This window comes from Atractosteus spatula, chromosome 12, assembly GCF_055471065.1.
Source record: "Atractosteus spatula isolate fAtrSpa1 chromosome 12, fAtrSpa1.hap1, whole genome shotgun sequence".
NCBI lineage: Eukaryota > Metazoa > Chordata > Actinopteri > Semionotiformes > Lepisosteidae > Atractosteus > Atractosteus spatula.
In genome coordinates this window covers 35,666,226-35,732,252 of record NC_142717.1, presented here as the reverse complement: position 1 = coordinate 35,732,252, position 66,027 = coordinate 35,666,226, and the positions used below count along the sequence as shown (strand labels likewise).

Here is a 66,027-nt window from a genome sequence, read left to right as displayed (position 1 = left end):
TCAAATCGGACCACTGCAGTATGAGAGCTCGCTAGATTTGCAGTATGACCCCATGACCTTTGGCTGCCCTGTAGTTAAATCAGACCCTCATCTTGGTGCAGAGTAGCCGCATTTAAAGCGGTTACCACTGGGGTGTCTGTCGGTCGGTCAAAGTCATTCCTCACCCGCCATCGCCAAGCCCCCCAGCGAGGTGTGTGCCCTGGAGTCGCACACCCACGTCTCGCAGCACTCCCCTGGCAGCCGCGCTCTCCGGGGGAAGGGGCAGGCGGGGCCCGGCAGCAGGACGTCCAGGTTACAGCGGGGGACGCAGCCGATCTGCCCGTCCCTGCAGGCGCACTGATACTGGCAGCTGGGGAAGAAGGTTTCCCCGTTTTGATAGACGGAGCCATCCAAAACGCAGATGTCTCCTTCCCGGGCTGTAAACAAGGAGGGGGGGGACAGCCGAGGAATGTATTTAAATACCGCGCGTTTTGTGACAGCTCTGCGTTCAAGATTTCAGAGTTTCCGGTTTAGAGAAAATGACAGAGCAGTGCAAAATGCTCAGTAGGGTGGGAATCTGCGACCTCTGCTCCAGCAACCTTTTCAGCATAGATTTTTTTTTAATCTCGCAGAGACGCTAGGAGATGAAAAACTGAAGACAATTTTTCTCTTTACATTTACAGGTATAGACTCATAATCTGATGTTTGTAAAAAAAATTAAACATACTTGAGAATAAACAAATATGCGTTTTAAATCACGATCCGATAAGAATACTATTCCTGGAATACAGAATTAAAATACAGATTTAAAACTTTGGGTTGACAATCTAATCTATCACATTAAGTACCAAACTTTTTAATGTAAAGACCTTTAAGATCAGGGATAGAAACACTAATCGAAAACAATCACAAAAAAATCAAAATTAAAAAAAATCACAGAAAGCAAATCTTGAAATACAGATTAGGTTTACTGCTGGTCCTTTAATAGGCCAATAAATCCTCAACAGGATTTTAACAACCATAACTCATCTAAAAAGTCTGTGAATGTCCATTTTTCGCTGTGGCATAATTTAATTGTGTAAAATACAAACCTAACTACCATTGACTAATGGTAAATTTGCATTTCTGCATCAGAGGACGCCAGTGAACAGGTGTTTTTAATAACTAAATTTAGGTATCTGAGCGTCCAGGACATAGTTTACTTTTCAATCTTGATGAATCAAGAGATTCAAAGAGTTACGCAGGACAGATTATTTTTTTCCCCAATTTTCCAGCTAATGCCTATAGCTGTATTGTCCTATTTTTAACGGATTTAGTTCTTGCTTTAAGGTGCAAACTGCATTCAAACATACACCTGAAAGACACCAACAATCACGAAAATTAAAAGATCACGAACTCTTTGCTCACCCACGCAAACACCGGTCTTCTCATTGACTCCTGCGGTATAATCGCAATGCAGGCCCTTACGGGTATCGCAGGGGTATCTCTCTGAGCAACTTTCCCCTTTCTGGCGAGCGCAAACCAGGCAGCAAGCGCAGTCGTCCAGCACCAGCGGAATCCCAGGAGGGCACAGAGGCGCCTCTTCAGGACACCTGCACTGAGGTGAGCACGCATGGCCTGTCGCCAGGGAGCACAACTGTAATAATAATAATAATAATAATAATAATAATAATAATAATAATAATCACCCCACTAGCAAGAATAAGAAGAAACACTGCTGGTGGGGTATTAATATTTTCCTAACCGAATCAGAAAAACAACAACATTAATGCTTTACAAGAAATGATAAAAAACTCACCGTTGCAAAAGCGCTGAACAAGAACAGACGCATAGCTCCGTTTATATTTTGACTCTTTGTTTGCATTATCTTCTTTAGGGTTTCGCCCTCCCTGCTATTTGAGTCTTGCAATTCCTTTATCCATGAAGTTAAAAGTTCTGCTGAACCATTTATAAAGCCCTCTGGACATGCGTCGCGGTGATTGGGCAGGCTGTAGGACGGAAAAAAAAAATAAATTAATGCAGAAAAACCGCTGTAGCTATCGTTTGCCTTTCTCCGATTGGATGACTGATAACTCATATTGGCAACACACTTTCAAAAATGTTCGGCTTCCGACAGAGTAGCCAACCCGATGCTGTAGAGACAGTGTGCAAACATTTTCTTCAAAATGAGTACCGTTCGACGTTCCTGTGAAAAATGTCAATATGAATACAACTGCAGGCAGGACATTAGTAGATAAATCACTGTTTGTCTTAACATTAATCAAGATGTACTGGGATACGTTCAAAACTCAACAAAATGAGTATTGGAAAATATTTTAATTCCTCTCTGTATATTAATGTATATTAATCGCATTCATTCGAAATCCCAAGTTTGATTACCGTACATCAGAAACATTATTGTTAGTGCTGTCCTGCGTTGATATTTCACGATATTTCGGTGACCTTTTGCAAACCAAAAGATCTGACGTTTGCTAATACATAAAGACAAACTGTAAAGCCTAGTCGAAAGCTAGTCAGACTACTGTATGTGGTAGTCTGTTTACGTGTTTTCGTATTTTAGACGTTTGATGGTTACAAACACGTTTCTAAATAAAGTGGTTTCACATAAGGTGGCACGATATTATTGTCGGACAACTTTCCTGGCAACAATTTAAGTTAAATTAAGTATTTAAGTTTATTATTATTGAAAAAGAAGCAGCCGCGTTACTTTATAACTTCACAAGTGATGGTGGTCCTTTTCAGTTCACATCGAAGTAATAAAAATGAGTGCTTCCTCCCTTTCCGTGACTGTAAATTATGAGACATCAGGAAAATCTAACGACCACTTGATTTTAAAAAATATTTTAATTAAACCGGAATTGCTGTTTCCAAGCATTTAATTTCACTTGGGACTAGTGAAAGAAAGGGACTAGTTGATTTTAAAAGAAAACAGACCATCATTTAATAACATTTACTTCTTTAATGCTTTTCTTTTTTTGTGTCAAACGCGTTGAGCTGTTTTCTGCTGTAATTTTAAATGGATATCCCAGTTCGTGGTGAAGTGAATCAGATTTATAAATTACTTTTATTTCAAGGTGGAAATGCAAGTAACATTATTCACATCTAGTTAAATAGTTTTACACTGGAAGCTGAAAAATGTCAGACTTAGCAGTTCTGTGTTTGCCACGTTTGTCTGAGTTACCCAGACTAGGATCCTGTACATTGAGTGTCAAGGTGCACATCACTAGAAGATAAATTCTGGCAGTGCCCATTCTTGGTTTGTTAAAAGCTGCTATAATGTTGTCAATATTAAAGCAGTGGAGGAGCAGAAATGGTTTGGTGTTGCCATGGATACTGCTACTCATTTTGAAGGTAATTTAAAATGGTGTAAAAAATGTTTACTTTCTGTCTGTCCACAGGGGCAGAAATCCTATCAGTTATCAATTTAAGATAAAGTATTAGAACTTATACAGGACAGGAAAATAAGTTTGAAGGGAACTTCAGAATTTGAAATGTATTCCTGTTTATAACCCACTAATTTCTGAAAGATCTACTTCTAAAAGAGTTCACCTTATTAAACTGCATTCAGGCTTTTTTTCCAAAAGGTTGTCTAATTGTTTTCACATTATTTTTAATATACCGTGCTTGTTTTTAATAGCTTACAGGTTTATCTGTGGTTTAAAAATGCACAATGATGTAAATGTATGTTGTACTGTATATGCAAACTCACAATAGGAACTTTTTTTTGAAGAACAAGTTTGTTTAGAAATGAGGTCCATAAAAGTTCCATGGGATTGTATGGTGAAAGATCTGAGAACAATTATGCAATATACAGTATGTCTTATTTGATTCTTAGGATGGGTTTTTACTTGGCTGTTTGTACTTGGCTGTTATTTGTAGTCATTATGATGAGCAACCATTACTTGTAGGAAAATTGCCTAATGCATCATATAGTGACCAAGAAACTATTGATATATCTTTTGTTTCTAACATAACATTAATTGAAATTCTCCAGCCCTGTTTTAAGTTGAATTACTGAAGACCAAATGGAAAAATCTACACACCTCCTACTTTTCCCACTTAAAAATATCAAATTGCCATGAAATTGCTTATGATATTGCCAACAATAAATTGTGTAGAGAAAATTGCAGAAAAGTGAAATGTATTGAAGTCCATTATTTCCAGCAATGCTTGCCAAATGTAGGCTCACCATTATAAGATCATTTAGGGCTACAGAGACTAATTCAAGCTGAACATTATGATGAGAAAAAAAACTTCTATCACACTCTGCCTTAAGGCAGTAGCGAATAATGTAAAATTATTATGTTTTGCAAAGTGTATCTTTACAAAACTTCTAAAAAGGTATCTTTGCAAAATGCACAAAAAGAATTCTCATTGTTACACCATTAAATATTCCTTTAATAGACTTAATATTGTAATGCAACTAAGTTAATGTTCCTGTCTGTAACTTTGTGTTTAGTTTTTAGACTTTTAACCTGAGAGAAAAGTTAGTGTGACAAATTGTTTTTCTCTGCAGAGGCAACATTAGAGATTTTGTGTAAATAAAAAATATGTGAAAATCAAAAAAAAAAATGGTTTGCTAGTTAGGTGCTTCTTTCTTTTAAAAAATCTCTTCGCCATATGTATGTATCATTATTGTATAGCCATGGTCTATGTACAGTATCACTTTTTTTCTGTAAGAATAACAATTTAGTTCTGTATCATGTGAATCATAAATCAGTACAATAGTCATTATCAGGCATACCATATACAGTAAGACCAGATTTCAAATTAAATTAAATTAAAATACTCTAAATAATTTTATCTAGCAGTCAGTAATAGGATTAAAGGAATCAGAATCCTAGTGTGATTTGTTGGACTAACTATTGTTTCAACATTTCAACTATCGATCTGCAGTGCTACAATTTGCTATCACTGTTTGAACTTACAATCATGACACTGTCAAATATGATTTTATATTTAGAATCTGTAAAGTCTACTCCAAACTACTAAATTAAAACAAATCCTGATTGTAAATTAGTTATTGTAAGATTGTAAGATTCAGAATTTCTTAAGTATTCAACTCTTTTTCTGCAGAAACCAGGTGAAACAGATTAGTTTGAGAGCTGACAAAAGTAGTGTAATGGACTTTCTGTGTAATCAATGAGATTTACAAGGATCTGTCTCTGTAAATTCCCTCAGGCACTTAATTTCAAGCCACAGCTCAAATATCACTGATGAAACAAACCAACTACAAAGAGCAAGGATAACCCGAACCCAACCTTTACTTGTTCTTTATTAATTTACTCAGTGTTTTAACATTTTTTCCTAATTAATTAAAAATTTTAGCTATTGATCTCAGTTTAGCAAACATATTTATATTGTGAACGGTACTGTACATATTTATACTTTACATATTTGTACTTCTATATAACATTTTGATAACAAAGTCTGTAAGAGAAACACATTTCTAAACCATAACAAACGTCAATAGAGCAGAGCAGAGTTGTGAAGCCTACCTACGCACATTAATGTAGCTTGTGAAATGTTTCTGTTGAATGCTACATGTCTCCACAGATAGCACAAACACTACAGGCACAATGAATAATGCATTATCAGACTGAAGTATTAGTATTGGGTTATGTTCAGGCTGTCTACATTGCTAACATTTTCTTCATAATTTGATGGGATAATGAAAATCTAACTCTGTATTGTATTTTTTGACATACTGGTTTGCTAGTGGCACAAAGTAACAGAATTTAAACACAAATAACCAAAGAATGCAAGAAAAATAGCAGACAGGGTTTTGAATGCCAAATGAGATTAGCAGATCATCAGCGGCACTAAAAACCCGTTAATGGAACATACAAACAGAAACAAGGACATGCTGTAAGAATGTTTACCCATTTTCAAAATAAAAAATAAAATATATGCAAACATAAAAACAAATATTGATTCCACTTTATTTGTATTATTTTAAGAGCAGAACTAAGAGTTATTTGTTACACAGGTAAGAAAATGTAGAACTTGGCATGACAGAAAATTACTGATCCAAGCAATAACTCTATGAAGCATTTGTATTTTATTTAATATTATTTAATCAGATTATTACAAAATGAAGAACAATTAACAGAAACATACAAGGCATCGTGTCATATGTGCATCTTGTTCATTTTGTGAAGACATTCAGTCATTTACACCATTTGTTAAGCTTTGGCATGATCTTAGATACCATGGCATGCAACGGAAAGCTCCAGTTAAAATGTGCATTTCGTGTGTTGGGCAGTAAACTGGATAGAAAGTTTAGGCAGGGTGGTTGTAGATTGGCCTGCTGTTCAGGGACTAACCACTTCATCACATCTAGAATATGTGGTCACATCAATAGCTGCATTTTTCCTTGCTGCTGGAAAAAAAGTTAGACTTTGTTTAAAATCATTGCCATAATAATTACTGTAAATGATATTTAATTATTATTCAGTTGGAAGCATTTGCTATAGTTCCATTTTTACAAATAAAATTATTCTCTAAATTGCTATATCAAATGCAACAAAATCTCGTTAACATCTGTTCACTGTATTCATTAATGCCACATGAATAATATTGCTAATGTTGCTAGTGTTGTTGCCAGAATATGTCATAAAGTAAGTAAGGAATGGAACATTTTGAGCCTGTACTCAAAAGTCCATTCATTTGTGTAATGCTGTCATGTTTAGAAAACTTCACAAATTAGAAGAAAAGTATTATTATTTTAATAACAGGCTTCTTGATTTTATCATTTTGGTCTCATGTGCCATATACAGTACATTATATCATGCAAGATAGTAAAAAATAGTTCTAATTAAATCTAGTGGGTTGAACAGTAGATAAATTATTTCCATGTCAACTGATCGCTTATTCTTCCTTTTCTAGAAAAATTGTACTAAAACTTTCTAAACTCTTGAGTCTGTGACGAGAACCCTTCTGATCATAGAGACCTCACAATGAATTGACCATCTAGGTCATGAGATTGTTGAAGAGGCCAGTCCTGGAAAAACACTCTTTTGCAGTTTGCTTATGTGTTTCCAAGTAACAATGTGGTCCTGGGTTGCTGATCTGACAGGCTGTTTCTGTTGTTCCTGCTTTTCCATCCCGTGTTATGGTCTTATCTCTGGAACTGATGAGATCCTTGCAGCAGACTCTTCCTTCTTCTGAGGTGGATCTGGACTGTAGCCTCCAATGAGCTAGTGTAGATATTGCTCTTGTCAATGAGGAACATCTTTAAAGCGCTTTTTCCATTTTCTGTCCTCCTCTCATGGTTTGACCAATGGAATGGACTTGTATCTTACAGGAACGTGCTTCAGGTTATGAAGGTTTTCAACTATCTCTTACTGTTGGATTAATGAATATCCTCTGTACCATGCTTTCTGATCACTTTTTGACTAAGGTGAGATCAATTTAGACATCGTCATTCTCTAACTGCTTTATCCAGTTTAGGGTTGTTGGGGAGGCAGAGCCTATCCCAGCAACCAGGGGGCATATGGCGTGTTTGCCTGCTGGGATAGGCTCTGGCTCCCCCAAATCGTGTGTTTTTGGACTGTGGGAGGAAACTGGAGTACCAAGAGAAAACCCATGAGAACAAACTTCAGGCAGATAGCACCCCAATCCAAGTCCAGAATTGAACCCCAGACCCCAGTGCTGTGAGGCAGCAATGCTAACCACTGTGCAACTGTCTCCCCTCTGTGATTTCTCAGACCTCAATTACAGTCTTCAGTATGTCCGTGACAGTCGAGCTGTGATTTACTTACTGCACAGAGTGTTTTCTGTCAATTAATGGCAAAAGCTCCTTAAATACATTATGATTCCATCTTGAAATACAATAAAATGTAAAAAATGTTCAAGGGGGATTGGTGAATACCTTTGATAGCCACTGTAAATTAATCTAATGAAATTACTGCTTTTTCTGTCTCAAGTGGCCTTGTCATATTTGATGAAACTCAGTAGTTAAAAGTTTAATTCAAATCAGACCCTCAGCTTTAAGGTCTCTCCAAAGTCAACCACACCAGCACTTTTACTATTTGTTGCAAAAAAATCAATAATTTTGCATAAAGGTAAAAAAAAATCAAAGAACACAAATAATCAAAAAACAATTAACCAACTATAATAAAGTTGTATATATTGTAGATTTTATGTTTTTTTACAGTTCACCTTGCCACAGGATTGATTAATTATACATGTTTTTCCCCTGGGAACAACTGTATAAGTAGGATATTGGATATCACCCATGAACTCCAAAATATACCAAAATGTTTTGAAAATTGCTTTGAGAAAAAACTATGGAATGGTAGACTCATTTTCACTTTACTGACAATTTTTTTTAAAGCAGCTTGACAGGTGGACATAAAATTAGAAAGGAAAACACATTAAATGTTTTTCCAGTCTTCATTTTAAGACAGTGCAAGTGGAGCCAGCAAGGTTTTTAAAGAAAAAAAGTAAAAGGGATAACATTTTTGTATTTGGAATTCTTTCTTATTTCTTGAGCCTTTGAATCCAATTAAACAGATGCACATTAAACGCGGTTGATGCTGGAATCCATGCAGGAGCCGTTTCTAAGTTGAAACAGATCATGATTAATTATGACTTATTAACGATTAAGTATGACTGAGACTTGCTGATTAATTTGTGGAAAGAAGGACAGCTCTAGGCAATTTTCAAGTAATTTATTCAAAACCAGTTCATGAAAAATATACCCCATTCTCTACTGTTTCACGTATAATTCTCATAAAACAAATTTTAAAAAGTTAAAAAGAGATGTTCTGCGCACAACTGAATGAGCGTGGTTAGGGTAGCCTGGGTGTTAGCCAACCCAGGTGTTTCTATGTTTCAGCAAACCAGAAACTCCTATTGCTTGTTGGGAACTTGCAGTGACATCATTGAGAGACGTGCCACTCCTCCAGTCAGCAATAACTCTCCCGCAGGGTACTGAGAAGCTTTTGGCCTCTTAAGACATAACTGACTCTGGCAGATGGCATTGGAATAAGCTGTCTGTAGTTTCTTATCTTTGATAGAGGAGTTGTAGTCTAGTGTTATACAACTGTCAATTTAAAATTGTGTGGGTAAATAATAAAAAATAACTGCCAATTCCATTTTTAAAAAATAACAAAAATCTTAAGATTGGAAAATTGTAGATCTTTTCAGAAGAGCAACCTCATCAAATTAACTATTGTACTTGTGGAACCATAAGGTTGGTCATACTTCCTGAAAATGAGCTGTCTTGCATTAACAGATGAAAGCCTTCTTGGTTTTCTTGTGGTCAGAGCTATTGGACACCTCATTTAGAATAGTATTAGTTGATTTTCTGCCTTGACATATTTGTATTATTCAGATGTAACACATTATTTATGGAAGACAAACATGAGAGTATGCTATATTGATGCCATTTGATATGACTTTGGGGGGTTAAAAAACCTGAAATAATAGATAATACATTTCTTTTTAGATAAATTGCTTAGCCCTATTATGACTGCTCTTCAATCTCTGTGTGTGCTATTATTTCTATTTCTTTTTATTATTGTATTATGTTGCATCCGAAGAGTTGTGTCCATAAATTATAGGTCACATGTTCCATATTCCAGCAAGTCTAGGTATCCAATGTAACCTAATAAAATAAATCTAATACGTTTTTCACAGAATATGAATTTTTAGAGATTGTGTGTGAGGGTGGGATGGAGGTTTGGTGGTTAGTGCTGCAACCTCACAGCTTTTGAGTGATGCTGTAGGTCCCTGTGTCTATGCCCTGCAATGAACTAGTGCCCCATCCGTGGTATAATCCTGCCTCATGCCCTGTACTTCCAGGATAAGGACTGGATTGCTGTGACCCTTGAAATAACTGATTTTCTGATAATACATGGAAGTGGAAGTGGTTGTTTAAATTATGATACCAAGGCATGTTGTAAATAGTGATGCACTGGAAACCTTAATGAAATTTCTTTAGTTACCTTTAAAAAAGCTTTAAAAACATTTTAAATCCATAGGTACTAACAAAAGACAGAAAGGACCTGTGTCCTGTGTAACCTTTGCTTACTTATTAATATGAAACTTTAAATAAGTTCACTTTGCACTACTGGTTATATTGCCAAATGGCCTACTTAAAGATGGATTGTAGCTTTCAATGTGTTATGTATTATTTATGACTTTTCAGATAGGATATAATGCAAAACCAAACTCAAGTCAGCACCGCATGCCAATTTATTAAATGACCCATGAGAAGAAACACATTAAACCGGAGAAATATTTGATGCAGAATTGGACCCATATGAATCCCACTGATTCTTTGGAATACATAATTTTGGCCCATGTGAACAGTGATTAAAGACAGGTGCTATTAAAAAGTATTTTTTCATTTTAATTGATCTCATTTTTGTTGTTATTTTGTATTGTTATTCATTAATATGGCAACCAAAGTTCTGCACAAAATACTGACCTTTTCAAGTGCTGAATCCTCAATCGTCTGAGAATCTAATAATTTATTTCTAAAATAAGAACATTTAACAAACATTTAGAATCCATCAGTTTTTAATTCATTCAACCAAGTTGTAATGAATTATATTGATGAAACCATAGATAATCTATTTATGAATATAAGAATAAGAATGTAAGAAAAGCTAAAAAGAAGAGAAGGCCATTCAGCCCATCTTGCCTGTTTGGTAGTTAGTATTTTAGCTAATTAATCTGAAGATTTTACCTGGCCTTTTGTTGAAAGAAACAAAGGTTACATCTTCAGCAACATTACTGTTGTAAGAAAGAAACCAGGGTTCCATCTCCAACAACATGCTTAACTGGCTGGCCTGTTCCCAGAAACCTTTGCGTAAAGACGTGCTTCCTGTTCTGAGGTTTAAATGCAGTACAACGTAGTTTGCGCTTGTAGATGGATAGATCACTTTATTGGCCAAGTATGTTTTCACTTACAAGGAATTTGAGTTGGTGAGTTGCTCATACACTATACACATACGGACATACCATATATACGTAGACACATAGAACACGATAAAACATAATATACATTTCAGAAATTAAAGGAAAAATATCTGAGCTCTTCCTGTACTGTTCTGTTATTCTTAGCACCACTGACGTTATACAGTGAATTAATATTCATTTGTATATGTTAATATATGCAAAGGATAAGAGAAAGCGACTCCACTGTGTCAGAACTCTATGTGTGATAACCCCATACATACAGTATATACATATTTGTAAATGATAAATAAACTGTCCATAATAAATATCCATATACAGATAATAATATTATTAGTGCATGTAATGCCGTAGTTGTAAACTAAGTCATTAATATTCAATTTTAATAACACAAATTTAAGACTCCACGTTTTTTTGGGTATTAAGCTCCAGCTTGTGTTGAGTGCACCAGTCTACCAGCCGATCAATCTGCTGTCTGTATGCAGACTCATCACCATCACGAATAAGACCCATCAGTGTCGTATCATCTGCAAACTTGAGGAGCTTCACAGAGGAGGCATTTGAGGTGCAGTCATTGGTGTATAGAGAAAAAGCAAGAGGAGAGACCATGCAACCCTGTGGTGCTCCTATAATGAGGGTTGTGACCTATATATCATGTTTCACTGTTGATGCTGAAGAATTTCACTGGATTAACTTCAATGCCTTTGGATTTAAGGCTGACATAGTGGTTCACATGTCACAAGTTGATGTTCTTTCAGCACCAAGAAGTTAAACACAATAAAAACCTTTGTTAATTCAAGAATGGAACAGGCGTTTGTCACAAGGTGACATGCAGAGCATGCAGAGCATAGCATGGGTTCAACACAGGGTTATCAGCACCTGCCTAGCCCTGTTACAGTAGACTTGGAAATCTGGTCCCTATAAAATGATTTTCAACAGGCACTGTATGTTTTTCCTCACTAACCAATGGTGTTATATTTGTTTAGCTGCAGCCTTGAAGGAGTGAAAAATAAAAGTCTGGCAAGTGTGCAAGTGTGAAACCATCACTCAGGGATGCTTTCTCTAACAGCAAGATCAGTTGAAATAACGTTTTGCATATTCTGCCACTGTACATGACAAAAAATAACATGTTCTTGGTTTTTCTTGAACATTTTTGAAGTTTCACAGCTGTTGTGGGAGTAAATATAGTGATTTTGTCAGATTGGTGGGAAATCAGCTTAATTTAAAAATCTCAGCAAAAAGAGATAGCTTCTTATATCTGTGTATTTATGTAATAATAACCTTTAGGCACCTGAAGAGCTGCCTATGTTTTTTATATTTGTAGTTTATATTTGTTTTGAAATTAGGCAAATATCTCATCAACAAATCTTTAAATATGAAATAACTTTGCACTTCAAAGCCTCAAATGTTGCTTCATTTAGCTTTGAGAACAGTTGCCAGTCGGGGTCCAAGATAATGTGCTCAGTTTAAAGTGAACTTCTGAAATGCATTGTGTAATACTCAACACACATGGTTGAGGTTTAACAGAAACAAAACAGAACACTTAAAGTGTTTATAGGTATGATTTGCCTGACTAGAAAAACAGACAAACCCTGGAAGGGAATCTAAAAAAATAAGGCAGATAAGTGACTCCACATTTGTCCACAAGACAGCTTCCAAAAAATTTGATCAAAGAAACTAAAACAATCTTCCTCAATAAGCTAGTGTGTTTCAGTGTTTGAGAGATGGAATTCTCTGTAGAATGAGCTAAGAATAATGTTTACATGGTCTGAAAAAGAGTATTACCAATGGATTTCAGAATTAAATTCAAAATAACACTGCTCACATCTAGAGACTAGAATGGTTTGGCTCCTGAATATATGAAGGAACTGTTACCTCTATATATCTGCCCATCATTTGTGCTCTTTGAATTTGGCCTTATTGTGGTTCACTGTATCTGCAGGCTAGGTTTTCCAAGGCAGTGGACTAGTCTCTCAATCCATGTTAGATCTTGCATATCAGCACTTTCAAATCCTGTCTTAAAACTCACTTTGTTGAAGCTTTTAATTTTGTTTCATTTTATGGTATTTTGGTCCATTTTATTTCAATACTTATACTAATAATTATTAGATTATTAGTAATGCATTTACCTTACAAAATCCTCTCCGTATCCTTAAGTAAAAGCATGAATTAAGAAGGGAAGATCTCCTATAAATGACTCTCCCATCTAGTGCCACACATATTATACAGTATGTTGTGTCAAGTTACTACTATTTATATATATGTTTATATATACTACTATTTATATATACTGCAAGTTTTACTATTATGAAGCAAGAAACACAAAATCAAACCAGACTAAGTCACCATACAGTATTTTAATAGAACCTTGATTTGCAGGAGGTGCAAGTCTGAACTATAATTATTGTATTACAGTCACGTTACCTCTACCGTACTCTTTGTTGTAAATAATTCTATTATTCCAGTAACATAAAAGATCATTAATTGATTATATTTATGTAGTGTTTATTTATGAATACTATGGTTTTGCTGAAGACTGTACTAATACTGCAAACTGTTAACTGTGTATATTAACTGTTAACTGTGTATATATAAAAAAAAATAATTTGGAATTCTTATCGTAAAGCCATAATTTAAATTTTACCATTTTCAGAATTATAGTGACTTTCGCTGAGTCTCTTAATTTATATTGATTGCCTAAAACATAATTCTGGAATGACTTATAGTAAACACTACTGTGGAAAACAATTTTCACTGTGATGTTGAAATGAAGAGGTTTGATTTGATTCTTTTCAGCCACCCTGGGTTCTAATCTTGGATAAAACAACTACAGTTACAATACTTACAAACTCAAAAACACACGTTTGCAGTTCATAGTTGTCAAGATCGTTTTGGAAATGATTTCTCCAAGGAAACTCAGGCTGCTGCTATAAGAGGCGCTGCGGGACCAGTAGGTGGCACTTTTCTCTGTGAGGCACAACTTCCACACCAATGCTCCAGCATGGAGACTGGGAACAGTGTGCTACAGGAGGTGTCATCCTTTGGATGGGAACTTAAGCTGAAGTTCTACTTGGTCATTAATGATGCCATGGGACACTGTAGTAGGGGTACTAACCAAAATGTCCTGGCTAGAGTCTATTCTGTCCTCCCTACAATTCTCCCTTAATTCAAATGGTGAAGCAATTTTTGACTTCTCTACCTGGTTTACTGTGTAGGGGGCTCCTGGCAAATAATTTCTGCTGTGTTTTACCCAGATGTGGTCTTCTCCTATGCGTAAAGTGATTTGAAAGCCTTTGGAAAGAAACTATATAAAGGTAAAGAATTACTATTATCATTCTTACCAAACACTGCTTTTTTCTTACTCTTGTATTCTTTATTAAGTAAATCCTTTAGGTCATTTCATGTTTTAAGTACCCAAGACTTTCTTGAAGAGTTATTTAGAAGAGCTGTTTTGCCATTTTTTTTGCTGTTTCATGCACTCCAGAAAGATTATAATTGCCTAATTGAGAGTAGAATAGAGAATGTAGCCCTGTAGGGTGAAAATTTGATTTCATGGTTTGCTTATTGACGTTTTACTTAAGGAAGAGTAAATTGAAATGCGTAGTTCTCCCTGGAGAAAACATAATGCTTCCCCCATTGAGTAGTGCTGTTTTTCTGTAATTTACAGCAGTTTTGTATTTGCTGTTTGCTCTGTAGCCTCTAGTGGCAGTGAAAAGAAGAAAAGAAAGGTTACAGATTTATTGTGACACTGTCTGCTCGGGGAGGTGTCTGGGGCCATGTTGATAGTAAATCCAAAAAGTACTGGTCCAAGACAGTGATGTTTTTCAGGATACTGCCAACAGTCAGAGCAAATTACAATGCGGTCGCTTTAGTTTTATGGTTTCAGTACAAGCTCCATAGGAATTGAATAAACTTGCCAAGAAAAATGTTTGGGTTCCTTATAAAATGCTTCAAGTGTGTGAATGTATGGCTGTAATGACATGGTTACCATAATATTTGCCAATAACACGCACATATCAACATTTGTGGAGAATAAAGCGAACAAAAAACAAGACATTGCAAGGCAGAGTTTGGTGGGTTTGTGTTCTCCTCTTAAAAGTAAAGCATACAATTGTAGTAAGAAAAAGCATTCTTTTTTTAGAAGGCGTCCGTCTGATTGATTAACTCACATCAATTTGGACATGCTTGTCCAGAAGGCTACGAAAGAGAGGAGAACGAGCTTGTTTATAATGCCCATTATTTCATTTAGTAACTAATAGCGAATTGATTTTAGTTCAAAATGCAAGAGTAATGGCTTCAACAATATGACTAGGTAGCCTGTTTCACACTCACTCCCACAATATTTTGCTGAAAGAAGTGGCACCTGCTCTCAGTTTTAAATGCTCTTTAAGCTAGTTTCCATTTGCGTCCTCTGGCTTATATCTCCAGATTGATTTTAATTCTGCAGTACTCCACTGGGTTGAGTTTGTCAATACCCTTGAGGAATTTGAATACATGGGTTGGGTCACTTCGGAGTCTTCTCAGTTCAGCACTGAAAAGGTTCTGTTCTTATTGTCTCTCAATGAGGACCGTTCGATTAAGCATTCTAAGTGTGGTCTTGCTAGTATTGTACATGGTACTACGTTAACATACTTAAATTTAAATTGTAACCTTTCTTTAACTACACATGCTAACATTTATGTACCTTTTTGTTTGCTTCCTCACATAGTCTAGAAGTAAAATATATGTCAACATAAACACTTTTTTTCAGAAGCAGCCACTTTAACCTCAGTGATTCTCATTTTGTATCTATAGTTTGTCGATGCTACCTGTATGCAGCACCCTGCCTTGCCTACATTAAATGTCATCTGCCAGGTGTTTGTCCAGCCTTGAATTTTATCTAAATATTTTTTAATTTCCTGCTTTTACAGTGTTTGCTAATCCCGTATTTTTTGTATTGTCTGTAAACATCCAATCAATTCTTCAGGTCCACAGCTATTTATTTCAGAGTCTATTTTGTTTAAGCGTGGTTATTCATTAATAAAGGCATTGATTGGTGCTTAATGCAGTTATGATAATACCACACCTGAATGAAAGTCATTATTCACATACTTACCTCACTGAGGAAGCAGATATTTTGTAATAGCATGGTACAATGCATCAACTACTGCAGGCTGCAACTTTACTTGTGAGTTTACAGCATATGTTTCAGTTGGATAATGAAATAAAAGTTCAGATTTAGTGTAGATTCACATGTAGTCAGCCTCAGCATGCGTAGGCTGCAAAAGAACAGGTAAAGGTTTATTCCGTGCTGAAAGGAAAAGAAAAGAGACACGTTTTGGCCGTGGAGCCTTCACTGGGTGTCCACACCTGAAGAAGGCTCCACAGCTGAAATGTTGTGTCTCTTACCTGTTCCTTAACACCAGTTGTAGTTTTCTATCCCAACAGTGACCTTGGATTTAGGGGTGAAACCACATTTCTGAACAAGCTGCCTAAAATTCTTCTCACTTACAGTAGGTGTAAAGCATACTAACTTATTTGCAGTATTTGTCATTTTTAAATGGAGATAAGTCACTCTACTAGGCTTAATTGCACAGTGCTTCAGACACTTCTGTACTTCTTATTTCATGCTTGCATGCACAAAACATACAGTATACTCCAGTCCTTCTTGACATTTTGGCTATTTCCGGGGTTTTTAAATAAAGAAATGTATGTTTGAGATGTGGAATTTATGACTGAGAGGCAGACTGACCAGGAAATGATTAGGACTGGAAATGTCAGGAGTTCAAGATAGTGAAGCATGTTAAAATTAACAGCACAATGTGAAAGCTGTTTCCCTTTTCTAACATTTCGCAAGAATACGCACACACAAGGGGGTTTCCAAACTGCATATTTCAATTAAACATACATTTTGGATATTAGATTATATTTTAGATATGATTGAAAATGTATTTTGAAAACCTCTTGTTTGCTCATTAGCAGAATTCTGGAGCTGTAAAATAATTGTGAAATATACCCATTGTCTCCTATTATATTGTAAGCAAGATTGTACTGTTTTATAAGATGGTCATATGGATCACATTATTAGGTTGACTGTAACCTAAGCTTTGGAAGACTGAGGTAGAATTATTTCCTAAATCTGCAGAATGGGTTGATGTTTTCTTGTACTTTCAATGGGCTGGATGTTTCATTTTCATAAAAAAGCAGCATATCATGGAATTGTTTTTTAAAAAACATACCTCTAAAGCCTTGGACTAGTGGTGCACATCTACAGTCATAGAGTCTAGATAAACAAGCTTTGGTTCATAGGTTTCTTTAAGTCAGCAGCAGTTTAACTTGGGAACAGGATTCAGTCAAATTAGTGAAATACATAAATAAATCATTTATATAATTCCATGTAATTTTATTTGCCCTAAAAAGTAAATCAGTAAGTATAAAATACACATTATAAATGATATTCTCCCACACAAATAATAATGTAAGAATAAAATTGACATATTTACCTTTTAGTTCTAAAAACATTATGGCTTAGCCTCCTCATCTAAATAATACATTGTATTGTAAAACCAACTGCAAAACCAAATTTCACAAAAGGCTACTAATACAGTTTCAAAAATATACTTCTCTCCATTTTCTTAAATTCCTTTTGTAAATCATTGCAAAAGGCACATTAATATAACTAGATGATTAATCTAGTTATATTAATTTCAAGCATTAAAGTCATGTTTATACTTCTGCAGGAGCAATTGCAAATTGCAATTGCCGTAGTCTCTGTATTCCAACAGGTCTTCTGTTATTTCTACTGAACTCAATGAAAAGGTTTACTTTCTTGGTATTACACGTACATGACTTTTAAAGATTCAAAATCTGAAGTATATATTTAATACAAGAAGGCTCCACAGCCGAAATGTTGTTTTCTTTCTTTTCTTTACAGTGTGGAATAAACCCGTTACCTGTTCCTTTATAGCCTACACATGCTGACGCAGCTACCTACTTGAACTACTACTGAATATTTACTACCTACATTTTATTCCTTCCAAAATATACTGCAGCCTCTGTCATTAAGCACTTCTGTCATGTTCTACATTTTGTGGTCCTTTTTATCATAGTACTTTGTACCTAAAAATTGTTTGTTTAATACAACAGAATGTCAATAGCATACAGATTAACATTTTGCTGCAATGGACAATCCCCTGTGCAATCTGAATTGCAGCAATGACTCATGTTTAATTAGCCTATAATTGTTTCTGTGGAAGACTGCAATATCTAGTTATGATGATGTGTCAGATAATTAACTGGTTGGCAGACATACAGACATAAAAAAATAATAGGCTTGATAGCTTTATCAAACAAAATAACAGGTGTGGTTATGTTGCTATTGAGTTGTGGAAATGACCGGTGAATTCCACAAATCTTTGTGATACACAGAATGGCAACTGGGAACTAAGAGGCAAAGGGGCTGAGTTCTTTTACACATATATAACACAGTCTGATAGTAATAGCCCAAGTGAACTATGAGTTCAGAATTACATAGGAGTTAGAATGCCTTACAGAAATGTTCATTCCCTTTCACTGATGTCCCCTTTTTTGACATACAAATGTTTACACATTTTGACAATTTTATTAAAAATGTAAATGCTCAAACTGAACACTTTTATGAGTGAAAGAAATTAAATGCAGACATTTTGTGTTAGTATTCACCCCCTTGCGTCAATACGTGGGAGGAGCAATTACTGTTGTGAGTCTTTTTTTGATAAGTCTCTGTCAAGTTTGCACACTGGGATGGTAGGCTTTTTACCCCCTCTCCTTGTCCACTTGTTCAAGCTCTCTTAAGCTGCTTGACGCTTGCTTATTGACAGCCATCAGTTGAATATATATTAAATTACCTAAAGAAAACTCACTAGAATGTTTCAAAGTTATGCTGCTGGGTTTGCAGACAATAAGATACATTTGAGATTTAATTTTCCATATTGATCAGACTACTGTACAAACTACCAAACAGGCTAAATGAGACAAATGGCCTCCTCTCATTTGTCACCATTCTTAACTAGAATCCCCTGGGCTTAAAAACCAGTGAATGAAGCTAAACGTTAAGAAACTTTTCTTCTTTAAAAGTGTCCTACCCCCCCCCCCCCAACAGTGACTGTTCAGAGTGAAACAGAGTTGTACTTTCACTCTAAAATGAACTGGTAAATTTAGACAGCAATTTGTAACAGAAAAGGTTTATTTCACATACTATGAAATCTGTTTTATACTGCTAGCTTTTAATATAACTTTTAATCTTGCCTCAAGCACTGAAATACACTTAACACAAATCCCATTAATCTGAATTTTTCTAGCAAAATGAAAACTCTTCAGAATCAGGTTAATACAAAAATTCTATTTATTATGTTCCCAAAAACAGATGTTGCATATATTTACATATTTGTTAAAAAATGAAATACTGGGTATTAATCAATACAGAGAATGATTTTCTTTTTAGGTCCTATCAAACAAAACAGTTACCATGCAACCCCACAAACTCAGGAAACTCTTTAAAGAAATAAAAGCATCTCATAAATAAGTAACCAAGTGGCCAAAAGCCTTTTTAAGATTACAATGTTAAATAGTAAAATAACTAAATTTTCAGAACTGGATATATATGGAAAAAATACTAAAAAACAGAAGATGAAAATGCTTGGCAGAATCCCAAAATATTGAGACACTCAGTAAAGTACTTACTCTAAATGCTGCATGGAATATTTTTAAACTTTATCAGCACAGTTTATGTCCTGTGCTGTAAAGTTTCTACTCCACGGTTAATAACACAGTTTGTTCATAGAGTTTATTGTACTTCTTTCATGCCTGAACCTTAAAACCAGGATCCGAACAGCAACAACAGCACTACATTCTCCATCTTCTAAAGCCCATGAACATACTGCACGCGTAGCAAGTGGTTACCACAAATGCAAATACCTACAAAGAAAAGAAATCAAATGTTATGCAGCTATTAAGAGTTACATTTTTAGTGACAAAATAAATATCATGATCTCAGCATAAACATTTAATGCAGCATTTGCAATAACTGCGTGACTCTTTCCAAGCAACTTATCAGTGACTTTTTTCCAAAGGTAATACAGGGTACTTCATATTAAAAGTTCCACATAACCTATTTCCTGAAATAAATACAATTGGTTGTGGCCATTAACTTAACCCTCAGTGCTCTTCCTCAGGTGATCAAGTTAAGGTAAAAATAGGTTAAAAAAGGCCATTTCATGCTGGGTTGTATTCTTTTATTTAAGACACAGAATATTTCTCTTTGTGGCATGTTAAGCGGTTGTTTAGGATTTCAGGTTATAGGACTAGCATTCGGTGTTACTGGGTCCTTAGTACATTGGCCCTTAAGACACAAAGTTCTTATATTCTAACTGGTACAGTATGCGTGTTAACATTTTATGTTAGAATAGAATATTTGCCTGTCCGAATCTGACTGAAATTACCCTTTCCACAGAGCTGCATTAGAGAATAAAGAACTTCCACACCATTTTCCTTTTTATACGTTTTTTTTCCCTCTCCCCCATAGCTGAAACAATACTGCATACATCTTTATTGTATAATCGTACCCAGTGTATTCTGGCAGTGATTCAGAGTTCAAAGAAGTGGTGCAAGAATAGATATACAATATGCAACAGCATAAAAAAAAATTAACAGAACCCTAAATACATCCAGTACAACTCTAGAATGAGTAACAGCCAGAGAAAAAAAATCTATAAAAAGCTGTTTAATTTTGACATTTAAGTTATGTGTTATTTTAGTTCAGGTGGGGAGCTGCGTCAGCATGCGTATGCCGCAAAGGAACAAGTAATAGGTTTATTCCATGCTGAAAAGAGAAGAAAGAAAACAGAATGTTTCGGGTGTGGCAGGAGATACCCGAAGAAGGCTCCACAGCCGAAACGTTGCGTTTGTGCGCACCTTTTTTACACAATTTATCCAGCAACCTCATTTAACAAAATACTCAAAAATTAGAGGGAAATTTGCTACAGATTCCAAAATGTTAGAAATTATTTTTGATTAACATCTGAACACAATAAAGAAACAAAGGCAGGTATATGAGTTACTTACGGTAGCTGCTACGTTAATATTGTACTGTTGAGGGTTCAAAAAGGTGACGATGTTTTTGTTGGTTATAACCACCATACAGTTCAGAGTGGGGGGAGAGGTGGCCGTGGAATTTATACTGATTGCTCCAGAGGCAGCTGTCACTGCAGCTTCAAGTACTGAGGCTCCAAAGTAGAACAACAGTGCGGTAAAGTGGTACATTACATCCTAAAAATGAAACAAAACATTACAGTGTGTCTTTAACAGGTAGTGTTAAAACTCTACTTTTTCATTACATCCTAAACATTAGAGAAAACAAAACCTTTCAAAATTACTGGCCCATGTATTCTGTAGAGAACTATATGAGATCATGTCTCCTTTTATTTAGCAAGTCAAGGTAACACTGATCCTTTCCTTACTTACTGTGGGTTCTGGGTACAAGTAACAGCATTTTGCTTTAGAAATCTGGAGTAATGAAGAAACTGTACAGCTACTTCCTACAGTCCTACAATTGACCAAATGTTCAAGTTCAAACCAACAATGTAGGGATGAGGCTGTAGGAGTCCCTCACTCCTGCCGATGGCTTTTACTGAGCGAGCATATGCATCCTTCAACCTCTTCTGATGTTTTTATTCCCCTTCACTTTTCTTAAAATGTTAATTAAAGATGGAAATGTTAGCCTTTTCTGATATGGCCTTTGAAGAGTAATTCGTTTTCTTCAAGGAAATGTTCTTTAGGGAAATACCTTGAGGCCTTCTGTCCCATTGCCAAAAAATCATGACGAGCATACCCACATTTAGACCAATTCTCTTTCTGATAAATTTCTTTTATCAAGTCTGCGAGACATGTGACAACTGCATCCATGATAAAAAAAACCTCCTTGGTCCTCATGTTATTTTGAAGCACAAGACTTGCATAAATGCATTACTCTCATAACGGGTCTTCACACAACGCACATCTACTGTAACACTTTTCTGACCGAACATGAAATAACTAAAGCATAACCCATGATGCACTTCTACATACTGTAAACATTAACTTTCTTAAACAAGCCATGCCTTTTCTACCAAGACCAATGCAGGTCATGTCTGTAAGGTAGAAATATGCAAACAGGAGCTTTCTTCTTCTCTACTGCATATGAAAAAGAAAAATGAGCCCTACCATCATTTTAGGCATTTTATGAACTATGTGCAATTTTTTTTAAATGAGTACAGTTTCTGTAAGTATTGACTCCACTTCATTCATTCAAGAACACTCAATCTTCAAGGGGCTTAGATCATTGATAACACTGTGTTCAATTTGGGTTAATGAGCTTCACATTTAAAAAATAATCAGACATGAATTAATGCTAACCTAAAGAATATAACACTGTTCTGCTGACTATTTGATCACTGTAACTCTGCCAATGGAGCTTAGGTTCTTGACAGACCAGTAAAGCCTGCTTTTCAAGGCCACGCTCTTTGTACAGTTTTAACACCTGGAATAACAAAAGACACCTTCAGTTAACTAGGAGAACAGGTTTTTATTCAAATGGGGTTTTTTACTGAGCTTAATCAGCTAGTTACTATCTTGACATGGGAGAACCTGATGAATTGGTCCAGTTATTTGCTGCTGCTGCTGCTGCTGCTGCTTTAGAGACTTAGCTTCAAATTGCACACATCAGCCTCATCCAGCCTGGTTGGTCATTGGTTTTAAATCTACAATTTTCTTTTTCATTTATCCTAACCTTGTAAAACCGTATCTGTTAAGTAATAAAGACATCCATTTGACTATGTCCCTATTACATCTTTCAGATCTTGTAAGATGAAGACCGTGGAGAATTAAAAGAAAACAAAAATAAAGTAAAGTTAACTTCAAACGGTTTTGTTCTTTGGAAGTGCAGGTCATACACAACTCTCTCTTAACTTCTGGTATTGTTTGTTTTTGACTGGAGTATACCTGTTCTAACTCGTATCCAATTAACATAAAGATAGTTGTTGCATTCCCACATTGCTCTTAAGGTGTTCATGGCAATTTGGTGATAAAAGTGTAGAATTGTGGGTCCTTTTAAGGACTCAACAATTTACCAACCCCAATTACTGGGGGGAGAAGATATCAAGGTGTCAGATTCTTTCATTTTTGGTGGAATACTTCACTGTAAATCATATTTTATAGGTGGAACAGGACAGAATTCCTACTTTTGGACAATGTTCTTTTTGGACACTACACGTTTTCTCAGATTTTTCTAAAAATTTACAAAACAGTGTACGAACCCAGGGGTATTTAATCTGATATTGGGAACAAAACTTTGACAATATACGAGTCATTTATTTTCAGTGAGATTGTGGCTGTTAATTTTGAACACAAAAAGGAAAATTTAAATGTAAATTTAATAGCACTAATTTTGCATGATATATTTATATTAGGATTTTTTGGTGGAGCCTGGGAGAAAGATTTTCTAGTAGAGATTTCTAAGAAAAAGGAGTGCTTGTGTCAAAATGCATGTTTCTGTAATGCCTTTTTCCCTTTGGGCATCTGACTGATATATTTTAACACACCTTAGTGGATACTTACAGTCATTTCTAAACTAAACTGCTAAAATGCCTTAGAGTGCTTAAGCAATTTCTGTCATGCCTTGGACCCATTAAACAAGATTTAGCTTGTTCAGAACATTTATACACAGTAGCTCACAAAATTATAATCTATCAATGATACCTATTTTAAGCTTATTGAACACTCAGCAAATGATGCTAAAAATTATAATACTGAATTAATACTCTTAAGAGTATACTAATGGCAACTAAGAAAGTTTCATTTTCTTATTTCCTTAGTGCACAACAAGCTGAATGCCACCAGGACAAAGAAGGTCTCCTTTTTCATTGGCATGTCTGGTACTATACTGTACATCACTTTGAATTTCCAAAACATTTGTAAGAAGTTTTGTTTTCATGGGGTTTTTACATGGAGAAAAAACCCATGGGTGATAAACCCATTTACATAGGATTACTGCCCAAGGAAGACCGTTGAACAGTTTATGTAACAGGTTGCTTTGGGGGAGAGGAGACTGTTATAATGACACACCCCAGCACTCAGTGTTTTACACCTCCCTGGGCAGGTGCCCAGAGGCGTCACAGACAGAGATTAAATTCAGTGTCCGCTACAACTTACAATTAAAACAAATGCAATAAAACTTGATTTTTGTCACATTAAGGATGGGCTAAAATTGCACATCAACATGTTTAAGCGAATACTGAAGACAGCCAGTGGAAATCAAAGCAAGTTTTTAGCTCCATTTTCAGCTAAGTCTCAAGTCTCAGGGGTCATAGCTGGTATACTGTACCTGTATGTTTTATCTAAAGTGTTGGAAGAATTCAATATTATTGTATAAAAGTAACTGCAGTGTTCTGAAACTTCTTATAGAAAAGAAGTAAAACATGGGAGTGTTGCCTTCAAAGAGGTTCAAGGTTCTTAACCTTTGGAAATGACACAGAATGTTCTATAATATACTAACAAATGGTACCTAAAAACTGATTATGATATCATAATAACTGATAATTACCATCGCCTGATCTCATTGTTCAAGGAAAAGCATTTTACATATGGAATTTAATCAAATGTATTTGCCATACTATCAGTAATTGCTTCTGGAAAGCCTTCTAAATCAGAACTGTACCATGAATCCTGTATACTTCACCATTGTCCTCTCTTAATATTTACCCAAGTAAACAATTTTTTTAAAACCTTTTTGCTGAAATAATTGTTACATCTCAACACTAAATGGCAGCACTTCATTTTAAATAAGCATAACATGAATGGAGGGGACTACAAATGTCCAACAAAAAGCAGATACCGTCATCTGCTCTCCTAAGGGTCACTGATTACTTCCTTTTTGTCATATGGGCGACTGGATCGCAAAACACTGAATATTGTTGTGCTTTTTTTCTCTTGCAAAGAATGCAACTAAGATTCTTGGCTGTTTGGTGCCTGCAAGCCATTTTCAGTTCACCAAAGAAAGAAATGTAAAACTTCTTACCAAGAAATTCCAGTCAGTGTTGATCCTGTCAACAAAGCCCAGGAGAAAGACAAGGAGGTATGCAGTGGAGAAGGTAAACATGGTTACGGACACAAACATAACCCAGCCTTGTAACAGAGGCACGGGGACATTGGAAGAGGCCACAAGAATCCATACCAGACCTCCAAGGACCTGCATGAGAAAAGAAAACTCTGCTTTTAACATGTACTACTATAAAAAGCTTTCTTTGTCATTAGGAAAAAAATAAAAACCATCCTTCTGGATATTTCACCAGCTGCTTTTTCCCTATTTTCATTTTCAAATATTAACAGGCAAAAAAAAAACAAATTAAAAGAGCTAATACAATTTTCACTTTTTAAAAGTCTCTTTCAGACATTGTGCACTCATAACATCACCTGTGTACAAAGAAATACATAAGATACTTTTCTCCATTTTGATTTGGAGTCCTAGACTGTAGGCTTTGTGAGCAATGTTTACAATGTATCCAATAAGTATTAGAAGAATGTTAAGTTTAGTAGACTTCATTTTAAAATTCTGAAGGTTTACCCTGGTATTTTTTTTAACGTTTTCAAGTTACTTTGTCATTCTTACACCAAGCATTGGTAAAAAGTTCTCATTGCTTTTGTCATTATTCATTGTGGTGGTTTTGCAGTGTTACACCACGGCAAGCTTGTAATTAGGTCATTTCTGACCGTTGCAATGTGAATTACTGTACCACGCAGAACCAGGTAAATCTTGTATTTAGTACTGCCCAGCCTATCCTGCAACAATACCTTCTTAAACAACAGCTTCAGATGAGTTGTTTAGGTATTTAATAACAAAGCTGAATAAGTTAGAATACATTATGTTGTACACACTTCGGTATATATTAAAAGTATACCATCCACCGGAAAAACACTAAATGTCACCGGAGAGGATCTTCCACAGCCGTGCACATTCAATTGTACGGCAAGTTTTCCAGACCTCCGTGTTATTTTAAATGTGGGAGTGGCAGGGCTAATCCTCTTAGCTAGGTTCTCGAAATCTTCATTTTACATGTAATGTCGGAGCGCTGTCATCACCTCATGAACTTAACAGAAAGCACCACGTTTCTTGCGAGCTCTTGCGCCGCTGCCATCAAGAGCAAAAAAGCCAAATGCCTCATCGGTACTTCCAATATTAACAAGAAGCAGAGACGAGATCGTTTCACTCGGTGCTTCTTGTCTGGAATATGAAAACATTCACACATTTTCACACACACTCGAATGTACTAGCGAACCACGGCGAGTAGCTAACTTTTGTAAGGAAAGGTGTTCAGAGTTTGTACACACTTACTATTTCTAAGCAGACGAGAGCCCCCGAGTACGTTCTCAGCACCTCAGGTCCCGTAGGCAAAGAAATTGTAGCGGCTGGGAAGGACGTAGCGGGCGAATTTGCAGATTCAGACATCCTTTTCTTAATTCAGAGGTTTCTGTTCGACAGGTTCAAGATCCAAATCAAATTCCAGCCGAGTCACGTGTCCTCGCAGCCCAACAGGTGTGCGGCCACGCCCATTCTGTCCGTTCGGAGCAGCGACACCGCGTCTCTCTGAAGGAGACCTGGAGTACGTGAAGAGCGGTTGTAGACTGTCATAAATAATCCTGGAGTAGCCGAAGTACGTTTGTTTAGCCATCAAAACCAGGGTAAACAAATGAATTACGACTTGTCGCTCACTTGTTATAGTATCAGTGACGTTTATAGAGAAGCACGCACATTTTATAGATGAGGAACAAGTAAATATTTATTCCAAAGGAACAAGTAATAGGTTTATTCCATGCTGGAAAAAATAGAAGAAAGAAAGTGTTTTCTTTCTTCTTCTTTCTCTTCTTTTTCTTTTTTTTCAGCATGGAATAAACCTATTACTTGTTCCTTTGCAGCCTACGCATGCTGACGCAGATACCCACCTGAAGATTTATTCCATGCTGAAAAGATGAGAAGAAACACAATGTTTTGGCTGGGGTGCCTTCTTCGAGTGTGTTTTTCTTTTGGCTTGTTGTTTGTTATTTTGCTAATAATTGGCATTGTGTTTATTGTCTTCTGTTTTCAGCATGGAACCTTTTCACCACGAACCTTTACTTGTTTCTTTGCAGACTACGCATGCTGACGCAGCTACCTACTTGAAGTATTTTATAGATATTCCTTTGAGTTAAAAAAATAATATCATGGCAAAAACACGGGCGTGCCTGGCTTGAAGTGTATAGAGAACCACAGTAAGTTACAAATGAATTTTCAAGAGATATCATCATATGGACGCCAGTGCATTATACTACAAATATACAAAAAATGAGAATATTGCAGCCCATTACCAAAGGAATTAAAAAAAATATATATTCTATTTAATAATGTTCATTTTTTAAAAAGTTTTAAAATAAAAATACAGTGTATTCTAATTTTTACCTTTAGTGTAATAAAATTTGAATCAGGAGTTTGGTATATCTTGGTCTTTTAAACCGCTTTTAAATGTTTAAAGTCAATTTTTCACATAGCTTTAGGTACAGTAATTTATACAATCTAATGGAACAATAACACTATAATCCTACATGACATTTCTGGAACCTCAAAAGAAGTGAATTTATGACTATATGTTTTCTTTGGCAAGAATCTCATTTTAAACAACTAAAAAGTATGTCTGTCATGCTTGAATCTTGGAATTGAAATGTCCTCAATAGCACTGATGAAAGGAATCACATATTCCTACCTTCAATTCAGCTTATTAGGAAAACCTTAGATTCTGAATAACGTGCCATCTATTTCTCAGCTCAATCCCCGGGAGAATATAAATACTCCTTTGACTGTTGAAAGTTTTGGATACACTCTGAGAGGCCATGCTCGAAAATGCTGTCCACTTAAATTTGTATTTGGGAAAGAGAAACAAGTCCAGTGGTGAGCATAACTGCAGCAGCTCCCATGAACCGATTCAGAAGCCTGTTGACATGGCAACCAGGAGCATCATCTTTGGAAGGGGAACATGTGATATTGTCAAGCTAATACAAAGTCAAGAAAACAGAGTATATTCCCAAAACACTCTTCAGTTTGTATGTGTGTTTGCATATTCCCTATTCAATTCAAGTATATGTTAGATATGTATTTGCACAGTGGTTATATACTTTATAATCCTAATTTAATAAATTAATAAGGATAAACAAGAACAAATCCGATATAGTCCCAATTATTTAGCTCTTGCCAAGAATATTAACATTTCCTGTCAGAGTAGGAAAGGACATTTTTTTTTTCAGTTCAACTGCATTATGCAAGTCATATTGGCTTCATTCACAGGTTAATCATTCAACAGTGTTGTTTACTCAGTATGGGATAGTGGGGCCTTTCATCGGTTGCTAACTCTGACACACATAAGAGGTGAGTGAAAATACAAGGCTGAGCTGGAAATCCAATAACTGCTGCATGTCTATTTCCAGGATATTTCTATTTTTATTTATTTGATTAACAAGTAGACATAGCATCTTAGGATACTTACAAAGTTTTGTGTTAATTGTGTAATGCTTGTTTTCAGAAAAATAAATTCTACAGGTACAGACAGTCACATGTTCTAGTACCAGATTACAATGTATCTTTCTTTCAATATTGGGTTGATTCAAACTACACTTTTTGAACCTGAAAAAGAGAGCTGTGAAAACATTAGCTTGTTAAGTTTGCCAGAGCATCACCAAAAAACCTCACTTCCTGTTAATTATAAGAAATGTTAGAAATATTTGGCCAATATGGCTGTTTTAGTTACTAGTAGGTAATTGATCTACTGTAAGTATCTCAATCAGATGTTTCTTCAAAGATGTCAGGGTGCTGGCTTCAACAATATGACTTATGAAAAATAAACTCATCTATCACAGTTGATTCTGAAGGTGTCCACTAGATCATCTTTGTCAATACTTTTTGGTGATTTGCATTCTCGATTCTGGCCCCCAAATTCTCTGTGTATGGCTAAAAAAACATAGACTTTTTTAGCCTAACAGCACAGGCTATTCTTTTAAGCCCTGGAATGTACTGTACCTTTGTGGTCTTCTTTGAACATATTCCAAAGCAGCAGCATCTTTTTTAAGATATGGTGAACAAAGGTATTCCTAGTACATTGTGAAAGTTTTACAAAACAACACTTGCTTTAAATTTGACACTTGTAACAGTGTCTTGTATCGTTCTGTTTACCTTTTTAATGCTTCCTTCTATTGCCTAGAGATGGAAAATGATGTATCAACACCAGCCTTTTTCATAGGCAGCTTTTTCAAGTGCAGTGATTACCGTACAGTGATTTTAGGTTTATGCTGTAGTTTATGTTTTTACCACCTGCTTATCAATCTTGAGGTGTTTAACCAGTACTGAATTTTACTGACTTTTTGTTTTTTTTAAACTAGAAGTAAATGACTCATTATAGAACAGGTTTAATCTTTTTAGTAATTTTTGCTTTTGCTAAGAAAATGCATCTCAGTAATGGTGAAGCAATACTAAACTGCTTTCTCTGAGTAGTTTAATTGAATGTGTTGTAGAGCCCTGTGGAGATGTTAATAATTAGCTGCAATATGAAGGCAAAAGCAGCTTCTGTTTAGACAAGAAATCACAAAGTGCACTGAAGTGTACATTTTGATTAGCTACTGCATAATTTAAAGGCAGGGTGGAATAGGTAATTTGCAATTTGCTATGCACATTCATTGAGCCATAAACCAGTAAAAGTGCTGCCTTTCTGTCAATATGGATCTATAGCAAAATAAGACAGAAGTGGGTGGAGGACAGATTTTGGAAAATAGGAGCTAACGACAAATGACAAAGTGTTTCTTAGCTATAGACCCTCAATGAACATTGAAGCTTCTGTACTCCAGGATGATATTTTAATTATAAAGTGCATTAAATACCTTCTAAAGTAAAGAAAATCCGACATACAGTTTACAGTATTGAATTATGAAACATTAAATATAAAAGATAAAGCAGGATTTAAATGGAAATAATTCCACTGTATGTGTTTTTATTAAAAAAATAAATGCAGGTGCACTAAAAAGTGTTAGGAGTAAATGGTCTGTTTGGAAAGTAAGTGCTGTAGGATTAAATTAATCAAATGAGTTTTGTCAGTGCAACTTTAACTCATGTTGTTAGTGTTAAAAGGATGGACAGCCTGTTACTCTTGGAACAGGATGGGTACAATATCCAGATCTTGTTTTGAGTCTTCAAGGAATATTATTTCATGTTCTATGCCCTTTTATGTGAAGAGATTAAATCTTCTTAATAGAAAAAAGTAGGGATTCATTTGGCGAAAATTGGTATACTGTAAGAGTCATATTTCATCCTTGTATAATTGTTGCTATGGTGCTGCATTATTACTGCTAGTGTGGATCCACCTGAGGTCTTGTTTAGGTCTTATAGTTAATAAACCATGAAGAAGGGAAAAGGCTAGTGGATCTCAATTCATCAATTTCCCTACGGGATTAATAAAGTATTATCTATCTATCTCATGAAGTAGCAAACCCAGGACCATGCCTGATGTCTACGGTTCAGCAACAAGAATTCTCCATAGAAAGCAGCAGGTTTCTTATGTTGTCAATGTATTTATTTTCTTTAAATGATACAATTCAGCACAATATCAAATGCTGTTTTAAAATCTAGAAAGCAATGGTTTACAATTAAGAAAAACCTAAGGAGAAAGAAAGCACATTGTAGAATAATTAAAAAAAGAGCAGCATCCGGTTAAAGAAAATAAATATAATGAGTTACACAGATCAAAAATGTTACAATGAAGATTGTATGTAAGGCCAAAAAAGAAAAGACTACTGTACAGTAAGTGGTGCTAAACAGAAACTAATAATTTTTCAAAACTACAACAGCAAAAGTTTAGTATAGGATGGAGATGGTGTCTTGGAAACAATACTGGGAAATATTTAGAAAATGAAAAGAAAATGGCTGATATAAAATGAATATTTCATTCAGTGTTTAACAAGGAAGAAATCAATGACATGCCTCAGTTTATGAAATCTGTAAACTAAATATTACTAGCATAGAAGAGGCAGAAGTGTTGTAGGTACTAGAAACACTTAACTGGAGGTAAAGGCTGCAGCCATGATGGTATTCTACCAGCTGAAACCTGAAGGATATAGATTATTTACAAAACACTTTCAGCTGTCACTCGAGACAGGATAATCCCCACTGATTGGAAAAATTGCTATTAATATTACACTCATCCACAAAAAAGAGTGACGAACCAAATCAAAGAGCCATTATAAACTGCTAAATCTTTCTTCTATTGCATATAAGATTATGGAGATGATAAGTATAACTGGAGATAATGCGAACTGAAAAGTAAAAAGGTGTTTGTATGGTAGACGGATACTAGGGAATTATTAGCATGGAGTTAAAAATGTAGGTTGCTTAGAGAATGTGTTAGAGATCTTTGAACACGCTACAATACTACTGACACAAACACAGCAAGTGATATGGTATATTTGATTTCAGAAGTCTTTCATGATTCATCCTTCCATCCATTTTCTAACCTCTTCATCCAATTGAGTATCATGGGGGAGCCGGATACTATAAACTGATTAATAAACTGATAGATAACCGAGTGTAGTGAAGGAGTGAAAGCTCAAATTTTTGTGAATCAATTCATGAAGACCACTGTTCTACTTTATACACAGTGCATGATATAGTTTCTTAGTTCTATTGTCATTAAACTTACCATAAGGTACCATACGGCACCAGCAAAGGATTATTAATATATTCTACACAAATTGCAAAGAAAGTCCACCAAAAGTAAAAAATCCCAGACTTGGCAAACATCTTGTAGATGACATTTATTATGGAAAAGCACAGAATATTACATTCAGGTGGCAAGAACTGTAAATATAAGATCATAAACATTTAACCTAAAGAAACTACCTGTAAATAGGTATCATATATATTCTCATGTATACAATGTTATATGTTATAACATCGAATACAGTACATTATGTTCTTTTCTGGAAAAAAAAAAGCTTTGGAAAATGAAGTGTCCTCTATTCAGACAATTAAATCCCTGTGTCTTGAATAAAGGGTGATTTGTTTTAAAATAACTTTCAGTGGTTATCAAAATACAGGTCATGTAGACTTTAAATGTATACTTGTACTGGATGTCTGGTAGTATCTTCCTCTTGTCCCTGTAACTGTACAGTACCATCTTCTCTCTTGATATTGACCGGTGGTACCAGCAGGACTGCACAGCCCCAGACCACCTATTTCTGCCACCTTCTCAGAGCTCTACTGTATAAACTACAGGTGTAATTCCTGCAAGCTACCACTCCGCTTTCAAACTACTCTCTATCACTGCTTTTAAAACCTGCTACTTTTTGTCAAATTCATTGCTCTGCTGCATGGTCACTGTTTAAGCTTATTCCGTGCCCTGCCTTTTAATAGAGTACAGTACACACTATTACACTATGAATATACGTAATTTTCCATTATATAATTGATTTGTAAGATGGAGCATAAGTTAGATCAAAGCATATTTAAATTATTATTAATTAAGTATAAATTGTAGGGGACTACAACAGGAGCACTACTGGAGGAAATGGATGAGGGGGGTTTGTGTTCTTGAGGTTCTGGGGTAAGGAATGGTTATTTTTATATTTATTATTGTTTGTTATGTTTTGTAAAAATAAAAGTGAACATTTGGGCATTGCTGTTTTTTTGGGAATATTGCAAAAGCAGTCCTGTGTGTCTTGTTTATGTATTCTTAGTGTTTCTTTACTGTATTTCACTTGTGAGCCCTAAGAAAACACCCACTAAACTATGTCTAGGGTATTACATTTTTTTAAACACTAAAATAAATAATAGGTTAACTATTAAATCAAGTCAACAGTAATAACTACTGCGAAGTAAAGCTCTCCCTGTACCAAGCTAAATGTTTGGTACAATGGTGATAACGTTATGTTAAAACAAACATGAATTGAAAGCTTGAAGAAACTAATGCAAACTTTACCTTCACACTTTCACCATTATAGTGCAAATGGATACCAACAAAGAAATAGGCCCTGCTTGATGTTTCATGTTAGGTAGTCATGGAATCCTTAGCGTGGTCCAAATTAAATTTATCACAGTCTCAACATCCTTCATTGATTTCTTTGTTAATGAACTTAATATGTCTAAAATTAACAAGGTCATGCCTAGGCAAGTAATGCCCATTTCAGTATTGATTCAGAAAGTGTTGCATACCATTTTTCTAAGACTGTGACTGTATGAATTTTTCAAGTTCCTATGATGCTCATTTTTAGGATAGGTCAAAGATCAGCTTGAACTTGAAAAGCAGAACATTTTCAGACCCTGGTGACTGACAAGCAATACTTTCTATTTATGTTGTGATGTGAAATATACTGATGGAAAAACCAAAATGCAACACCTCCTCCTCCATACTCTGGCCCTCCCGTCTGCGTAGAACAGGATGAAGAGGACTTGATGCCACTGATGACGAGTCCATCGCAGCCTCTGTCTGGCCCAAGCCATTCAGGTGTGACGTCTAGGAGGTGTGAGCAAAGGGCCTCTGACAGGCCGCCTTGCTCTAAGGCCAGCAGCATGGAGCCTTACTGTCCTGTCACTGATGCGGGCATTGTGTCTGCTGGTAGTTTCAGGAGCAGATCTCTCAGATGGACCAGTCTGATGTGTCGGTCCTGCTCTGGTGTGGTCACTCGAGGGCGACCAGATCTTGGATGGTCATCTGTCCTGCTGGTCTGCTGAAACCTTCTCTGCAGCATGCCAATGGCCCTCTCCCTTGCTTCTGGTGACATTTGAGGCATTATGGAATGCACAGAAAACTGACTAAGTGTGGCCTTTTTCTTGCAGTGACCTAAGCTTTGAATTAAAGCCTTTTTAAAGGTGACATGATCAGTCATTGCTCCACCTTGACCTCGTTGGTTAAAAGTGCACTTAACGAGCTTTCATGTGATTGGCAAGTTGCAATGCCTCACTGCACAAGCTGTATTGCTGGTCAGAGGGCTTAAATCGACAGCTTTTTGTGAAAGTACAGTACATAAGCTATAACTACAGTATTCTCATTCCAGAAAATGTTACGTTTCTTTTTTCCATTAGTATATATATGAATATTTTATAGGGGATAAACTGAGAAATATCAAAATTTTACCTAAGTACTTCACCAAATCAAAACCCAGGCCTAGAATATGATAGATGAGTGATCTAGACAATTACAATCTTCTTCTATGTTGAATGTTTTAACTAATTCTACACTGATGAAAGTATTTTACAAAGCCAAAGAATTTTACATTGCAAAGCAGAGAGGGAATTGAATACAAACCTATTTGTAACATCCAAAATTGACAAATGAGTCAATACCTTTGAAAACTATGTCACAATAGATCTCATTATGATATTGTGCCAGGATTTTAGATGGCTTCTTAGATTAGTTGTCACTAATCTAGACTTGAACATTTATTGTTGCTGTTTTCTTTGAGCCAAACAAGTGAGAAGGCAGTTAGCAAAAGAGGATACTCACAAAGATATCTTAATATTCCTTCTTAAGCACATCATAAACCTTCAGACACTGTTTGAAATGGAAAAGTATATATTAAAAATATTGATACTTTCAAGATAGGATTCTTTGTGCTTCCCCTTTATTTTCAACTCATACTGTACAGTACACTGATTCCGGTACTTATGTAGACATTGGTGCTGAGCTACAGTAAGCGCAATCATGAAATTAGATGCCTCTAGTAGCAGAGATGTAGTTTTGCCAGTAGAAAACTCCAAAACCTAAATACTGAAAATGAATCTATTTCTATTACTCTGATAACCATGAATGTTACAACACTTTTATACACAGGACCTACGTTTGTCAGGGTAGAGAGGTAAGCTGTTATGTGTGTGGTATAATCATATTGTTTCTTTCAAGATAAACAAATAACCTCTGACTTTGTTCACCAGATGTTCAATAACACTAGACACTGAACAATACCGTTTATGTTGAAATTAAATGTTGAAGTTAAATTCTGGTTCTTTTCCTATCTTTGTCTGGAATTTTGTAACTCAGGTCTCTGGAGTGATTTGTCCACACTGAAGTTGAGATTCCAACAGACTGGAGCCTGTCTGTTTTTCCAGAGGAACGCTCATTGCATCAGAAAGGACAAGGAAGCAAAACAATCACTTTAATCTCTTAAAATAACGTACATGAAAGACAGGGAGTGAAAATTTCTAAAGAAGCATCACTGATGAGTAAATGTCTGTGTTTGAACTGTGGCAAGGATAAAGAGTGAGAGCCAAGTGGGGTACAGGCAACTGAACTGCGCTAAAACTCTTTCTCCAGCTGTTCTCTTAAACTGACAAAAATTAATTACCACTCCACTTTCCTTTCCAGCCATTTAAATCAGGCTTTAGGTGTTCTGTGTCTGTCTAATATGTGGTTAGACTGCTTAGTGTTCTTCCAAAGCCAGTTCACATTCCAGTGGCCAGATTCACTGTAATTGTCTTTAATATTTTGATTGCTTTGCTTTCCTTTGAAAGCTTTTCTAGTTGTTACCTTTCTCATGACTTTAACTCTTTGAATATGTTCATTCTGTATGCAATCCCCTAGGAGTCTGAGGCATTATCCTGCGCCTTTTTTTAAAGACAGTTTTACCAAAATCCTCTTGCATGTTTAATGAAGAGCATTTTAAAGAAGTCGGTGATGAAAGAAATAGTGGCAATGACATCTCTGTTATTTGCTCAGTTATTATTGATGGTCCTGTTGAATTTGACGCAGTAAGGTGATGTTATCTTATGAAATGTTCTAAAAAATGGTCACGTTTTTTTAGGAAAGGAAAACCCATTGCTGACATTGCTTATCTGGCTTCCAATACTCAATTGTTCTGGGAACTTCACCAAGATTTTCTAATAAATCTGAACAAATCCGTACTATTGAGAGAAATTAGTGGTTATCAGGATAAAAGATGAGCTTCTTTTAATTAAAGGCAATTACAATAATGTGTAATACATTAATGCAGCTGTGCCATTCTGTTAAATATCAGTTTTACTACCAAAGACATTCGGTACACATACTGTATAATTGTTAGACACTTTTTTTTAGCTTTTTTATTTGCCTTACAAACTGGCAATGGATATTATATCTAAAATATTATAGACAAATGTTATAGAATTATAGCATTATTAAAGTAAAAAAACTGTCTGATAAAATAATTAAAGGTTTAATGTGTTTGTATTGTATTGAAGACTAATGTTTAAAAATATCATTATACTGTAAATATATAGTATTAACAAATATTATACTAATACAGAGTAAGGTACAACTCGCTATGCTTAAACCCATGCCCAATTAATGGGTTAGGAGTCACAATCAACAAGGAGAGATGGAGAACTATGGAGAACCAGCTATTCAAGAGCATTCTGTGGAAAGATTGTGAGAGATTGGAACAAACTACCCAAAGAGTGAATATCTTCAGAGTGTCCAAAAGGGACTTTACAGAACCTGACATAAAAAGAAACACAAAAACAAACAATGCATATAAACATGAGCAAGAGAACCACAGGAGCAACACAGTCATGATGCCAAAGCTGGCACTATCACCTCTTTTAATAAATAGTCCGATAAGATCCATTGGATCAGTTACCTAATAAACCTCACATGAGCTAGATGTAACGAATCAGCTTATTTGCAAACTTTTCTTGGTTCTTATGGAACGCAGACACAATGACACAAAGACAGACACAACTGCAGCATGACAATGACAAATTACATTTCAATCCTCTGCTACATCCTCCTTACAATGTGGGTGTTTCTATTTTTACTTCTTTGGAATCCTAAAAAATAACCTTTGCGGTCACAATTGTACCATTCTAGGAACCAGCAGATGATGCAATTATAGCAACTAACACAGCATCCAAAAAGCTTCTTCTAGAAAGGTAGAACTTGAGAGGCCCTGGAAAACAGTACATACTGTACATTATGCTGAAAAACAGAGGGACTTTGTAGAGAAGTGATTAATTTCATCTTATGTTGGATGAATTACATTTTCCAAAGGATATCTGATATTGATATTGACAAGTGGTATACAATCTCACTTGTTGGTCTGGCAGCATCAGTGCCGTTAATTGTAATAGGCTGGGAAAAATTGTGAAAAGAAGTAGCAAAATATTTAGGGCAAATCAAATCAGCTTTATAAACAGAGGGTTGTAAAGAAGGCCAAGAATATTACAGAGTGTGTGTCTCGTCCCCTCTGTTGTGAATTTACACTCCTCCCATCTGGCCTCTGTGTTGCCTTGTGTAAAAGTAACAGACTGAACAACTTTACAATCTCACTCTCAAACAATGTAAAGTAATTCTCTCATCACCTGTAACAGTACTGTACTGTCTTCTCTGTTGGTAATGTGTGTCTGTCTTTGTTGTGTTGGACTGTGCTGTAAACCAATTTTCCCCAAGGGATAATAAAGCTTGAATTGAATTACACTTTTAATTAGGGATATATTTTATGTGTAATATATAGTTGAAATGGGTAATATTTTATCATCTGTTTTTCAAAATTAAGTCATTGTCTCTTCACTTTTTTATGTATAATCTAAGCTGTCATTATTCATTTTCTGATTGTCTAGTATGACTATTACAGTCTTTGTTATATTTATTCAACACTTCACTATTTGTAAAATAGAATACATCATTTGATGTCTTGAGACGGGGATTTTGCCGTGTATGTCTGTCTTTGTAGTTTGCTGGTTGTGTTGTATCCAGGGGCGATGTAAATTATATTTTTCGCGAACTCTGGTGCATCTTAAGAGCTGAGCGCTGTCCGTGTTTAATAAACCCAACTAAATCAGAAATTAAAGTCTCCTTGCATGAACTTTTTCAGAGTGTTATTAGTAATCATCACCACAAGAGGGAGTCATGCACCAAAAATATCTTCAAAACTTAATATACACGGTGTTATATAATTAATAAGTAGTTTTCTAATTTAAAAATTATTTTTAGTATATGTACATATGAAATAAAACTTCTATTTAGTTCATTTGTGAAACTACTGGTGTTTGGAATGATTTTTGACTGTGCTAAAGCAATTTGTTTTAATACCTGTAACTACATCCGTACATATGATGCACAGTGCATATCCAGATGTAATGTATCTACTGGTTAAACTACCTTGTTAGTTTTTAGAGATATCTAATAACCATATAAAGTCCAAATATCCAACTATTTTACTGATTCATTTTGAGATTTCATGCAGTGAACTTACACAATATTACATGATGCCTCTTCACTGAACATTGACAAATGATAAACACTTTGAAATATGAATTGAAAACAACTAATTACAGCAATAAAACATGACTTCACAAAACCCTGACAATAATTAAAATATATGTACTGTATTAAATTATTACTGTTATATGTAGTACTATGAGGTCTACAGTACATGTGATTTTGTTCTTTGAACATAAAGTGTGATCTACACATTTGTGTGAGTGAAGCGCCAATTATTTTAATTATGACATTTGGAGCACATGAAGCAGAATAATCCTTGAGATGTTAGAGTGGGGAGCTGTATGTGTGCTAGCTGCCAAGCAACAGGTAGAGACTAATTCAATACTGAAAGTAAAAAAGAAAAAAGAAAAACTCCATGTTTTAGTTACACAATTGTCCCTAGGAATGACACCTGAAGAAGGCATTTTTTTTTTACATCAACAATGGAATAAACCTCCTCTTGTACCTAATCCTAAGCATGTTTATGTTCAGTTTTGGTCAATTTAAAGAATGATCTGATCTCCTTGTTATTTTACATGCTCATATTATACAGTAGTTTCATTGTATAGCAAAAAAAGTGGGGGTTATAACAATTTGCTTGTACTGCAGCTGTTTATTTGGCTTTCATTGTTTTGTTCTGTTAATCAAAAAACAGAAAGATTTAAAGCACACCCAAATCAACATTAATCAGTCAGTCAGTGACACGTTGTTTTTTTTTATTTTTAAACAGAAATGCCCACATTATTGCTGTCAGCAGAGAATTCATATCTGTGTGAGTCACAGATGAAGTGATGGTGACCTCAAGTGACAGTGGCTGCAGCCCTTCTCTTTTTCCAAAATTCACACACGAAATAAATGGTGAGGTCACATTCCACGTCATTCCAGAAGCCAGTGTTCTCCATTTCCACACAGTTCTCATTAACGAAGGCATTGTTGGGCTCCCCTGAACTCCAGCCAGTGTAATTCTGCAGAGGAGTGCCGTCTACATACACAAACTGACCCTCCTTGTCTGAATCATGTAGGCCAATGAAGACACGGGTCAGACCAGCCTGACTAACGTAACTGGCAATCAGGGAGTTGGTGTCCTCATCTTTGGGCATGGCCAGAGTCCCTCCTCTTAGCCTGCAGTTGATCAGAGCTTCCTTATACTTTTTGGCTTCTTTTACAATCAGATAGACCTTCTCATCCATCTCCTTGACACCTAAAATGACTGGAAAGTGTAATCAGGCATCAAAGTTAGAATGGTCCAAAAATCAAATGTTGACATGTGCAGTGTTTCACATTCTGGAGCTATATTTAAATAACTGTCAGACTTAATAGGAACAAGAATCGCAGCCATGATAAATTGCATGTTTTTTAATGCTTTTCATCCCAAAGGATTCTAAAGTGCTTAAGAGGGACCGACGTCATTCACTTCTGAAGCAAACCTGGGTAACACCTTGCAGCCATTCGGCAGTAGTAGGTGGAGATAGAAAGTGTTTCACCAGCTGAACAAAGGGAGACATTTAAGCAGACTAAACTGTAGAAGCCTAGAGTGGAACTTTTCCGGGATGATGGGGCTAATGCTCCCTCACTTTTCAGTAGTGCCACTGGACCTTCAATGACAAAGTAATCAGGAACTTAGTTTAGTCTCATTCACACCGTGAAACTAAACTGTTACAGTCACAGTGTCCCCTTTCACCATACCTGGAGACTGCTTTCAAAAATCAGATCCACAGGTAAAGGTACTGTAGCTTGTAAACCACTTACAGCAGCAAGCTGATTTCCTTAGAGAGTACAGTAATGAAAGGACATATACTGTACTATACAGCTTGTGAACAGTAGAAGGCTTCATTGGCATCACAGTATGGTCATGCATACGGTAATATTGACTAGTTTTTTAATGGTGTTTTACCACAACTAATGTATTTGGCTTTCATTTGTATCCAAAGCAGTTTACATTTACACCTATTTATAGAGCTGGATATTTCATTGGAAATACTTTGCCTAGGTGGTTAACAGCAGTGTTTCACCTTGGATTTGAATCCACAATCTTCCAGGGCTCTGCACTGCTGTCTAAATTTTGTTGAAAAGAACATTTGCCTTTTTTATTATTATAATGTTTTTTTATTCATTCATACCACTGGAAATAGTTCATGGAGAAAACTGCACAAAGTACCTTGCTTGCTCAAGGGTACAAACAGTAGTGTCCTACCTGGAATTTGAACCCACAACCTTCAGGTTCTGAGTCATTCTTATGTGTTATGATTGTGTATTTTTATACATTGTCTTTCTAGATTCTTTGGTTTCCAACTTAGCCTCTGAAGTTAAAAATATCCTTAAATTATTGTGAGCAGCATATTATTTGCCTTTACATGCCCAGACAACAAGTCATGAGAAGAGTAAAGACAGGAATCACAGAGGAAGTGAGTAATTGAGATAAGATTATTGTTCAGACAGCTTTCAGCTTCGCTGATGGTTTACCAAGACTTAATTCAATCTTCTGAGTTACTGCTATCACTATTTCACCTCTCATACTCATCTCTCTCGCAACCACATGATCACCACACCTGCTGAAGTGGAGGAATTAAAGTCCTTTGTTCATATTCTTCTCCTCCTACTTTAAGTGAATCCTACTGTATATTCGTTACCAAGGCAGTTTCCGTCTGACATGAGAAAGCACCTCAGTGCTTTCGAGATCAAGAAGCTTACCTCACTTGAATGCAAGTAGGCTCAGCTATTGTACGTGTTAAATTTTGTTTCTTTCCTTGTAGAATTTGTTAGCCAATGAAAAAATCAATAGTCACACCATGTAAACAGAAACTACAGGTGCACAGGCCAAGAATTATCATTGAAACATCTGAACATTGAAGAGGCTTCTATGAGCTCAATTTACATTGTTATCTATTGTTCCATTTTCTAATCTCTCTATCCAATAAAAGGGCCCAGGGCAGCCGGTGTCTATCTCAGCAAGCAATGGGCATGAGGCAGGATACTCCCTGGATGGGACACCAGTCCATTGCAGGGCACACACAGACACGCACGCACTCACACCAGGGCCAGTTTTCCCAGAAACCAATTAACCCACCAGTATGTCTTTGGACTGTGGGAGGAAACTGGAGCACCTGGAGGAATCCCATGCAAACATGGGGAGAACACACAGACTCCACACACATAGCACCTCATGAATTGAACCCAAGACTCCAGCACTGTGAGTCAGTAATGTGCACCACAGCGCCACCGTGCTGCCCTATTATTGTTATATATCTCTTTATTTAGATTAACATTCAAAAAGCTTTTGTGCAAAAAATATTAGCATTACAGTATAAAAGTATTAGATGTGTTTAATGTCCAGCTGAAACACACATTATAATAAACATAGTTAAATTTGTTATTGTACTACAGTACATAGAGTATTAATGTTTCATGGTGGGTAAAAATATTAAACTGTATATGGTCAGTTAAATAATGATCTAATTTATCCTAATCATTTGATTATGAACTTTTAGTTCAAGATAAGGAAAAAAAATTGAAAATGAGATGTGAGTTGTGAATAAATGCTCACAAAAAAGCATTTTGTCGCTCTGCAATTGAAATCAAACTATTCTCTGTTATATATGCTTTCTGTTTGGCTTAATTAAAAGTTTTCTGAAAGGTCTAAGAACAATTGGATTGTATATAACTGGACAGTACATTACTTCCCTCCTGAAAGTAGCTTGGTAGCCATATTATAATCAAGAAAATATATGTTATGACAGTATTGTCCAAATTATACAACCTCAAAGTGTTTTTTATAGATTATGTCAAGCAGGATGTGTTAAATGTACTCAATTATTTTACCACATGTATTTTAAAGTTGACATTAAGTAGGATCAAGGAAAAAAGCCTGCACTTCCTTAAATAGAATCACAGCTTTTTCTAGGGGTATACTTAGCTGCTTTTGAATAGCATGATAATAAACCTTTTCTTTCCAGTGCTGCCATGTGACGCCCCTGGTAGTTTCAGTAAATCTAACTTTTACAGAAGTACTATTATCTGACAAATCACCCATGAATCAGGTGTATTGTAGCTGGTAGTATTCTCTGTTATGACGTAGGTGTACTTTCCTAGAGGTTCACCTATTGAATTGGTTGTACAGAAATGAAAATGCAAGAAAAAAACTATATGTATTGAAACACAGTGTTTTCCTGTCAATCTTAGTAGCACATTGTCACTAAACTACGTTAAGATACAATGTCATCGGGAGATTGCACGGTACATTCTGAGACGAAAGTTTGTTGTGTGAATACTTCGAACTGAAAGCCTTCTTATATGTCTTTTGTTATTTTTAATGACTGTTACTATTATTTATTTTTATGGATCCAAATGGAAAATTTGAAATAATAGCTGATGTGTGGTGAACACGCTGGGCACTTTGGTTGCCGTTGCATCATCTAGGTTGGGGCTGCACACTGGTGGTGGTGGAGGGGAGTCCCCATTACCTGTAAAGCGCATTGAGTGGAGTGTCCAGAAAAGTGCTATATAAGTGTATGGATTATCTGTTTGTTGTCTAAAGTTGCCTGAAAAAGTGCTACGAGTAAATACCACAGCAATCATAACAAGAACCATGAAAAAAGCACAGCACAGTCAGGTGTACCACAGTGAAGGTGTCAAGAAGGATTTGAAAATGAAATGATTTACCATTTTTTACAAACTTCACTGAATTCTTCAGCTTGCTGATGTTGATATCCATTTGTCCTACCACTTTCCTGTATCTTCCACAGTCACAGGTAATGCCTACAATTAACAAGAATACTTACTCATATGCATTTTAGTCCTTAAAGATTAATTCAGTTTAATTTAGTTAAACATTGTTACTGAGGAAGAATACAAGCTCTCCCTAATGCTTAGACTTCAAGTTATATATATATTTATTTTTAATATAGCACAAATATTTATAGCTCATTATAATACTTGGAAAGAACAGGGTTTGTACATATTGAAGATAACTGAAGTTATTTGAGGAAATACTGTCCTGTCAATGTCCAAGGGATAATACTCCCTTTTCCCCCTGAGTTTTCAGTGGCTTAATTACATTAATGATTGCTTTAAAACATACAGTATTAACCTGATCTTTAACCACTGAGGAGGACCCACTTTATATAGATGGAGGCTGTTAGTGTCCACCTAGAAATCTGGGTCATGGCCTTTGTAAAAAAGCTAATAAATACCAGGTTTTCCTTTGAATCCAGGCGGCCCTTCAATTCCCTTAACGCCTTTGTCACCTGAAAGAAAGATGCACGTTCCTTACAATGTCAAGTCCTTGTGCAAAACATCCACACATACACAGTGCACCAGACCCGTAGATGTGTGTATATTTATATATACTGTACTGTATTCTATAGTGCTAACATGTCTGTATCTTTCATCTTTCATAGTGATGCATTTAATTTTATTGTTTGAGTACATTTTTTCTTTTACAGTTTTATTTAGTTTCAAATAAACGTTTTTCTACATTATTTCAAAATTGCGGACATCTCTGTTCCGATACACTCATCAACATCAACATTCCTCCTTTAAAAGGGTTTTGTGAAATTATTTTCCGCCAGTAGGTGGCGGTAGGTCGTTGTATCTGCCTCGGACTGAGGGTAACCAAGAAACACATCCGTGCGTATTTTTAACATATATTACTGAAAATTTTGAGTAACAGTCTTTTTTCTACACTTTTACTCAAGTATTCTAACATTTGAAAGTATACTACTGCGATAATTAAAAGCTAGAGTTAAGCTTAATTGCTTTAAGAACAACATTGTTCTAAAAATGTAGCTGTTGTGAACAGTTATAGAAGTTGTGTTTGCAAACATTGGCATTCCCTATACATGCCATTCTATAAAATGCTCAGTAAAATAATCAAACAACCGTGTATGTCCGGCCTTCAATGGGTCTGCATATAATTTACCTTCAGGTACTATTTTCAGAAGCTCGTTGGCAATATTATATTGTTTAATTTGACTCAGAGAGGTCTCTACAACAAACACATGTGGATGGTTTATTGTTTAGTAAATACATGTTTGTTTTTTTCATATTTTTATGATTTTTCCAACTCTACCAATTAGAGCCACATGTTGATAAAGATGAAAAAGGTAAGAACCGAAAGCCTGTATTTTGGTTCAAATTGATGTTTTCCTGCATTTCAAAGGAATTTAGAAACATGCCCTGTGCTGAACTCACTGAATCAGCATCCAGTGCATAGGTGTGTGCTATTGCATGGATCTTGGTATGCTGATAGTGTACCCCACCCCTCAACCAGACAGCTACGCCTCGAAAATACCCTCCATCGTGTCCATTACATTGCATGACTTTGCTTTAGCATGCCCATTAACTGTCTGAGGTTTTCATTGTTGAGATGAAATATGTAAGGACCTGATTGGAACTGAGCCATGAAACATAACAGTTGTGAATCTACTGTATAAGAAGTTGTGAAACATATCGCTTCTCAGAAATAAAGAAACAAAGCAGTGTACCTTTTGCTCCAACTGGTCCAATCTTTCCCATCATTCCAAAATCTCCTCGGCTCCCTGGCTCCCCAGGCAATCCTTTAAGAACACAATAATGGAACTAATCCATTTCCAAGCCTCAGCTACCACTTTAGAAAGATATAGAGATAAACTGTCATGAATTGCCAATGAGTTTGTATCTGTATGATAATTTAATTAAAAAAAAAAGCAGCACCATTTTCTACCAGAGAGTCGATTGTGTGTGCTGGTGAATTCCCAAATGTCTCAGTGAGTAAAGAAGATCAGTCTGAAGTACAAGAGAGGACCTATATAGTCCACAGTCTGCTGAGTCTGGGCTGTGTTCAGTGTGCCTTATTGGATTGACAACTACTGTGAAAAATGGATCTTAAAATCATGAAAAAAACTCCTGAATTGCAATATTAAGATTCATTACTAATCAATGAATGTCTTAATCAGGAGATGCTATGTTAAAATTGTATAATGTACTAGTAAATATTTTAGAAGAATACTGAGTACAATTTTTGTCAGCAGGTTACAAAAACAAGATTTTGCAAGAGAAGAGCAACAGTGTGAAAACAATGAGAAAGTATACTTAAAAGCGAGAATGGGTGGCACGTCTTTACCTAAAGATTGTAAAGAGTATAGAACAAGCTACCCAGCCATGTTGTTGAGACTGACACCCTGGCTTCTTTCAAGACCAATTGAAACCAATTGGACCCCTGGACCAATGAACTACTAAATACAAAACAGACTAGGCAGGCCAAGGGGACTCCTGTCTTATGTGCTTATGTTGCATCATATGATACATACTGTATGAATCAGCTCATTTGTTGACGTTTGTTGCTCAGTTTTATGATCATATACTGTATCTTTAAACACCGTTTCACAATCATCATTGTGAAATACAGAACATGTACCAGAAACAACATTTTACATCTATAATCTCATAAATTATATGTTCAACTATGAGAAAATCGAGTTATGTTTTCCATCCATGCTACTGTAGGTACCCATTTTGATTTTGTTTCTTCTGAAAAGTTCATTTTAATGTACAGAACCTCTCACAAACTTTTAAAGGTCATTTACAGCATTCTCCTTTAAGATATTTTAATTAAAAAAGAAACCGGGGAAATGTATGGGCAGGATACTGTTGTCTAAATGTTAAGCTGCTCGGTCTTATCAATTGAAAGTGAAGCACTGTTGGGTTCCGGATTTGCAACATCAGGAAAGCTCACATGATGAAAACAAAACTTGAGGAGTTATAGACCAAGTGTATACATGTGTTCTAAAGCTGAATAAGGATGAACACATGAACTCCTTTGTGTGAAAGAAATAACTGGTAGAAATAGTTTAGGGAAAAGAGAAAACAATCCAATATCAGTTTTCCATCTTTCTGAGATTTTGAATCGCCTGTTGTTTACTGGCAGCAATGAGGTATATGCTGCAGAAGGAGAAAGAGCAGCCATGTTGCTCTGTCCTGCCCAACCACAATGCCGCTCCACAGTTTCTTCGAGAACGTTTGGGGCCAGTGGAAGGAAGTGCTAGTCCCTCACTGACTGGAAGCAGCCAAGGGTGTCACAGCAGTCGTTATTTCAACAAATGCCGAGAGAGCCCTGGCTCACTGGATCCAGCTCAGCTCCCAGCTGTGTAAGACCAACGGTTCGCTGCTATATAAGGCATACTTTTCAGTGATCAACCAGCAATGGGTGCTTTTCTACCCTACAGCAGTGAGCATCCTGAGCAGTCAATGCATCAGAATTCAATGCACCTCCTCACTCTGCATATTGACTTTATACCACATATTTATTGTTCTATTTGTGTTAATTACTCTGTTTGTTTATTGTCTGTAAATACTATCATTATTTATTATTTACTGTTTTGTAATGCACTGTCTACATTGCGTGGTGTTATTTGTTGTAGAGTGTTGTCTGTTGTACTGTGCATGTCCTGAGAGAATGGCTCGAATAAGAATTCCATTGTACATGTACAAATGGCAAATAAACTCCTCTACCTATCTTGAGCCCAAGACATTCGGATCATGGAATTTAACCTGTTTGGAGTGTGTGTGTCTGTACTAGATAAGCTGGTCAGGAGCTCCAATTTAATGCTTAACTGAAGAAACAATGGCAATGCAGATGGAGATTAAGGCAGTCAATTACAGCTGTCATTCTGTTCACGTGCATCCAATGAGATTATGAATGGCGGATTAGTTTTATTATCTTCTAGAAATGGACCCATGCAAATTATAGAGAGATATTCACGACCAGAAGTCGGTAGCAAATTATGTATACACATAACTGACAAAACAAAAGAAGTGAGATTATGAAAGTTCATTTGATTTATGTGACCATTTTATGACCACATGTGAAATATTAAATGTATTGATTGCTTTCTCCTGACAATTAGGAAACAATGGCAATTTTCCAAAGAATCAATGCTCTCAAGACACATTAATTTATAGCATTTGAGTTTAGAGGTAACTTTAAAACCCTGCTTTGCTCAAAGTATCCACACAGAGGCTGCTGACAGTGAAACTATACAGTATGGGTAATTAACTCTGTTGACACTAGCAATCAGTTTAAGTTAAAAGTAAACATTTAAAACAGCTTTGTTTACTCATATTGGAACTGAAATGACATTGAAAACCACAACCATATTTCACCCAGAAGTGTATTTTTTTCTATAGTACCAAGTGTGCTAAGAATGCAGTCTTCTACTGTAATAACTTTGTTCAAATATTGTTCTCCAGCACGTCTGCTTAATGCATTCCAGACTCTGAGTCAGTGACTTCCTTTAAAACTCATTTGGAAACCTGCCTTTTCCTACCTTGGCATTAAGCAGTAAGACTAAATGCTTTTTAATTAGCTTTCCTTCCCTTTTTAAATATAATTCTCTATAGGTGCTTTGTGATACCTGAAAAGAGTTACACCATGTAAATCAAAGGCTGTTTTTGTTGTTGGTCTTGTCAATATTCATTATGATTGCAAACGTTATTCCCGCTGTACTGTGAGTACAATGAAATAAAACAACATGTCTCTGTTCACCTCTTTGCCTCTTGATTTATCAAGTTATAGTTTTTGTCTCTGTATTTGCAGTTTCTTTGTAAGCACATCATTATCCTATTCCAATCCACTGTATGTACCAAAGGATGTGTTTTGAAGATTGAATAGTTTGCAAAGTTAAGATGCTGCCATTTGTTTACATTGTACTTTTTCATCTTGATCCATCATAGTTTAACTGTATATGAATGCACAATTTAAAACATGCATGATTTCTTTTAATAACACGGTAGTCTTTGGAAGCCAGTAATTTGGCAAAGACATACATGAGAAAATCACAGAATGATGTTGACTGATTCTCAATGGAGAGGTCAGCTGTTGCAGAGTGAATGCTTGAACTCCAAGCATTTTTTCTCAGAAACCTCTGAATTCATTCTCAAAACCACACAACATTTAGCCATGTTGTAATTCAGAGCAAATATAGCCCAGCATGACTTTGATGTCAAAAAACACAGTGTGTTCTTAGTTTTTAAATCAAAGGACTTCAATTTAGACTAAAGACTATTTATGGCCATTCAAAAATATTCTTGGTTTTCCCCTTTGGTTGCCTAACCTGAAGATCCACATTTTGGAGTTTTGTTCGTATTATCACGTGTAATCAAATATATAGACAAACCTTTCAGTCCTGGGGGGCCCATCTTTCCCGTCTTTCCTTCCTCTCCTTCATCCCCTTTGCCCCCTTGTTCACCTGTCAGAGAAGGAAGGAAAGCAGTCTCATAAGTCTCTATGTATCGCAAGCTGAATCTACAACCTCAATGCCACATTGAAATATATATATATTTAATGTGAATATTTATTTACATAATTACACAATACACAATATTTAGTGTAAATATAATATGTGGTGATACATAACATTGTAGATGCAAACTATTTTTACTAAAGAATTCAAGAAATTGGTTGACATAGTTTAAACTCCCTAAATTATACGACAGACTCTGAACTAGTTTGAACTATTTCAACCATTTCCCCTTCCCAGAATGACAGGGAGGTGCCATAACTAGAAGAAATCACTATGAATCATGTAAAATGGGTCACGTTCTCATAAAATATTCTAGACCTGCGTGGCAGTCAGGCCCATGGCAAAACAGAACCAAAATCGTCTAATTATTGTCTGAACTTTCCATACATTGTTTTACAGTGATAGCAAAAACCTTCAGGACAGCAGAAACCTTAAAGAGATTTGCATATTAACGTTACACCTTTCATAAAGTCAAACTTTCCAATAGGCATTTACAGACACGGGTATTTTAATTCAACCTTCAAATTTTCCCTTCTATTACCAGAATAAAATATAACTATATTTCAGGGCCTTGCAATTTCTGTGGTACAGTATACTGTGTGTACTATAAGTCAAATCTTCAATGAAAATTTAGTGGATCAAAAGTTTATTCTTACAAGCTTTACCGTTTAACCATTCCTATCCTGCAAAATATATTTCATGTTATTTTACAATCCTGCATACATTTGAGCAAAGCACTGTTTATATATGTACATCTTTTACGATTAAAAAGAAATGCCGATGTGATGGATCAATTATTGCATCCCTTTTGTCTTTTTTGATGTCATGTTTTATAATCCAAAGCTTGAAGAGCTATTCACTCTGTCTCTTTATAGAAGATTATACAGTTTATGAATATGCATAAATAAATCAAGCAGAATTCAACACACTTGCACTGGACTTTAGAATTGATTTTTCACAACACAAAACATTGACTTTGACCAAAAAGTAAACCATTCCTCTACAAAAATGCATACATTGGTACACAAATATCTCCCAAGTATTCAAGAAATTGGTTGACATAGTTTAAACTTTATAAATTTTACAACAGTCTCTGAAATAGTTTAAACTATTTAAACCATTTCCCATTCCCAGAGTGACAGGGAGGTGCCATAACTAGAAAGAAACGAAATTATGCAAAGGATAAGTCAAACATTCGTTAAAGAGTTACCTTTCATTCCAGGTAATATAGTGTTTGAGCAGACTTCTGTTCCATAATTAAAAATGAAATGTTGAAATAACAACAGCAAAAGCAAGTTTCCTGTGAGCTTTTGGTTGTCCATTGCTCTTATCAGTATCCCAAACAGAAGGCAGCATGTCTTGAGAAATGGCTAAGTTCAAACATTTGTTTACTTGGCCTTATCTTTTGACTGTCCTGCTAGCCAATAACAGTTTCCAGAATACTTAATGTCCCTTTCACACAACCTCATCTGGTATTTGTTATGCAGCCTTTGCACCTTTCATAACCTTTCAGTGTTCAGCTCATTTATTCAAATCAAAGAGATGATGTTTTAAACTTTTTGTTGTCTAAGCACTGAAATATTTCTGAATTTGAAAAAAAATGTTTCAACTGTCAACCGTCCTAACATAAGCGCTTTTTTTAAACTTGGTAATGCCAATGAACATGCATGTTATATGTGATATGTGAGAACATTCGTCAATGAGAAGACGTATGCAACTTTGTGATCGAAGTGAGCACATTATAACAGGCACTTTTCATTTGTGCCTGGTAAATTCCTAATTCCTAATTTTTGTATCATTAGTATATGTGGTCTGAGTACATCAACAGTGCAAAATCCACAAAAATTAGCTGTAAAAGCATATTTTGTTATTGTGTAGATGAACAATAATTTGCAACATCAAGTGTAGTGTCATGTGTACTGTAGGGAAAATAACATTCTTTATCCAACCACAGGACCCAGTATGAGAAGGCAGAATAGTCTGGCCATGATACGCATAGACGGACAATTTTATAAATGGTTTGCAAAAACAAAGGCAACAATAAACTAAAAAAAAAACAAAACAGTAAATTACTGTCAACAATTAACAACAAATAAGCATAAAAACTACAGTCTGGCTTTGCAGTGTAGCCAGCATGCCCACCCAGCATTACAACTAACATCACAGCGGAAGTCCGTTTGTAGGCCCTGTTTTCCGTTTTTTTTTACTTTTGCAAAGTTGTAATTTTTCTTCCTGGCTTTCTTTTTGAGACATTACTAAAAAACAAAAAATGTGTTACTTTAAACTGTGTGTTCAACTCATTTTTCAGATATTAATCTGTATCCATCCATCCAGTATCTAGCTGCTTTATCTAATACAGGGTTGAATCAGTTTGCAATGGGTGCAAGGTGGGCTACACCCTCGACGCCAGTCCATCACAGGGCGCACACAAACAAAGACACACACACTCACACCAGGGCCAGTTTTCCCAGAAGCCAGTTAAGACACCAGTATGTCTTAGGACTGTGGGAGGAAACCAGAGCACCAGGCAGAAACCCGCACGAATACGGAGATTCAAATTCCACACAGATAGTGCCCCAGGCCTGGGATTGATCCCAGATCCCCAGTGCTGTGAGACAACAATACTAACCACTGCATCACCGCACCATCCTTTTTATCCATCTATTATCAGAATTCCGGTAAGGGTCATGACAATGTAGGGATTGTTCTGGAATATAAGGTTCTGGAACATAAGGAAGTTGGGACTGCCTCCTGGATAGGACCAGCATGAACTAGTCTGTCGCACACACACAAATATGGTCAATTTAAATACACCACTTTACCCAGTCAGCCTTTAGAAAGTCTGGAGGAAAGGGCACCCCTAGAGAAAACCCAAGCAGAACATTCGAACTCCACTCAGAATGTGCCCAGTCTAGAATCAAATCCAGGACCCAGGAGCTGTGAGGTAGAAACCCTGACTGCCTCACCACCATGCTGGCAAGTATTTATTTTTGTAATTTTATACAATTTTTTCTCATTGCAAAGTTATCTACACCACATACATTTGGCAGTGCATTGTTTTGCTAAATTTGAGTTTTCTCATCTTATTCTTAAGCCGTCATCAGTGGAAAGTTTTCCGGCCCCGGTCTTTTGTGGCACACTAATAACCTAACAAAATGTAAAATTTCTTTGATCTCAGTCAAGTGCTCTGAATAACTGGTTTTTGATCAGTTCACCCAGTTCACCACATTCTTTTTAAATATGAACAGAGCTATGGTCTGGGAAACTGCTGTGCCTCTGCGCTCTGTTTGCATCTCAATGTAAATACTGCTAGACAGTAAGAGTTGTGATCTTAGTGGCTAATTGCTTAAATGTGGTTTAATGGAGAAGCTTTACATTTACATGGAGTTAGAACGCCATGATTCACAGCAATGAGGTGAAACTGTTTAGATGACGGCAAACCCGATACCACAACAGAAAAAAAGACGTGCAAAGGGCCAAATCTGTGACTGAGCCTGGAACATTTGTTAAGGTCTCCACTTTAATTCTGTGATTTAGGAGTATTTTTAGTGAGAAATCTACCCCTTGGTGCCAAGATTATGTGCTTTCATTTCAACGCTCGTCATTTTCACCTGTGAGATGATACCCACTGGGCTTTTAAAAGGGTGATGTGGGCAGTCATACAAGAGGTGAAAAACAAATAAAAAATCAAGCACAGTAGGTTTATTTAAAATGAGATAATTGTACAGGTTTATACCCCAACATGGACAGACTGTATTTTCAAACCTCAATATGCAACTGGTATTGAGTTTTGACAACAGCAATTCACACTTTTTTTTACTATAGTTCAACAGAGGGAAATATAAAGTTTACTGTAGTTTTACATAGACCAATCCAAATGGTTAAATAATGCACTTTATCTATGAAGAATGGTTCCTATTGAAGAGTACTTTAATGGCATGTGAATAATGTCAGAGGAAACCAAACAGTGAGTTCAATGACAGGTATAAATTGGGCCACGTACAGTAACTCAACATTCATAACATTTTTGTAAAGATGGTACAATAATTGCATTGCTCAACAAATAATTAAAAACAACTGTGAGATAATTGGTTATGGATGGTTATGGATGAAACAACATGTACAGAAAAATAACATTCTAAACTAAACCAACATAATCTTGGAACATTGAATTTTACACCATGTGTAACTAGTAGTTACAGTAGCTGTTCAGGATATGCAAATTGTATTTCAAACAATATGAAATTCAAACCATTGATCACAAGGATATTACAGAACAACGAGGTTTGTACAGTACAATTAAGTATTTCACTTATCTTTCATTTTCTGTATTTTCACATCGGACACCTGTTAAAAGGGTCCGTTTTTCCACGACAGGAACCTATGGTGCCAACAACAGCAGCACAAGTCTTTCTCAATATATGTTACAGTTTTTAAGAAAAGTAAACACCGAAACAGAGTGAGCAGGTAAGCAAAAAAAAATGTTTACAGTAGTGCTGCTTCGCTTGTGATTTTCTCGACATAAAAAAACTCAAAGCAAGAAAAAAAATCAGCTGTCAGCTGCTCCAGCAAGGCCGATTCCCTCAGCCTTGTTCGGTGCTTCAGTTCTCCGCTGCCGGCCCACCACATAGCTTCCCTCTGTGGATTTACTTTTTTAGCTGGTTTGTTTGCTGTGTCTCCGTGTCCGGACTCCTCTCGCAGATGCCGGGCTGGTCGGCTTACTCTCTGCTTTTTCCCGGTTATCTCAGAAACCTACTGGATGGAGAACACGTTTTGTTTTACAGAGAGGACTGCGGCTTTCAGATTCTACCCACAGCTGCACGGTCTCTCATTACCTGACTTCCTGTCACACTAGATAAGAGTGGAAATGTATTAATATTTCTGTTCTTTGAATAAACTGTACTGTATGTTTGTCCTTAAATATCTGGCAAAAAGTTCCTTAGTTCTTGGACATTTTAGACGAGACGGCTGATGGTCCTAACATTCTTGGAGCATGTCTTTGTTTTCGAAACTTTTAAGTGTAAGAAAACAACTGTCCCACACTGAACACTGACAGGATTAACATTACTCGCCGTCAGGAGGCGAGTCAAAAACAAGGCACGAAATAAATCGTTCATGAGGAACTGAGATCATAAATCAGCACGGCGTTTTCTGCTGCAGAAGTACAGTAACAGTAATAAGCGCTGAGGGAAAAAAAAGCGAGGTGGATGACTTGTTTATGTCTGTTCCAGCTGAGTGAATTGATCATTTCCTTTTCATCTTTGCCTTCTGTTTTTCTACTTTGAGTTGTATGGTTTAACAAACCAGACTGTTAACTGAGTTAATTATTAATTTTTTCAGCTGTTTGGCCCGATGCACCACCTGAGCTATTTCTGCATGCAAGTCTCACTTATTCAGTGCTACTTCCCAGATTGGTGAATGTTTTCTTTTGTGTTATTTTGGTTGCTCAGTTCAATGTACCAGACTGATGACTTAGCAGGAAATCTATCAAATGAGGTTGTCTACCTTTCTTCTCCCCGTTTCTTCCCTTTCCGCCAAGAATCTCAAATATTTTATTTTCCACCTTTTTCCACCTTAATATTTAATCAACCAATCAAGTGGATACATCAGAACTCATTTCCATTCCCCTTCTTCCCTTAAAAAACTTTCCTCAGGGATCATGTATCAAGAGGACTTTTTTCAATTGTTAAATTCTGTTTTTTAGTCTCTAAACTACATAGCTGACAGAATCAATTTCAAAATAAATAATTTAAGATGAACGTTCTCCCAGGTAAATCTACAATATGGAAGATGTTATTAAAGAATATGTTGGTATTTATGGTCTTGTGGGGTGGAGGTGGAGCAGACAGGGAAAATGAAACATCTGGCCATCACTGATGGACATATTACAAGAATAATCTTCCAGTCAACAGGGATACCTAGTCATACAAGTATTCATGCTCAAGGTAAAAGCTTGTTGACTGCACAGCTTAGTCAGCATCATCATTTCAGACCTCACATGGAGATACATCTAAAAGAAACTCCATCGCTCTTTGACAGCTGTGGAATTCCATTGCTATTCATTGAAGAGTTGAAACAGACTGTCAGACTGCATTAACACACTGACAGAAATGCATATTTACATAGCTGCCCTTGAACTGTCTTTAATTAATAATGTTTGAGAAAGCCAAAAAAGTAAAAACAAATGCTCTAATGGTAGTTATACTGTATGTGTCAAAACTACTGATTGTGGAAACAATAATCAAATCAAACAAGATTCCACAAAGCACACAAAAAGCAATGCAGCATAAGTCTGAGCTTCTCTGGCAGAACGCTTGGGCAAACATACAGTAAATGGCACTGGCCCCAGAACAGGCTAGTCTAAACATGCCATGAATGTGGATACAGTACAGTCACCAGAACTCAATGACAACCTAGGGCTTTACAAAAAAAAAATGTAAATAACAGGGTGTTGGAGCCCCAGAAATTAAAAGAAGGGTGGAAGAAATAAGAGCCCAGCTATGGAAAAATTGAAGATGTGAAAAAACAAAATGGCCCCCTGCTTTAATTGCGGTAGGAGAAGTTTTATGTTACAGAAGTGAGAAAACTGGACTTATTTCTTTAGTGAGTTGACACTTGGAGAGTAACAGTCCATTTCACGGTAAAACAGCCATTATTACCTCAGTAGAGCTACCCAGAGATGTCTGGAGCTGGAGCTTGTGTCACTTGACCCCTCTCTCTAACTCTCTAGTGCAGTTTGTCCAAATTGTCTCACAGGCAGATGGCTTGGTGAAACAGGCTTTGGAGCTATGCACAGCTCCCATCCACACTCTCGTGCTAGTGAATAAGTAAAAAGTATAATAGTAAATAAGAGTGTGCTGAGCTTGTTATCATTTGGTGATAATTTTCCGGGGGGTGTGGTTGAAGGGACAAACACAAAAATGAGTGTATCCACTTTTCAAAGAAAAAAAAAAGATTTAAAAGTACTGATGCTATAGATGTGTCCAAGACCTTTTCTTTTAATTATATGCAATATTGTCAATCATTCTTTCTTATGTATTTTAGTTGCAAAGTGAAGTAATTTGTTGTCTTAAAAATTCAGCAAAAAATGTGTACACTGTTCCAGCTAACACTGATATGATATAATCATATATGATATAACTCCATTTACATCAACGTCATACCTACAGGGGGAAATGATGCTGTTCTTATCATAAATCTTTGCCGGCGCCTAAAATATTTCCACATTTTAGTCAAAGTAGTTTTGTTTTAAATGCCAAAATATGAGACTCACATACTATAGTTAAAAAACTATATTTTTATGTGCACTTAATAAATGCATACAGCAGAGGAATACTTTAAAGCAAACTATAATTAGCAGGTTACATATCATATTAAATAGATTATTATTTTATTCAATGATTTCTACTAAATAAACATAATTATCTCTGCTGGTAAAATATAGAGCATAGCATGTTTGTTTTCATTTCTATACACTTTGGTTTATTACAAGCAAATTGTACTTAAGAAATTCAGATTAAACAAAGATTGAATTCAGATCAAACATTTAAACAAAGAAGGAGATAACCTGTCTCCATGAATATAATTCTTTAACAATGTAACATTGGTATGCCAGAAATGACTCTAAACATCTGGGATGGTGATCGAAAAAGGTGGTGTGAGACAGTTGCTTCATTTGCAAGCTTTTGGGCTTGATTTCGTTTTGTTTAATAACTTATCTTCTCCTGCGTATATCAGATGTAGTGATCCTACGGTTCTGGCATCATTCCTTCTATATCTTGGATGGTTTCTCAGAAACAATTCTCCTTTTAGACATGAATCAATAAATTCATTCTCCTTTCATGCACTGCCCATTGCCACCTTGCACACATCTTGATTAACCATACTAAGTCATTACTGGGCTCATTATAAACCATTATTGATCGTAACTTTGCTGGGTTTTCCTGAGGAGCAATTTGTTGTTTCCAATTTTACTCTGCTAGCCGCATTGCTACAGCACACCACCCACTCCTTGGCAAGCTTTCAAAGGTGGCATATGGTGGTATATGGTTAAAACATACCAGAAACAGTAGGACTTTGGCCCAGAGTGCTTGTAACCTGCGTTTACTCAGGAGGCCAATCCAAACATGAGAACAGCACTGTCATGTTGATTTGTTAATAACATTTTACAAATCATACCCACAGAACAACACAAGTAGAGGCACTATATGTGCTTTCCTCTCTTTCTCTGAGTCTGCGCCAAAAGCATTCAGGAAACAGCTTTGCATTTTTTTTTATGAACATACAGTAAAGAATTCTGTACAACACCTGGAAGTGGGAACAGGCAAATTATATTAATTGAAAGGCTATGCCCCTGGAAAACAGCTTGATCTGATGTGTGGAAAATATATAATCTATACTGTGTGTACTGTGTATAAGTGTAATATGTACATATTTCAGAAAATTAAATCACACTTTAATATACATGTACAAATGAAAAGAAAACATTTAGGTTATCCTACCAATCCTGTAGACATCCATTAGGATTTCATTTTCTATTTTGATTCCCATATGGTAAAATGTGTAATCAGTAAGCCATACTGTGATTGTGTGTAGATCCCCACCCTATATTTTACTGTATGTCCTGGGTCAAACTGCACGACACATGTGTTCAACTGTAAATGTTTTGTCATACTACCAGAAAAAAATGGTACTTTTGATTTTCATATGTAGCTTCTGTTCATTTTTAAGGAGTATGCTTGCATGAGTTTTGCGTTTTTCACATAATTATGTATTTTATGTTCCAGTAATGCTGAATGCTGTTACATTTCCTGTAAAATAGAACTTTTTAAAACTTTAAAATAACCCTGGCAAAGGTTTTTGACAGAAGTACCTTCCAAAGATGCAAAACACACCTGGAGCAGAAATATCTTATTCTTTCGTTTGTTACCTTAGGGGATTTGGTGAACTGAGCTTTTGTGTCGGTTTCTTATATTCTAAAAAATCAGTGAACTGCAACTGAAAACTTAGTTTGTACAGATTTTAAGGGATGTGATTAAATCAATACTGACTACATAAATGAGATTTACTGTACAATGACTGCTGTTTTCCTTTTAAAAGCATTTTATTTCCAATGATTAACCCATGTGGTTTAAATCTGACAGAATAAATGAAAAACATTAGATCAAGCTGTTTTCCAGATGTAGAGTTAATAAAAAAGTGCATTTATTCCTTCTTTGTTAAGAGAATACAATCTCTATAATTTTTCAATATAGCTAAACCAATGTGTATCTTTGAGCAACATCTTATGTATCCTTTGAAAATAAGAGGAAAACCAATTAGCAAACAATGTTCTGACTCACAAGAAGTACAAATAAGAATGAAATGAGCAAGACATTTATGCACATGTCAGAATCTCTTTTTATCTCCTTTCCAGAGTTCATAACAGTTACAGCACATTGTTTTTTTAGAACAGACACAAAGCCAGTTATATAGCCAATAGAGAAACCAAGAGTATCAGTTTTCTTGGTGAACTCAGCTGAATTAGTTTTTGAAAGCGATGAAAATAAAAAAAATACTGAATTCTGTCACCAACTCACAAACACAAGATCACATCAATGCAATTTATGAGGACTGAAGACTTGATTATTGAAAAATTTCACAATGAATTTATTTCTGATATATTTATTTAATTATGAAGAGATTCAATTGGGGAGCTACATCAGTGTGTGGTATAAAGAAAATTCAATTCTAATTGGTATAAAGAAAATTCAATTCTAATGCTAATTCAATTCCTGCTACCATGTTCACACAGGTTTCCTCCGGGTGCTCTGGTTTCCTTCTGAAGTCCAAAGACATACCGATAGGTTAATTGGCTTCTATTAAATCTGTGCATTTGCGTGATTGTGTGCATTTTGTGTTTGTCCTGTGATGGACTGGCTTCCCGTCCAAGGAGTATCCTGCTTTGAGCCTGTGGCTTGGCAGGATACACTCCAGCTCCCCTGGGGGTGGGTTAAGATAAACCAAATGTGGAAATCACCAATCTCTATCTTTTTGTTTTGGAACCCTTTTGTAGGAAATGAGCGCAGATAATTTTGTTAAGAATTAATTTAAGTTCAGATACAGATCAACACGTAATAGAATTCTCACCGTCTTTCCCTCATCTGCCAAGAACCTTGGCAATACCGTTAGTCCCTGTTATTCCTACCCTCAGCATGTCTTCCTTGGCATCATCCTGCCATCTTTTTCTAAAGGGCATTAACAGGATCCTCTCTTTGTCTGCTCAGCTCCTAGCCCCGGCCCACATTCTCTTTGCACTTTGTCTTGCTTCCTACAGTGTGTATCTTGATGTTTTATGTTGAGCTTGAAATGTTGTTAAGGACTGTGCACTATCACCCTGTTCCGTTTTGTAACGGTTCTGAGCACATCACTTTGAATAAAGGCACCAGCTAGATATGTGTAATATATTGCTATATAGTAAATAATAAAAATGAAGTGAAATTTCAGTATTGAACAAAATGCCCACTAGTAAAAAATACCAGCATTTTTCTGTTAATTAGCTTCAGTATATGATCTATCCATGGGCGGTTATTCCTGAAATACTTTCCCTCCTACTCCACCTTCAGTTTTGGGTTAACTTTGATGGTTTAGTCTTGACTTATATGTGTTCTTTTGTTCTCTAGACATGATGCCAGTGGGGTCTCAGGGTAAACATAGTATGCATGGCATGCACATTTTGCTAAAATTATAACAAGTGAAACCAAATACAAAGACCAGTCTTTGGTTTCTATTTGTACAGTATGCATGTCCTGCTTATTAGCTAGCCTGATTCTGGTCTGGTATGAATGTAGTCTGCAGTGATGCCACTTCTGCTGGAATGTAACAGTCATTCTTCATAAATACATACTTCAGATCACACTGGTACTGTATATGGTAAACGCAGAGAAGGAGAAGAAGGCAGGAGGAGAAAGAGGAAGAGGCTCTCTTGTAAGAGCACAAAGACAATATTTAGTAATCCAACTAGGATTTTGCCATGGAATATCCTCTAATCTTATTAGAGGAGAAGGAAAAAGGTCCACGTTATAGGACCTTTTAATAGTTAATTCAAAGTTCTTTGTACTATCCCACTGTTGAAGGTCATCACTAAATAACATCGCTAACTCTTGACACTGCAACATAAAAGCAACCCACATGCACTTCATTTTCCTAAGGATACTAACCAGTAATATGGTTCTAGCATCTCTCTCTTCTTCTAACAGATCATGTTTTCATTTTAGGGTGCTTTTAATGATCTATCATTAAATGTTTAAATTACAAGAAAAGGGGTTTGACATTTTCTTAGCGGTGGCTTTTACTGTGGAAATCATTTTAAATGACTTGTTTAAATTATGGTGAGGACAAAACCATAGTTAATGAAAAGCAATCTTTGAGATTCAATCTGCTGGGAGGGCGACATCCAGCCATTCCTAAAGCTGGCAAAATCCCAAAAGATTTCTTTTAATACTGTATTTCACTTCTTCACTTTCAGAAATGACAAAAGTCTCTACTTGTGATCAGCAGATAAAAACGCTAATTAATTAAAACCTGTTCACTAGGAATGACAACACCCAAGAATAAAATGTCCTGAAAGGATTATGGAATGTTTAGTGAAGATTTGGCTTAACCCGCTTGGCCGTGGGCTGACCTCCTGGCCAGAGGACAAGGAGGCTGGGACCCCCCTGCAGAGTGAAGAGTGACCAAGGGGCAGCAGCAGAGGTGGAGATGGAGTGGTGGTGGGATGGAAAAGACGTACACAAGGGAGAGAAGGGGATCACGTACAGTGTTTATAGTGTTTTAGGAGAGGAAATGAGTCAGGAGTGATTGCTGATTACTGACAGCTGAGTCTGATTAAACTTGGTTGTTGTCATCCCTCCTGAACCTTCTTTACGAACTCCATTTAACCAGGCTGTAACATATAGATGCATAGTGCTTTAATCTGTATTCACCCCTTTTACACTAATGTAACACAACATTGTTTTGTCATTTCATCCTGAAATGATGAATTATGGTACTGTGTCCTTTAATGTGTATGCCAGTTACAATGAGTCCGCCACCAAAGTCAAAGATACAAAGAGACTGTTTTGTAAATAAAAATTAAGCCTCTCGGGAACAGCCTGAAGGTGTCCGTCAGACAAGTTATTGCAGGTAACTCCAAAATGCTGCACCATTATCTGAAACATTTACCCCTTACTTCCTTAGCTTTTAATTAAATATATTTACAGGGATGTTGTCATAATTTTAATACAGAGAAAATATAGCACAAAACCACTTCTACAATCCTCGTGCAGAAAACAAATTAGGAGGATAAAGTGAAAAATCGTTCCAACTAATTCAGTCAGTTCTATTTCGTTAATACGCTTTACATTTACTACAGTATATTCATATCTTGCAGTTTTGTATGGTTTTCAGTTGTATCCCCTATCAGGTAATAAAATTCATGGCCTTGAGAATGCTGAGAAAAGGTACAAGCAGGTATGTCTGTTTCATCAGTGCAAGGCCACCTGAGGATGGGGCTTTTGTTGCTGTCACTAGATGGCACTAGTATTCTGCTAGCATAAGATTTAAAATGATAAGTTTCATACATTTTTTGTGTCAAACAAAGATTCAGAATAAATACACTTATAATGTTTTCAACTAACAGCGGTAAAATCGGATTTACACAACATTGCATAGTTAAAGTATTTGCTGCCAGATTCTTCCTTTCCTACTATTTGTTCTGCACAGTTCCTACTCACTGCTAAGTTTCTGAAAGCAAAACAATTTCAGACTGTGGTTATTTCCCCAAGATCACTGAATTTATCTCACTTAGGCCAGTTAATACTTGTATAACTTGTACCTTGCCGTTAATATGTTAGTACTACCACAATGTACACAGATGTCTCAAAATGTAGGTGTGAAAGAACCTAACAGAACTTTGTAACATTTGCATATGAGCAGGGGTGTTGGCATGTTTTTTTTTCTATTATATTCAATTGTTCTTAAGTGGAAACTTGGTATTATAAAAGCATGACACTGCTATAGTCTTGTAATCGCTTAGGAGAGACGCCTTCTGAGACCAAGGTGCCGAATCCTGGTGCTTCATGGACCCGCAACTTCTAAATGTCTTTAAATTATGAAAACCTCAAGATACAGTATGAAGAGAAGGTTAAATGAATCAAATCAAGCTTTATGGTAACCCATTTGACTCATTTACCCATTTGTTCTTAGGTCTTGAAGATGCTGAAGACTTAAAGGGGAACCGCAGTCCCCATTTCTCAGAGCAGTTACTAAATATTGGTAACAAAATACTGTAACGCATGCGGCCTCCATTGCTTGTGAGAGCTGGCTTACCAGAGCGGTGACATCACCGCCCTTCCCTGTCAATAGCAGGGCCTGCAGCCTCTGGGCTGAGGGGAGATTTCCCTTTGGCTCAAAAGGCTGGGTCCCTGTTGAGTGAATCCGGAGGCCTGGTTTCGAGTCCCCGACGGTGGGGGGCCGACCTGATGCGGCAGTGGTGAGGGCGCCCACGTGAACCCCGAAGCGTTACAATACATTCATTGACAGTCTATAATGTGACAAATTTCAAATTAAGCAGAAACTTGTGAAGTTCGTGAAAGTACAGTATGGTTGTATTGTTACAAACCCCTGGTATCTCGACGGGCAAGACTTCCCACGAATTGCGACATAAAACGACCCATTCTGTAATGACTTATGTAATGTGATGTACGAGTGAATAAGTACAGGTTGTGAGGTAGACTTTTCACCGCAGAAATATTCCATCATGATCTGCATGCGGAGTTAAGAAGTCAAGAGCACTATTTCTAGTGGATTAAACGAGATGTATTCACAAGCCTGCTCATTTACAATGTAATAAGGCTGCTTCACCTTGCCGGAAGTTTGGTTGCTTCGTTCTGAGTCGCAGAATATGGTGCTGCGCATACCTGGAAATTTAGTCTATTCTGTGATGTAAATTGAAGCTTTTACACATTACTCTGTACATTACATGTATGTTACATATTTTGGTTTGAAATCCACTCATCAAAGCTGATTCTTTCTGACCATGAAATATAAAAATAGCACTGCAGTTCCATTTTAAGGAAAAGTAGAAAACCTGCTCAAATGCACCCGTTAGGGACCAAGATAGTGAGCTCCCCCATTGCTTTTTTTTACAATATTGTAAATAGTTATGCACAGGACATGCATGCAGAATAGTGAGCAATATGAGCACAAAGATGTATAATATTTACCCAATGTGTCAAGCTAAAAAATAGCCAAGAATAAAATGAAGAACTAATGAAGGTACCTACTTCAGGAAATGTAGTTTTTTTTTAGAAAAAAAGTAATTTAAACAATTTATTCCACTCGGAGAAAGCACAAAGCACAGTGTATATTATTAATAGAAAAGCTAAAGTAAAAATATTAAAATTGCAAAATAATTCCATTTTCTTCACTTCTTTTTGCAATGAGCTGTGGAAATATTATCAAATATTACAGCCACTGTGCATTTTTATCCTATACATCAGAATACAATTGCAAGCAATTCTGAAAACATATCTGAGCACATACTACCTCAGTCCTCACCTGTCTGCAGGGGTGGTGATGAGCTCTTAGCTGTTGAACATAATCATATGTAATAGGCTGCCAGGTTGCGTTTTTTCAGACCTGCAGACTGTTTCCGTAGTGCAGTCAATGGGCCTCTTTTTTGTCATTTCAAATGTGAAATAAACACCTGAAACGTACTTTCCCCCTGCTCTGTCAATAGTTTGAAGTCAATCATGAAAAAGCTTTTGTCAGTACAGTGGAGTTTTTTTTGTCTAAAGTGTTTATTTTTCTATTTTTGTTTGAGACATATTAGATCAATTTTTGTTATGGTTTAAATCTGGGCATTACAGTGAAGCACTGTCTGCTTTGAAAGATATTATGGATACACCTCAAAACAGAGGTACAATAATTACAGTGCATTAACACTGTAATTATCTTGTAATTCATGCAATTAGAATATCTGTCATATGATTTATATGTAAATACATGTATTGTAAATGCCCACTAAAATTACAAGGTAATTAATTTTTAATCACTGTAATTAATATACCTGTATTTTAAAGTGTATCTGATAATCTGAAATGATGTTGTTTTTCTGAGAATTGCATATGCCTGTAGTACATAGGATTTCAAACTGTGGGATGAAAAAGAAGTAAACACATTAAAATATTAACAAAAGTAATAAGGCCAAGGCTATAAGTGTTCAGTTATAAGTGAATAATTGAATAATCAAATTATACATGGAGAATCCAATTACTTCACCAATTAAATTAAAGGGGGAATTGAGTTAGGCCAGAGTGTAAAAATCTGAATTGGAATTTAGCCAGGTTGCCAGGCTAAACACCCCTACTCTATAAACAGTGCCATGGGATCTTTAATAACCAAACAGAAAGGACCTCAGGTAAACATCTCTTCTAAAGAACAGCAACAATCCAGAGGATAGATTGTCATCTACCAATACACCAATAATACCTACAGCAGCCACCTGGTTTCATTTAGAGCACTCCCATTCTAGCATTGACCAGGATCAGCCCTCCTTAGCTTCTGAGGTCTGGTGAGATGAGGATAGAAGGTGGTGATGCTGATGTCAGCTGCCTCAGTGAATGGCCGACATGGCATGTAACTGTGAAACCTGAAGTCTAGGTGATGATGTGGAAAGTGCCTTCATTGCATATTTTGTGTGAAAACATAATCCTGTACCTCTGGCTGTGGGTTTTAGACGCCAACAGCCTGTACCGTATACTCACATCTATCGCATGAAACCCAGGAGACGAGTTACGTCTTGAAAATTGTTCTTTGCTAAAAACTTCCATAAATCCACCCATGCTCTAAATTCTTAATCCGGTAAATTGTCTCTGGGGGGGAGCCGGAGCCTGTCCCAGCAAACGATTGGTGCAAGGCAGGATACACCTTGGGCGGGACACCAATCTATCACAGAGCAGAAAAAGACACAGACACTCAGGGTCAATTCAGGGAGGAAACCAGAGCTCCTGTAGGAAACCCACAACAACCTGGAGAGAACATGAGGAGAACATACAGTACAAACTCCATGCAGACAGCACCCCAGGAACAGGGCCCTGGGCCCCAGCACTGTGAGGCAGTAATGCTAACCACTGTGCCACCCGTTGTTTCAGAATGGAAAGGTTTAAATTTTTGAAACAGGATATTAAGAAGGAGGAACCTTAGTGAAACATCAATGTCAGTCTCTTCACTCTGACTGGAAAATGAGATGCAAAGTACTCTTGCATGTCCAACGTTCTTTTGAACTGCAGTCTTAATTCAACACTGTTGCCTTTTGTTTGAAATCTCCTGCCATTCATTACAACCACATCAAATGTAACACCAGGAACCTATGTTTGAATTATGAGTTCAGCTGATGTATAAAATGTTCTTCATGTTACTTTTCATATTGTTGTTAGGTTTTCAATGTAACAGAAATGCCTTAATTGTTATAAAACATGTGGCGGTTTTACTGAGTCACTGAAGTCAATTTGTTGCGGTTCAGTGACAAACAAAATCTAGAGTGTCCTAGACATGAATAGGCAGGCAGATGAAATATTTCAGGAAATAGTTGTGTACTTATACACACTGTTGACTTAAACAGCATCTGACAGTAGTTATTATCAAAAAGCAAAGTAATGGACAACAATTTTGCCTTGTGTCCCTTAGTGTTCAAGGATAGAAAATAACATTACAATCCACTGTTAGGTATTTTTTCACAATTTACAAAATTAATGTACATTTTTGTAGCATTGCTGGCAAAATGAGTTTTTATTCTGAGAGGTAAATGACATTGCTCTTCAAACATTATGAAATATGAATAAATGACAATCCTCTTGTCTCTGGGTCTGTTGATTGACACCTGTCTTAGATTTGTACAGATGGATGTTTTCCACTTAAAATCAATCACAGACCAGTCTTTCCCAGTTCTCTGTCATAGCCGCCCATTAACAGTAACTGACATGGGCTGATTACACACACAAAAAAGCCAGCTGTGGTGAGTTAACCAGGATCAAATGCACGGCAATCACATACTCACAAATATATGAACACCAATACACATATCCATTATGAATTCAAGCATAATAATATTCCACGTACAATAGCAACAGCAAAATGACTCAATTTTCCACATTATAGGCACTGGTATAACAATTTCCTGAAACTGAATTCACTGAGTGCTGCTGACTCTTGTTGAAATTTCTAGGGGACAGAATTCCAGGTACAGTGTTCAAAATTACTGGGATTTAAAGGTTTAGATGGGACTAGTTATGAAATATTTTGTAGCCTATTATGACTCTATTCTCCCTGTATGTTCATGGGTTTTCACTGGGTGCTCTGGTTTCCTACCACTGTCCAAAGTCATACCGGTACAGTAGGTTAATTACATTCTGGGAAAACTGGCCCTGGTGTGACTGCCTGCATGTTCGTGCTTGTGTGTGCTCTGAGATGGATTGGCGTCCTGTCCGGCGTGTATCCTGACTTGTGTCCCTTGTTTGCCGGGATAGGCTCCGACT

The 66,027-nt window shown here is 36.2% G+C and overlaps 3 protein-coding genes across 3 annotated transcripts in view; all 3 read right to left on the bottom strand.

The window, feature by feature from the left end:
- The window catches only part of LOC148822960 (CCN family member 3-like), a 3,854-nt gene extending 2,011 nt beyond the window's left edge, over positions 1 to 1,843 (bottom strand). Inside the window, exons 1-3 of the mRNA XM_088929435.1 lie at positions 1,778 to 1,843; positions 1,387 to 1,615; positions 165 to 416 (exon numbers count right to left, since the gene is read on the bottom strand). Of these exons, the coding sequence (XP_088785561.1) occupies positions 165 to 416; positions 1,387 to 1,615; positions 1,778 to 1,843 (547 nt within the window). The remainder of the gene's footprint in view (positions 1 to 164; positions 417 to 1,386; positions 1,616 to 1,777) is intronic.
- Positions 1,844 to 19,252: 17,409 nt separating this feature from the next.
- mal2 (mal, T cell differentiation protein 2) lies at positions 19,253 to 26,470 on the bottom strand. Its single transcript, XM_088929177.1, has 4 exons — positions 26,291 to 26,470; positions 24,977 to 25,147; positions 20,989 to 21,192; positions 19,253 to 19,842 (listed from the first exon to the last, which is right to left on the bottom strand). The coding sequence occupies exons 1-4, from the start codon at positions 26,402 to 26,404 to the stop codon at positions 19,771 to 19,773; spliced, it is 561 nt and encodes a 186-aa protein (XP_088785303.1). The 5' UTR covers positions 26,405 to 26,470; the 3' UTR covers positions 19,253 to 19,770.
- Positions 26,471 to 38,900: 12,430 nt separating this feature from the next.
- On the bottom strand, positions 38,901 to 49,800 carry LOC148822958 (collectin-10-like). The gene is made up of 6 exons (XM_088929446.1): positions 49,683 to 49,800; positions 48,347 to 48,418; positions 44,678 to 44,749; positions 43,385 to 43,438; positions 42,855 to 42,950; positions 38,901 to 39,405 (listed from the first exon to the last, which is right to left on the bottom strand). The coding sequence occupies exons 1-6, from the start codon at positions 49,792 to 49,794 to the stop codon at positions 38,996 to 38,998; spliced, it is 816 nt and encodes a 271-aa protein (XP_088785572.1). The 5' UTR covers positions 49,795 to 49,800; the 3' UTR covers positions 38,901 to 38,995.
- Positions 49,801 to 66,027: the final 16,227 nt, after the last annotated feature.

What these genes read in the sequence shown, in the direction of transcription:
- mal2 (XM_088929177.1), bottom strand. Translation starts at nt 26,404, where the DNA reads ATGTCTGAATCTGCAAATTCGCCCGCTACGTCCTTCCCAGCCGCTACA. An exon ending in ACACTGACTGGAATTTCTTG is followed by an intron (nt 21,193 to 24,976) that starts GTAAGAAGTTTT and finishes TTTCATTTTTAG; the next exon opens with GATGTAATGTACCACTTTAC. An exon ending in ATATTAACGTAGCAGCTACC is followed by an intron (nt 19,843 to 20,988) that starts GTAAGTAACTCA and finishes TTTTCTTTGTAG; the next exon opens with GTATTTGCATTTGTGGTAAC.
- LOC148822958 (XM_088929446.1), bottom strand. Translation starts at nt 49,794, where the DNA reads ATGGACAACCAAAAGCTCACAGGAAACTTGCTTTTGCTGTTGTTATTT. An exon ending in TATATTACCTGGAATGAAAG is followed by an intron (nt 48,419 to 49,682) that starts GTAACTCTTTAA and finishes CTTCTCTGACAG; the next exon opens with GTGAACAAGGGGGCAAAGGG. An exon ending in AGTGAAGTTTGTAAAAAATG is followed by an intron (nt 39,406 to 42,854) that starts GTAAATCATTTC and finishes TACACTTTCCAG; the next exon opens with TCATTTTAGGTGTCAAGGAG.